Source organism: Salvelinus alpinus, chromosome 2 (genome assembly GCF_045679555.1).
Source record: "Salvelinus alpinus chromosome 2, SLU_Salpinus.1, whole genome shotgun sequence".
In the NCBI taxonomy this organism is placed as follows: Eukaryota; Metazoa; Chordata; class Actinopteri; order Salmoniformes; family Salmonidae; genus Salvelinus; species Salvelinus alpinus.
The window spans coordinates 1,063,362-1,129,606 of NC_092087.1; the positions used below are offsets into that span (position 1 = coordinate 1,063,362).

General features: G+C 45.6%; 2 protein-coding genes and 1 pseudogene across 4 annotated transcripts in view; all 3 read right to left on the reverse strand.

Moving 5' to 3' along the window:
- The window catches only part of LOC139552644 (uncharacterized), a 13,857-nt gene extending 10,185 nt beyond the window's left edge, over positions 1 to 3,672 (reverse strand). The window contains exons 1-3 of one of the 3 annotated variants that reach the window (XM_071364565.1): positions 3,408 to 3,493; positions 1,834 to 1,905; positions 371 to 436 (exon numbers count right to left, since the gene is read on the reverse strand). The gene's annotated coding sequence lies outside the window, so the exon portion shown is untranslated. Of the gene's footprint in view, positions 1 to 370; positions 437 to 1,833; positions 1,906 to 3,407 lie in introns of all 3 variants that reach the window. The other 2 variants (XM_071364556.1, XM_071364575.1) reach the window with 2 other exon arrangements.
- A 5,044-nt stretch (positions 3,673 to 8,716) lies between these two features.
- Positions 8,717 to 43,318, reverse strand: LOC139552655 (BTB/POZ domain-containing protein KCTD6-like; annotated as a pseudogene).
- Positions 43,319 to 45,314: 1,996 nt separating this feature from the next.
- Positions 45,315 to 54,600, reverse strand: LOC139550659 (pyruvate dehydrogenase E1 component subunit beta, mitochondrial-like). The gene is made up of 2 exons (XM_071361685.1): positions 54,366 to 54,600; positions 45,315 to 45,491 (listed from the first exon to the last, which is right to left on the reverse strand). Exons 1-2 carry the CDS (start codon positions 54,448 to 54,450, stop codon positions 45,346 to 45,348), a joined length of 231 nt encoding a protein of 76 aa, XP_071217786.1. The 5' UTR covers positions 54,451 to 54,600; the 3' UTR covers positions 45,315 to 45,345.
- Positions 54,601 to 66,245: the final 11,645 nt, after the last annotated feature.

Below are 66,245 nucleotides of genomic sequence, written 5' to 3' on the forward strand. Positions count from 1 at the left end.
GGGGGGGGGGGGGGCAACTCAAGGTGTCTCTAATGTTTGGTACAGTGCCTTGCAAAAGTATTCATCCCCCTTGGCATTTTTCCTATTTTTGTTGCATTATAACCTGTAATTTAAATAGATTTTTATTTGGATTTCATGTAATGGATATACATAAAATAGTCCAAATTGGTGAAATGAAAAAACTTGTTTCAAACAATTCCAAAAAATTACAAATGGAAAAATGGTGCATGCATATGTATTCACTCCCTTTTGCTATGAAGCCCCTAAATAAGATCTGGTGCAACCAATTACCTTCAGAAATCACATAATTAGTTAAAGTCCACCTGTGTGCAATCTAAGTGTCACATGATATCAGTAAATATACACACACCTGTTCTGAAAGGCCCCAGGGTCTGCAACACCACCAAGCAAGCAGCACCATGAAGACCAAGGAGCTCTCCAAACAGGTCAGGGACAAAGTTGTGGAGAATTACAGATCAGGGTTGGGTTATAAAAAAAGATCTGAAACTTTGAACATCCCACAGAGCACCATTAAACCCATTATTAAAAAAAATGGAAAGAATATGGCACCACAACAAACCTGCCAAAAGAGGGCCGCCCACCAAAACTCAAGGACCAGGCAAGGAGGGCATTAATCAAAGAGGCAACAAAGAGACCAAAGATAACCCTGAAGGAGCTGCAAAGCTCCACAGCAGAGATTGGAGTATCTGTCCATAGGACCACTTTAAGCTGTACACGCCACAGAGCTGGGCTTTACGGAAGAGTGGCCAGAAAAAAGCCATTGATTAAAGAAAAAAATAAGCAAACGTGTTTTGGTGTTCGCCAAAAGGTATGTGGGAATCTCCCCAAACATATGGAAGAAGGTACTCTGGTCAGATGAGAATAAAATTTAGCTTTTTGGCCATCAAGGAAAACACTATGTCTGGCACAAACCCAACTCCTCTCATTATGCCGAGAACACCATCCCAACAGTGAAGCATGGTGGTGGCAGCATCATGTTGTGGGGATGTTTTTCATAGGCAGGGACTGGGAAACTGGTCAGAATTGAAGGAATGATGGATGGAGCTAAATACAGGGAAATTCTTGAGGGAAACCTGTCAGTCTTCCAGAGATTTGAGACTGGGACAGAGGTTCACCTTCCAGCAAGACAATGACCCTAAGCTTACTGCTAAAGCAACACTTGAGTGGTTTAAGGGGAAACATTTAACTGTCTTGGAATGGCCTAGTCAAAGCCCAGACCTCAATCCAATTGAGAATCTGTGGTATGACTTAAAGATTGCTGTACATCAGCGGAACCCATCCGACTTGAAGGAGCTGCGGCAGTTTTGCCTTGAAGAATGGGCAAAAATCCCAGTGGCTAGAAGTGCCAAGCTTATAGAGACATACCCCAAAAGACTTGCAACTGTAATTGCTGCAAAAGGTGGCTCGACAAAGTATTGACTTTGGGGTGGGGTGACTAGTTATGCACACTCAAGTTCTGTTTTTGTGTCTTATTTCTTGTTTGCTTCACACACAAAAAAAATACTGTGCATCTTCAAAGTGATAGGCATGTTGTGTAAATCAAATGATAAACCCCCCAAAAATCTATTTTAATTCCAAGTTGTAAGGCAACAAAATAGGAAACATGCCAAGGGGGATGAATACTTTCTCAAGGCACTGTATACTCGGTGTAGTAAAATATGATATACCGCAAAGTGGGGCTGTGACGGTCTTGGAATTTTTGTTGACTTCATTGGTTATCCAAATGACCACGGCCCCCATTATAATCATTCCAATAGCAAAACAGACTAAACATTTGTATATATATATATTTTAAAGACTAATTCTCCTCACCTCTGCTCCTGATTGCATGTGCTGCAGGGAGGGGGAGCTTTGCCTAGGCAACCGAAGAGCCAGTACAACAAGCTGAAATAAGGAGCAACAAAGTTATTACGATTTTATATAAAAAAAAATACAAAAATGCCAAGCCTTCAATCAGCTGTTTGTTCCACAACAAAAAATACTAAAACTGTACTTCTTCCTCCTCCCATCTCTCCTGATGTTGACCAGGCTTACTTTTATATGCTGCTTTTGGGTCAAGTTTGTGGAATTGAAGATAATTAAAAAATATACATTTATTTTTTGGGTTATTTTAATGATGGTCTTCATCAATAATCATTGGGTATACAAATATAAATTTACCTGACAGCCCGAATGTCAAGTGCAGTGAAAATGTGTTATGGTAAATTCCCTTCTCAGTTAATAATTGGCCTTCAGTCTAGTTTTACTATAAAAAGGCGTAAAATGAGAGAGAACTACATTTTCATGACTATATGAAAACAGACATTCTCAAATGACAATCCAAAATTAGGCTAGTTATCTATATTTATTAACAGTTAGCAGCCACTCCTAAACTATTTTTTACTAGCTACCGTATCACTTTGGTCAATAACATGGTCTTCAAAAAGCATCTTGACTACGCAATATTCAATCAAGGGAGGGAAAATCTTCACTGTGCTGAATAGGCTGCCAACCAACTGTTTCACATGCTGTTCCGTAGAGATCTAGGCGATGCCTTGTTACAAAGGTAGTAGGCTGTAATGTGAGCACACGAGTGCTAAACAGAGACTACGAAACACAAACTACACATTTAGCCTCTATGGTGATGCAGTTGTAGCTCATCTCCACAACAGTTGAACAGTGAGATCTAAATATTGATCATTTTTCAGTGATATAACAAGTTACTTTCGATGGAAAGTAGTCCTAAAGTGTTATTTATACCATACGCAAGAACACAATCTACGCAAATTGGTGATCTTTCGTAATTCTGTGCGAATTACAAATTGAGAGGTCGCTCACATTTCTGTATTTTTGCTAAACAACTACACTGGATTATTGCCATTTTGCGTAGCGAAATGTAACTTTTTGTATGTACTTTGTTTAGTTTTGCGTTACACATTGCAACCCCAACACTGGTGGTAGCGCCCCTTGTGGTATGGAGGAACAAATCCCCCCCCCCACCCCATGAGTGGATATGAAAACCTTTAGTAACTGCCATCCCAAAACTATTCTAGTTGTATATTAAATGTAAATATGACCAAATAAACTTAGTAAGAACAGAAAGGGGTTTACAATAACCTACAAACAAAGAAAATCAAATGTATTTTAAAATTAAATCTCAGTAATACGACGTAAATTAGACTTCAGACAAAACTAGCTAGCGACAGCCGGGTCACTAGTAGAATAACGTTACCACACACTTCCCTCTCAGTTATCAAGCAACACAGTTTGCTATGCGATTTTGTGTTTCCTTACGTTTTCTCTGCGTTCAACGCTAAATTGGAGCCCAGAATTGGAGGGAAATGTCATTAGATGAAACATGACAGCGACCAAGAGACGCAAACATTCTAATCTAAATAAAACCTTACCTTTCAACGGTTTTAAGCAAGCATCATTCGGTCCAGTGGCAACTGAAGTCTAGATTAAAATGGCTGCAATGGTGCGAATTGACTCAGTGAAAAGAGGCGGGGATGGTAAAAAAAAGGAAACAGGGTGGAATGAACACCCATATAAGGAAGAAGGGGCGTTTTGTGAACGTTCACCCGCTCCGTAAAAGTCCGCTTTTTTAGTTCGGTCAAAGATTGTCTATTATATTGACAAGACATTCGAGTGACCACTCTAACAATGGCAACACACAAAGATGTAAGGCAGGCGGGAGGAGGCGAGATCAGGTGGGACTATTCTAGCCAATGAGACGGCAGATACGCGAGTGCACAACAGGCCATAGAGATAGATAGAGGACTAATCTTTGTATCTGTGCCACTATAGCGTCTGTGACAACATGGGCAGCGCAGGGGTTGGAACCGAAATTATTACCCAATCGTTTCGTTTTGAACAGAACCACTATTTGTTTGTTCTGTTCCAGTGTTTCTGACCAGCAAAATAAAGTCATGAACCGGATCTAACCCCCCAAAAAGTAACGGTTTATATTGTTCCTTTCTTAACCTGTGAAATCAACCAATTTTTACCTTATTAATTCATTATATGACTTCACCAATCAGTGCGGATGGAGCAGGCAAGCTAGTTGTTTACATGCATGATGGACAGAGAAGTGTAGCTAATGGTGCAAGATGTGACAGAAATTTTACAGGTGGGTAGAGAGCGAGAGAGGGTTGAGGAGCAGGCTTGAAGCGCTAAGCATTTTATTACAAGCATTATCTGAATTAGGTCCACAGAATTATACCTAGGAGGAGAGGCTTCTATGATGGAACGTTCAATATCCTTTGAGCTAGTGTTGCACATGGGGATGTGTGAAACTTACACCTCAGCCTGAAATGTCCCCACTTGCGCCAGTGTATAGCTAGCTTTTCGAAATACACCAACTGGTTAGACGTTTCAGAAGGGCAGTCATGTGTGCTAGCAAAGCAGAGGTCCCAGGATTGTGCCAGGTCTGGGCCAAATTGGGAGAAAGTGGTACTTGCTAAGCAAGCAGTGGTTGCATCACCGCCTGGTATGGCAATAGCTCGGCATCTGACTGTAAGGCGATACACAGGGTAGTGCGTCAGATGCTGAGCAAGTACATCACTGGGTCCAAGCTTCCTGACATCCAGGACCTCTATACTAGGCGGTGTCAGAGGAAGACCCAAAAAATGGTCAGACTCCAGTCACCCGAGTCATAGAACGTTCTCTCTGCTACCGCACGGTACCGGAGCACCAAGTCTAGGAACAAAAGGCTCCTTATTAACAGCTTCTACCCCGAAGCCATAAGACCTCTGAACAATTAATCAAATGGCCACCTGGACTATTTACATTTACCCCCCCCACCAACCACTGCTACTCACTGTATATTCTCTATGCAGTCACTTTACAAATGACCTCGACTAACCTGTACCGCCGCACATTGGCTCGGTACCGATACCCCCTGCATATAGCCTCATTATTATTATGCCATTTTCCTGTGTTACTTTATTTGATATATATTTTTTGCTTTACGTTATTTGGTAAATATTTTCTTCAATATATTTCTTGAACTGCATTTTTGGTTAAGGGCTTGTAAGTCAGCATTTCACGGTAAGGTTGCACGTGACTAATAACGTTTGATTTGAAGTCCTTCACAGTGGCGCAGTGACCTGGATCTACAGCTGGGGGGCACTGTTGAGTACATCGGAGTAGTGACCGGCGCACTTCCTTACTCCTCAGCCTGAAATGTCCCCACTTGCGCCAGCGAATAGCTAGCTGATCGTGAGGCACCGACGGGTAAGTTTGGGCCGAAGCGGGAGGAAGTTGCTAAGCAACAGTGTGACGTCTCTTACACTAGCTAGCTAACAAGCTTGAATGTAGGGCCGCACCGGAATTAAAAACACTTCTTACCTTAGTGTAATGAATAAATCCATTGTGAAACGTGATAACTAGGCTTATAGTAACCTTCAATAGTTTTGATAAAGTTAATTCGATGTTCTCTAGCTAATTAAAAACCTCTTTCCTTATCTTCTCTCGCTTCTAACGTCAGTACATTGGATACGGTTCATTGGATATGCTAAGTGGATGGGCAGAAAGATGTTCAGTAATATACCGAACAAAAATATGCACGCAACAATTTGACTGATTTACAGTTCATATCAGGAAATCAGTCAACTGAAATAAAAAATGTAGGCCCTTGTCTATGGATTTCACATGACTGGGCAGGGGTGCAGCCATGGGTTGGCCTGGGAGGGCATAGGTCTACCCACTTGGGAACAAGGCCCAGTCAATCAGAATTAGTTTTTCCCCACGAAAGGGCTTTATTACAGGCAGAAATTGTTTCAGCTGTCTGGGTGGCTGGTCTCAGACGATCCTGCATGTGAAGAAGCCAGATGTGGAGGTCCTGGGCTGGTCCGCGGTTGTAAGGCCGGTTGGACGTACTGCCAAATTCTCTAAAACGATGGAGGCAGCTTATGGCAAAGAAATTAACATTCAATTCTCTGGCAACAGCTCTGGTGGACATTCCTGCTGTCAGCATACCAATTGCACAAACAGTTGATCATGTAAAACACTTACAATATAAAATAATGGTACAGGATTTAGAAACGTATCTTGTCTGCTAAATGAACAAGCCTACAGACTATAGCATGGAGCACAGCCAGATAACATAGTAGGCCAACTCATATTCTGCTCTTCTGAAATACATTTTCTTCATATAGTGTTTCTTTAGACCTAAAATAAATGAGTTTATTGTGATGGTGTTCAATCAGGTGATTTATTATACTTTTAAATGTAGATGATCCAAAGGTGAATCAGCTTGAATGGAGGCCTGGAGAAAATCAACATGTTTATGTCAATTACCGTGAAACCGGCAGTCTTTTGCTTGACAATAATCAGCTGACAGAATATCATGACTGCCACAGCCCTGGCCAGACGCACCGGTTTGTGTCAGAAACTGCAATGCTGCCTGGTTTTTCATGCTCAAATTTCAAGAATGGTCCTCCACCCAAAGGACATCCAGTCAACTTGACACAACTGTGGGAAGCATTGGAGTCAACACGGGCCAGCATCCCTGTGGAACGCTCGACACCTTGTAGAGTCCATGCCCCAACAAATTGAGGTTGTTCAGAGGGCAAAAGGGGGTGTAAACTCAACACAGTATTTCTTAAGTGATCAACTTCAATTTATAAAGGCAGGTACCAAACCGTGGACTCAATCCAAGGTGCGTTATAGCGCAACGCACTTTTAAAAAGCAATTTGCATTTGAGCAGCCATGCGGAGCGTTGAAAGCGTTCAGTGAACTTCGGTGAATATGCCTTTAAAAAGGGTGTGTAGTGACCTACGCTATAATGCGTCTTGGATTTAAAACCGACCAAAACTTTGAAAACGTTGTTTAGTTAAATAAGAGGAGGGTGGAAGATTTCACAATGTGCCGCTGTACCCCATCATTTCACAACGTGCTGTTTGTACCCCATCATTTCACAACGTGCTGTTTGTACCCCATCATTTCACAGCGTGTTGTTTGTACCCCATCATTTCACAGCGTGCTGTTTGTACCCCATCATTTCACAACGTGCTGTTTGTACCCCATCATTTCACAGCGTGCTGTTTGTACCCCATCATTTCACAGCGTGCTGTTTGTACCCCATCATTTCACAACGTGCTGTTTGTACCCCATCATTTCACAGCGTGCTGTTTGTACCCCATCATTTCACAGCGTGCTGTTTGTACCCCATCATTTCACAACGTGCTGTTTGTACCCCATCATTTCACAGCGTGCTGTTTGGACCACATCATTTCACAGCGTGCTGTTTGTACCCCATCATTTCACAACGTGCCGCTGTACCCCATCATTTCATAATTTCACCTGCACCTTCGAGGACCGTCTTCAAATCAATAACACAGAAACTGATGTTGAATCCCAAATCAACCCAAAGTAATACGGCCAAACTTCCACCGATCAAAACCTCAAACAGCAACATGAATAATAACATTCAGGTTACAGCCAGGGTGATTATGACCAGGGTCAGAACCAGGGTGATTATGACCAGGGTCAGAACCAGGGTGATTATGACCAGGGTTACAGCCAGGGTGATTATGACCAGGGTTGATTATGACCAGGGTTACATCCAGGGTGATTATGACCAGGGTTAGAACCAGGGTGATTATGACTAGGGTTAGAACAAGGGTGATTATGACCAGGGTTACAGCCAGGGTGATTATGACCAGGGTTGATTATGACCAGGGTTAGAACCAGGGTGATTATGACCAGGGTTACAGCCAGGGGTGATTATGACCAGGGTTAGAACCAGGGTGATTATGACCAGGGTTACAGCCAGGGTGATTATGACCAGGGTTGATTATGACCAGGGTTACAGCCAGGGTGATTAGAACCAGGGTGATTATGACTAGGGTTAGAACAAGGGTGATTATGACCATGGTTACAGCCAGGGTGATTATGACCAGGGTTGATTATGACCAGGGTTACAGCCAGGGTGATTATGACCAGGGTTGATTATGACCAGGGTTACAGCCAGGGTGATTATGACCAGGGCTACGGCCAGGGTGATTATGACCAGGGTGATTATGACCAGGGTTACAGTCAGGGTGATTATGACCAAGGTTACAGCCAGGTTGATTATGACCAGGGTGATTATGACCATGGGTGATTATGACCAGGGTTACAGCCAGGGTTGATTATGAACAGGGTGATTATGACCAGGGGTGATTATGACCAGGGTTACAGCCAGGTTGATTATGACCAGGGTGATTATGACCAGGGGTGATTATGACCAGGGTTGATTATGACCAGATTGATTATGACCAGGGGTGATTATGCCCAGGGTGATTATGACCAGGGGTGATTATGACCAGGGTTACAGCCAGGGTGATTATGACCAGGATTATAGCCAGGGTTGATTATGACCAGGGTTACAGCCAGGGTGATTATGACCAGGGTTACAACCAGGGGTGATTATGACCAGGGTTACAACCAGGGGTGATTATGACCAGGGTTACAACCAGGGGTGATTATGACCAGGGTTACAGCCAAGGTTGATTATGACCAGGGTTACAGCCAAGGTTGATTATGACCAGGCTTACAGCCAGGGTGATTATGACCAGGGTGATTATGACCAGGGTTACAGCCAGGGTGATTATGACCAGGGTTACAGCCAGGGGTGATTATGACCAGGGTTACAACCAGGGGTGATTATGACCAGGGTTACAACCAGGGGTGATTATGACCAGGGTTACAACCAGGGGTGATTATGACCAGGGTTTATGACCAGGGTTACAACCAGGGGTGATTATGACCAGGGTTACAACCAGGGGTGATTATGACCAGGGTTACAACCAGGGGTGATTATGACCAGGGTTACAACCAGGGGTGATTATGACCAGGGTTACAGCCAGGGGTGATTATGACCAGGGTTACAACCAGGGGTGATTATGACCAGGTTTACAACCAGGGGTGATTATGACCAGGTTTACAGCCAGGGGTGATTATGACCAGGGTTACAGCCAGGGGTGATTATGACCAGGGTTACAGCCAGGGGTGATTATGACCAGGTTTACAGCCAGGGTTACAACCAGGGTTGATTATGACCAGGGTGATAGTAAGTACTAGGAGTTGATTTCCACTCAGCAATAAATGAACCCCAAATCATCCTGGTCAGTCGTCGACCTTGCGAGCCAGCCGGGCAGAAAGTCCAGTGGTGTTCCACTGTGTTCTCGTTGGCCCTCTCACTCATCTGGTGGACCCTGGTGTTCCTGAAGCCCTGTTTGGTGATATAGTCCAACAGGTGCACTCTCAGAGACACCTCCTGGTGATAGTCACACGGACCAAAAGGTGAAGGACACCTGGAAGTCACTGGAATCAATCATGTGTTTGATCCACTTGGTGAAGCTGTTAAGACACCCTCTCCAGTAGCGAGTGGACTTTGGTGGTGATGGTGAGCTGGGTGATGATGACGGCAACAAGGTTGGAGTACATGGACAGCTTCCTGGTTGACGAGAGCTTCCTGGTTGACGAGAGCTTCCTGGTTGACGAGAGCTCCAGCACCTCCTCAAAATGTGTCCAGGGGGTAGAGGGGTTTAGTGTCGGTGAGAGACTGCATCAACGGCTCGATCTGGTAGAAGTATGCCTCTGAAGAAGAAGAAGGATATTACTTTAAATGTCAAGACAAAGACACTGAAATGTTTATTTATTTTATCTTAACACCCACGAGAAACACACTAAGAGGATAATCCCCTGCTGGCTCAGATTCGAACCGGCAACCCACCGCTCTAACCCCTAGGCTACCTGCTGGTTACTAGCCCACCGCTCTAACCCCTAGGCTACCTGCTGGTTACTAGTCCAACGCTCTAACCACTAGGCTACCTGCTGGTTACTAGCCCACCGCTCTAACCACTAGGCTACCTGCTGGTTACTGGTCCAACACTCTAACCCCTAGGCTACCTGCTGGTTACTAGCCCACCGCTCTAACCACTAGGCTACCTGCTGGTTACTAGCCCACCACTCTAACCCCTAGGCTACCTGCTGGTTACTGGTCCACCGCTCTAACCACTAGGCTACCTGCTGGTTACTAGCCCACCGCTCTAACCACTAGGCTACCTGCTGGTTACTGGTCCAACACTCTAACCACTAGGCTACCTGCTGGTTACTAGCCCACTGCTCCAACCCCTAGGCTACCTGCTGGTTACTAGCCCACCGCTCTAACCACTAGGCTACCTGCTGGTTACTAGCCCACCGCTCCAACCCCTAGGCTACCTGCTGGTTACTGGTCCACCACTCTAACCACTAGGCTACCTGCTGGTTACTAGCCCACCGCTCTAACCACTAGGCTACCTGCTGGTTACTGGTCCAACACTCTAACCACTAGGCTACCTGCTGGTTACTAGCCCACCGCTCTAACCACTAGGCTACCTGCTGGTTACTGGTCCAACACTCTAACCACTAGGCTACCTGCTGGTTACTAGCCCACCGCTCTAACCACTAGGCTACCTGCTGGTTACTAGCCCACCACTCTAACCACTAGGCTACCTGCTGGTTACTGGTCCAACGCTCTAACCACTAGGCTACCTGCTGGTTACTGGTCCAACACTCTAACCACTAGGCTACCTGCTGGTTACTAGCCCACCGCTCTAACCCCTAGGCTACCTGCTGGTTACTGGTCCAACACTAACCACTAGCTACCTGCTGGTTACTAGCCCACCGCTCTAACCACTAGGCTACCTGCTGGTTACTAGCCCACCGCTCTAACCACTAGGCTACCTGCTGGTTACTAGTCCAACGCTCTAACCACTAGGCTACCTGCTGGTTACTAGCCCACCGCTCTAACCCCTAGGCTACTTGCTGGTTACTAGCCCAACACTCCAACCCCTAGGCTACCTGCTGGTTACTGGTCCAACACTCTAACCCCTAGGCTATCTGCTGGTTACTAGCCCACCGCTCTAACCCCTAGGCTACCTGCTGGTTACTAGCCCAACACTCCAACCCCTAGGCTACCTGCTGGTTACTGGTCCAACACTCTAACCCCTAGGCTACCTGCTGGTTACTAGTCCAGGAGGACTAGTTGAGGACGTAGCGGAAGAGGGGCCCATCTCTATCAAAGTAGTTAGTGTCCCTGTCAAATCAAAGACTGTCATATTCCCATATCATGCAGACATACAGGTGTGTACAGTGCATTCAGAAAGTATTCAGACCCCTTGACTTTTTCCACATTTTGTTACGTTACAGCCTTATTATAAAATGGATTAAATCCTTTTCCCCCCTCATCAATCATGCTGTGGGGAGGTTTTTTCAGCGGCAGGTTCTGGGAGACTAGTCAGGATCGTGGGAAAGATACACGGAACAAAGTACAGAGAGATCCTTGATGAAAAGCACTCTGGAGCAGGTTAAGACTGAGGAGAAAGTTCACCTTTCAACAGGTCAACGACCCTAAGCACACAGCCAAGACAACGCAGGAGTGGCTTCGGGACAAGTCTCTGAATGTCCATGAGTGGCCCAGCCAGAGTCCGAACTTAAACCCGATCTAACATCTCTGGAGAGACCTGAAAATTGCTGTGCAGCGACGCTCCCCATCCAATCTGACAGAGCTTGAGAGGATCTGCAGAGAAGAATGAGAGAAACTCCCCAAATACAGGTGTGCCAAGCTTGTAGCGTCATACCCAAGAAGACTTGAGGCTGTAATCGCTGCCAAAGGTGCTTCAACAAAGTACTGAGTAAAGGGTCTGAAAACTTATCCAAATGTGATATCAGTTATTTATTTTTTATACATTTGCACAATTTTCTAAAAAACTAAAACAGTTTTTGCTTTGTCATTATGGGGTATTGTGTGTAGATTAATGCAGGGGGAAAAACGATTTCATCCATTTTAGAATAAGGCTGTAACGTAACAAAAATGCACTGTATACCTACAAAACTGTGACAAAGTACCTGAGCGTTGCGTGAGGTGGGGAAGTCTCCGTGGAACATGGACCCCTAGCATGGAGTCAGGGTAGCGCTGCAGGGTGGCCTGGGACGTGGTGTACAGACAGCCACCCACGTTGAGGGTCACCGGGTCAGTCATCTAGAGACAGACACAAAACACATTACAGTGCCTACAGAAAGCATCCATGGACTTAATCCACATTTTGGTGTCACAGCCGGAATACTGAACACTATTATTAAATTACACTTTGGATGGTGTATCAATACACCCAGTCAATATGAATATACAGGCGTTCTAACTCAATTGCCGGAGAGGAAGGAAACCGCTCAGGGATTTTACCATGAGGCCAATGGTGACTTTAAATCAGGTACAGAGTTGAATGGCTGTGATAGGAGAAAACTGAGGATGGATCAACAACATTGTAGTTACTCCACAATACTAACCTAAATGACAGAGTGAAAAGAAGAAAGCTTGTACAGAATAAAAATATTCCAAAACATGCATTCTGTTTGAAACAAGGCACTAAAGTAATACTGCAAAAAATGTGGCAAAGCAATTACCTTTTTTGTCCCGAATACAAAGTGTTATGTTTGGGGTAAATCCAATACAACACATTACTGAGCCGCACTCTCCATATTTTAAAGCATAGTGGTGGCTGCATCTTGTTATGGGTATGCTTGTAATCGTTAAGGAGTGGGGAGTTTTTCAGGATAAAAAATAAACTGAATGGAGCTAAGCACAGGAACAATCCTAGAGGAAGACCTGGTTCAGTCTGCTTTCTACCTGACACTGGGAGATTAATTCACCATTCAGCAAGACAATAATTTAAACCACAAGGCCAAATCTACACTGGAGTTACTTACCAAGAAGAAAGTGAATGTTTCTGAGTGGCCGAGTTACAGTTTGGACTTAAATCTAGTTGAAAATCTATGGCAAGACCTGAAAATTGTTGTCTAGCATTAATCAACAACATATTTGACAGAGCTTGAAGAATTTTTAAAAACAGTAAATGAGCAAATGTACAATCTATGTGTGGAAAGCTCTTACAGACTTACCAGCAAAACAGCAGTAACTGCAGCTTTTTCTACAAAGTATTGACTCAGGGGTGTGAATTGAAATGAGACATTTCTGTAATTCATTTTCAATACATGTTTTCATTTCATCATTATGAGTTATTGTTTGTTGATGGGTGAGAAAAAGAATAAATTTTTTATTCAGGCTGTAACAACAAAATGTGGAATAAGTCAAGGGGTGTGAATACTTTCTGAAGGCTCTGTAAAGACAGCCATCTACAGGAGACAGAAAAAGAAACAAACTGGCAGTGTAAATCCTTTGTCAAATGTCTAGTCTGGCCCAAGGCCCGTTTGTGCTGTCGCGTCTGGCCCAAGGCCTGTTTGTGCTGTCGCGTCTGGCCCAAGGCCTGTTTGTGCTGTCTCGTCTGTCCCAAGGCCCGTTTGTGCTGTCTCGTCTGTCCCAAGGCCCGTTTGTGCTGTCTCGTCTGTCCCAAGGCCTGTTTGTGCTGTCTCGTCTGTCCCAAGGCCTGTTTGTGCTGTCTCGTCTGTCCCAAGGCCTGTTTGTGCTGTCTCGTCTGTCCCAAGGCCTGTTTGTACTGTCTTGCCAACTGGATCATATATGTTAATGGAAGCCAACTGTTAGACCTATTCATCGTCACATAACAGCACAAACAGATCTGGGACCAGGCTGCCACTGACCTATTCTAACTGTTGTAGCCTATTTCATCACATTTCACCTCCTTCACAACACATGGATTGTCACTTACTCTTATTGACGCTCACCATATATCCCCAGTCTCCATCTGCACCACTGTATTGTCGTGAATATTCCTGTTCACAACCATACGACCCGCACCGCCACCCTCCTCCCTGGGTGAACAGAGGCAGGGTGGAACGAATGGCTGTTCCGTCTGTTATTCCTGTCTTTTCTTGTCACACCTGGGATCTGTTCTAGGCAGCAGAACAGAACAAGCAGCTACAGTGGAGGACCCTGCAGAAGTCAGAGAGAGAAAAAGAGTCATAAAAAAAAATGCAGGGATGAAGAACTGTCAACAAGACATTCATAGATTCGTCTGATTTGGCCCTTATCAATTTGGCGAATAGGGCTGGGCGATATGGCCAAAATATCATACAATGATATTTTCCACATTTTTGATGGTATTTTATGTTTTTGATTAATAAAAGTTCTAAATTTGCTTCATGAGTAGTGCATGACCCTAGGGTGGCAACACATATATTCTACATTATTTCAAAATGGGACTTTCTCCATTCTGATTGTTTTATACTGTTCAATTCAACAATCATTTCCTGCACTCATTTGAGATCATTACCACACTGCCACAATACAGGCAATAATACTAGGCCTTATTTTAAACCAAATGTTGCAATAGAGATTTACATCAGAACACTTGGTGAACTTTTGGAATCATGGAAATAGAATGTTGGCACAACACCTCCCCTTTAACCAGACCCAGAGAGCTGGAGGTGGAGAGAGACATTATCAGCACTCTGGACTGTAGTGAGACAACATCTACAGGAGAAAGAGAAGAACAGAGCACTAGAGAATCAGACTGCTGGAGGAGAGGATCAGACTGCTGGAGGAGAGGGTGTGGGGGATGGAGGGAGAGAATCAGACTGCTGGAGGAGAGGGTGAGGGGGATGGAGGGAGAGGATCAGACTGCTGGAGGAGAGGGTGAGGGGGATGGAGGGAGAGGATCAGACTGCTGGAGGAGAGGGTGAGGGGGATGGAGGGAGAGGATCAGACTGCTGGAGGAGAGGGTGAGGGGGATGGAGGAGAGGATCAGACTGCGGGAGGAGAGGGTGAGGGGGATGGAGGAGAGGATCAGACTGCTGGAGGAGAGGGTGAGGGGGATGGAGGAGAGGATCAGACTGCTGGAGGAGAGGGTGAAGGGGATGGAGGGAGAGGATCAGACTGCTGGAGGAGAGGGTGAAGGGGATGGAGGGAGAGGATCAGACTGCTGGAGGAGAGGGTGAGGGAGATGGAGGAGAGGATCAGACTGCTGGAGGAGAGGGTGAGGGGGATGGAGGAGAGGATCAGACTGCTGGAGGAGAGGGTGAAGGGGATGGAGGGAGAGGATCAGACTGCTGGAGGAGAGGGTGAGGGGGATGGAGGGAGAGGATCAGACTGCTGGAGGAGAGGGGGAGGGGGATGGAGGGAGAGGATCAGACTGCTGGAGGAGAGGGTGAGGGGGATGGAGGGAGGGAGAGGATCAGACTGCTGGAGGAGAGGGTGAGGGGGATGGAGGGAGAGGATCAGACTGCTGGAGGAGAGAGTGAGGGGGATGGAGGGAGGGAGAGGATCAGACTGCTGGAGGAGAGGGTGAGGGGGATGGAGGGAGGGAGAGGATCAGACTGCTGGAGGAGAGGGTGAGGGGGATGGAGGGAGGGAGAGGATCAGACTGCTGGAGGAGAGGGTGAGGGGGATGAGGGAGAGGATCAGACTGCTGGAGGAGAGGGTGAGGGGGATGGAGGAGAGGATCAGACTGCTGGAGGAGAGGGTGAGGGGGATGGAGGAGAGGATCAGACTGCTGGAGGAGAGGGTGAGGGGGATGGAGGAGAGGATCAGACTGCTGGAGGAGAGGGTGAGGGGGATGGAGGAGAGGATCAGACTGCTGGAGGAGAGGGTGAGGGGGATGGAGGGAGAGGATCAGACTGCTGGAGGAGAGGGTGAGGGGGATGGAGGGAGAGGATCAGACTGCTGGAGGAGAGGGTGAGGGGGATGGAGGAGAGGATCAGACTGCTGGAGGAGAGGGTGAGGGGGATGGAGGAGAGGATCAGACTGCTGGAGGAGAGGGTGAGGGGGATGGAGGAGAGGATCAGACTGCTGGAGGAGAGGGTGAGGGGGATGGAGGAGAGGATCAGACTGCTGGAGGAGAGGGTGAGGGGGATGGAGGAGAGGATCAGACTGCTGGAGGAGAGGGTGAAGGGGATGGAGGGAGAGGATCAGACTGCTGGAGGAGAGGGTGAGGGGGATGGAGGGAGAGGATCAGACTGCTGGAGGAGAGGGTGAGGGGGATGGAGGGAGAGGATCAGACTGCTGGAGGAGAGGGTGAGGAGGATGGTGAGGGGGATGGAGGAGAGGATCAGACTGCTGGAGGAGAGGGTGAGGGGGATGGAGGAGAGGATCAGACTGCTGGAGGAGAGGGTGTGGGGGATGGAGGGAGAGGATCAGACTGCTGGAGGAGAGGGTGAGGGGGATGGAGGGAGGGAGAGGATCAGACTGCTGGAGGAGAGGGTGAGGGGGATGGAGGGAGAGGATCAGACTGCTGGAGGAGAGGGTGAGGGGGATGGAGGAGAGGATCAGACTGCTGGAGGAGAGGGTGAGGGGGATGGAGGAGAGGATCAGACTGCTGGAGGAGAGGGTGAGGGGGATGGAGGAGAGGATCAGACTGCTGGAGGAGAGGGTGAGGGGGATGGAGGAGAGGATCAGACTGCTGGAGGAGAGGGTGATGGGGATGGAGGAGAGGATCAGACTGCTGGAGGAGAGGGTGAGGGGGATGGAGGAGAGGATCAGACTGCTGGAGGAGAGGGTGAGGGGGATGGAGGAGAGGATCAGACTGCTGGAGGAGAGGGTGAGGGGGATGGAGGAGAGGATCAGACTGCTGGAGGAGAGAGTGAGGGGGATGGAGGAGAGGATCAGACTGCTGGAGGAGAGGGTGAGGGGGATGGAGGAGAGGATCAGACTGCTGGAGGAGAGGGTGAGGGGGATGGAGGAGAGGATCAGACTGCTGGAGGAGAGGGTGAGGGGGATGGAGGAGAGGATCAGACTGCTGGAGGAGAGGGTGAGGGGGATGGAGGAGAGGATCAGACTGCTGGAGGAGAGGGTGATGGGGATGGAGGGAGGGAGAGGATCAGACTGCTGGAGGAGAGGGTGAGGGGGATGGAGGGAGGGAGAGGATCAGACTGCTGGAGGAGAGGGTGAGGGGGATGGAGGGAGAGGATCAGACTGCTGGAGGAGAGGGTGAGGGGGATGGAGGAGAGGATCAGACTGCTGGAGGAGAGGGTGAGGGGGATGGAGGAGAGGATCAGACTGCTGGAGGAGAGGGTGAGGGGGATGGAGGAGAGGATCAGACTGCTGGAGGAGAGGGTGAGGGGGATGGAGGAGAGGATCAGACTGCTGGAGGAGAGGGTGAGGGGGATGGAGGAGAGGATCAGACTGCTGGAGGAGAGGGTGAGGGGGATGGAGGAGAGGGTGATGGGGATGGAGGAGAGGATCAGACTGCTGGAGGAGAGGGTGAGGGGGATGGAGGAGAGGATCAGACTGCTGGAGGAGAGGGTGAGGGGGATGGAGGAGAGAATCAGACTGCTGGAGGAGAGGGTGATGGGGATGGAGGAGAGGATCAGACTGCTGGAGGAGAGGGTGAGGGGGATGGAGGAGAGGATCAGACTGCTAGAGGAGAGGGTGAGGGGGATGGAGGAGAGGATCAGACTGCTGGAGGAGAGGGTGAGGGGGATGGAGGAGAGGATCAGACTGCTGGAGGAGAGGGTCAGACTGCTGGAGGAGAGGGTGAGGGGGATGGAGGAGAGGATCAGACTGCTGGAGGAGAGGGTGAGGGGGATGGCGTGTGACAGAGAACAACCCATTAGAGAGGTGGCCACCCCCAGAGAAGCCAGCAGAACAGCCCACCTCAGCTCCAGACAAAAGTCTAGACACCATAGCAGAAGTCCACCCCTGACCATAGCGTCAAAATCACAGAGGGACAGACCCTTCTGAGCACCCCCCCGTCGGCCACCCTGATAGCCCTCCTGAAAACCACCCCACACCCACTGAGGCCATACACAAGACACAGATTGTCCTTCTTATGGACTCAAACTGGAAATATATACAAGAGGTTCTAAACTCTGGTGTCCAAACACCCAGCATGCCTTAGACCTTCTGTCTGAGGACCAACTAAGGTCACCCAGCCACATAATAATACACACAGGCAAATGACCATAGGCCCCAGCAGGAAAGTGAGGGATTGAAAAAGCTTCTTCTACGTTCCCCAACGCACAAGTGGTTTTCTCCACCCTGCTACCACGAAAAGACTTCCACCCTGCTACCATACAGCGGGTAAAAGCAAGTATTTTCCGTGATTGTGCCTCAAAACCAAATGTTTTCCTGGCCCACCACTCCACCCTGGACTTGAACAGCCTTTATGACCAGGTCCACCTCTACAAGGAAGCAGTGCCCACCTTCGCCTGGACCCTAAAGGACATCGCTCTCAAACTCACCCCCAACACTTCACACAGGAGCAACAAATTAATAGACACCCCGCCCAGACCAACGAGACACTCCCAGACTTCCCAGACAGATATCCTGGAATATCCAAGGCCTTCACTATCTCATCCTGGAATATCCCAGGCCTTCACCATCTCATCCTGGAATATCCCAGGCCTTCACTATCTCATCCTGGAATATCCCAGGCCTTCACCATCTCATCCTGGAATATCCAAGGCCTTCACTATCTCATCCTGGAATATCCCAGGCCTTCACCATCTCATCCTGGAATATCCCAGGCCTTCACCATCTCATCCTGGAATATCCCAGGCCTTCACCATCTCATCCTGGAATATCCCAGGCCTTCACCATCTCATCCTGGAATATCCCAGGCCTTCACTATCTCATCCTGGAATATCCCAAGGCCTTCACTATCTCATCCTGGAATATCCAAGGCCTTCACTATCTCATCCTGGAATATCCAAGGCCTTCACCATCTCATCCTGGAATATCCAAGGCCTTCACTATCTCATCCTGGAATATCCCAGGCCTTCACCATCTCATCCTGGAATATCCAAGGCCTTCACCATCTCATCCTGGAATATCCAAAGCCTTCACCATCTCATCCTGGAATATCCCAGGCCTTCACTATCTCATCCTGGAATATCCCAGGCCTTCACCACCTCATCCTGGAATATCCCAGGCCTTCACCATCTCATCCTGGAATATCCCAGGCCTTCACCATCTCATCCTGGAATATCCCAGGCCTTCACCATCTCATCCTGGAATATCCAAGGCCTTCACCATCTCATCCTGGAATATCCCAGGCCTTCACCATCTCATCCTGGAATATCCAAGGCCTTCACTATCTCATCCTGGAATATCCCAGGCCTTCACCATCTCATCCTGGAATATCCCAGGCCTTCACCATCTCATCCTGGAATATCCAAGGCCTTCACCATCTCATCCTGGAATATCCCAAGGCCTTCACTATCTCATCCTGGAATATCCCAGGCCTTCACCATCTCATCCTGGAATATCCCAGGCCTTCACCATCTCATCCTGGAATATCCAAGGCCTTCACCATCTCATCCTGGAATATCCAAGGCCTCCACCATCTCATCCTGGAATATCCCAAGGCCTTCACTATCTCATCCTGGAATATCCAAGGCCTTCACCATCTCATCCTGGAATATCCCAAGGCCTTCACCATCTCATCCTGGAATATCCAAGGCCTTCACCATCTCATCCTGGAATATCCCAATCCTTCACCATCTCATCCTGGAATATCCCAATCCTTCACCATCTCATCCTGGAATATCCCAGGCCTTCACCATCTCATCCTGGAATATCCCAAGGCCTTCACCATCTCATCCTGGAATATCTAAGGCCTTCACCATCTCATCCTGGAATATCCCAAGGCCTTCACCATCTCATCCTGGAATATCTAAGGCCTTCACCATCTCATCCTGGAATATCCCAATCCTTCACCATCTCATCCTGGAATATCCAAGGCCTTCACCATCTCATCCTGGAATATCCAAGGCCTTCACCATCTCATCCTGGAATATCCAAGGCCTTCACTATCTCATCCTGGAATATCCCAAGGCCTTCACTATCTCATCCTGGAATATCCCAAGGCCTTCACCATCTCATCCTGGAATATCCCAAGGCCTTCACCATCTCATCCTGGAATATCGAAAGCCCTTCACCATCTCATCCTGGAATATCCCAGGACTTCACCATCTCATCCTGGAATATCCCAGGCCTTCACCATCTCATCCTGGAATATCCAAGGCCTTCACCATCTCATCCTGGAATATCCCAGGCCTTCACCATCTCATCCTGGAATATCCCAAGGCCTTCACCATCTCATCCTGGAATATCCCAAGGCCTTCACTATCTCATCCTGGAATATCCAAAGCCTTCACTATCTCATCCTGGAATATCCAAAGCCTTCACTATCTCATCCTGGAATATCCCAAGGCCTTCACCATCTCATCCTGGAATATCCCAAGGCCTTCACCATCTCATCCTGGAATATACCAAGCCCTTCACCATCTCATCCTGGAATATACAGTGAGGGAAAAAAGTATTTGATCCCCTGCTGATTTTGTACGTTTGCCCACTGACAAAGAAATTATCAGTCTATAATTTTAATGGTAGGTTTATTTGAACAGTGAGAGACAGAATAACAACAAAAATATCCAGAAAAATGCATGTCAAAAATGTTATAAATTGATTTGCATTTTAATGGGGGAAATAAGTATTTGACCCCTTCTCAATCAAAAAGATTTCTGGCTCCCAGGTGTCTTTCATACAGGTAACGAACGGAGATTAGGAGCACACTCTTAAAGGGAGTGCTCCTAATCTCAGTTTCTTACCTATATAAAAGACACTTGTCCACAGAAGCAATCAATCAATCAGATTCCAAACTCTCCACCATGGCCAAGACCAAAGAGCTCTCCAAGGATGTCAGGGACAAGATTGTAGACCTACACAAGGCTGGAATGGGCTACAAGACCATCGCCAAGCAGCTTGGTGAGAAGGTGACAACAGTTTCTGTGATTATTCGCAAATGGAAGAAACACAAAAGAACTGTCAATCTCCCTCAGCCTGGGGCTCCATGCAAGATCTCACCTCGTGGAGTTGCAATGATCATGAGAACGGTGAGGAATCAGCCCAGAACTACACAGGAGGATCTTGTCAATGATCTCAAGGCAGCTGGGACCATAGTCATCAAGAAAACAATTGGTAACACACTATGCCGTGAAGGACTGAAATCCTGCAGCGCCCGCAAGGTCCCCCTGCTCAAGAAAGCACATATACATGCCCGTCTGAAGTTTGCCAATGAACATCTGAATGATTCAGAGGACAACTGGGTGAACGTGTTGTGGTCAGATGAGACCAAAATTGAGTTCTTTGGCATCAACCCAACTTGCCGTGTTTGGAGGAGGAGGAATGCTGCCTATGACCCCAAGAAACCATCCCCACCGTCAAACATGGAGGTGGAAACATTATGCTTTGGGGGTGTTTTTCTGCTAAAGGGACAGGACAACTTCACCGCATCAAAGGGACGATGGACGGGGCCATGTACCGTCAAATCTTGGGTGAAAACCTCCTTCCCTCAGCCAGGGTATTGAAAATGGGTCGTGGATGGGTATTCCAGCATGACAATGACCCAAAACACACGGCCAAGGCAACAAAGGAGTGGCTCAAGAAGAAGCACATTAAGGTCCTGGAGTGGCCTAGCCAGTCTCCAGACCTTAATCCCATAGAAAATCTGTGGAGGGAGCTGAAGGTTCGAGTTGCCAAACGTCAGCCTCGAAACCTTAATGACTTGAAGAAGATCTGCAAAGAGGAGTGGGACAAAATCCCTCCTGAGATGTGTGCAAACCTGGTGGCCAACTACAAGAAACGTCTGACCTCTGTGATTGCCAACAAGGGTTTTGCCACCAAGTACTAAGTCATGTTTTGCAGAGGGGTCAAATACTTATTTCCCTCATTAAAATGCAAATCAATTAATAACATTTTTGACATGCGTTTTTCTGGATTTTTTTGTTGATATTCTGTCTCTCACTGTTCAAATAAACCTACCATTAAAGTTATAGACTGATCATTTCTTTGTCAGTGGGCAAACGTACAAAATCAGCAGGGGATCAAATACTTTTTTCCCTCACTGTACCAGGCCTTCACCATCTCATCCTGGAATATCCAAGGCCTTCACCATCTCATCCTGGAATATCCCAAGGCCTTCACCATCTCATCCTGGAATATCCCAAGCCCTTCACCATCTCATCCTGGAATATACCAAGGCCTTCACCATCTCATCCTGGAATATCCAAGGCCTTCACCATCTCATCCTGGAATATCCAAGGCCTTCACCATCTCATCCTAGAATATCCAAGGCCTTCACCATCTCATCCTGGAATATCCCAAGGCCTTCACCATCTCATCCTGGAATATCCCAGGCCTTCACCATCTCATCCTGGAATATCCAAGGCCTTCACCATCTCATCCTGGAATATCCAAGGCCTTCACCATCTCATCCTGGAATATCCCAAGGCCTTCACCATCTCATCCTGGAATATCCCAAGGCCTTCACCATCTCATCCTGGAATATCCAAGGCCTTCACCATCTCATCCTGGAATATCCCAAGGCCTTCACCATCTCATCCTGGAATATCCAGGCCTTCACTATCTCATCCTGGAATATCCCAGGCCTTCACTATCTCATCCTGGAATATCCCAGGCCTTCACCATCTCATCCTGGAATATCCAGGCCTTCACCATCTCATCCTGGAATATCCAAGGCCTTCACCATCTCATCCTGGAATATCCCAGGCCTTCACCAGCTCATCCTGGAATATCCAAGGCCTTCACCATCTCATCCTGGAATATCCAAGGCCTTCACCATCTCATCCTGGAATATCCAAGGCCTTCACCATCTCATCCTGGAATATCCCAGGCCTTCACCATCTCATCCTGGAATATCCCAGGCCTTCACCATCTCATCCTGGAATATCCCAGGCCTTCACCATCTCATCCTGGAATATCCCAGGCCTTCACCATCTCATCCTGGAATATCCAAGGCCTTCACTATCTCATCCTGGAATATCCCAAGGCCTTCACCATCTCATCCTGGAATATCCAGGCCTTCACTATCTCATCCTGGAATATCCAAAGCCTTCACTATCTCATCCTGGAATATCCCAGGCCTTCACCATCTCATCCTGGAATATCCAGGCCTTCACTATCTCATCCTGGAATATCCAAAGCCTTCACTATCTCATCCTGGAATATCCCAGGCCTTCACTATCTCATCCTGGAATATCCAAGGCCTTCACCATCTCATCCTGGAATATCCCAGGCCTTCACCATCTCATCCTGGAATATCCCAGGCCTTCACCATCTCATCCTGGAATATCCCAGGCCTTCACCATCTCATCCTGGAATATCCCAGGCCTTCACCATCTCATCCTGGAATATCCCAGGCCTTCACCATCTCATCCTGGAATATCCCAGGCCTTCACCATCTCATTCTGGAATATCCCAGGCCTTCACCATCTCATCCTGGAATATCCCAGGCCTTCACCATCTCATCCTGGAATATCCAAGGCCTTCACTATCTTATTCTGGAATATCCAAGGCCTGAGGTCATCTGTCTTTGGCCTGAAGAGCAGGAACCTGGACTTCACCAAAGAAATCAGAAATACAGACATTGTCATCCTACAAGAAACATGGTATAGAGGAGATGGACCCACTGGTTGCCCTCTAGGTTACAGAGAGCTGGTAGTCCCATCCACCAAACTACCAGGTGGGAAACAGGGAAGAGACTCAAATTATGCTAATTTGGTATAGAGCAGACTTAACTCACATCATTAAATTAATCAAAACAGGAACATTTTACATTTGGCTAGAAATTCAAAAGGAAATTATCTTAACAGAGAAAAATGTCCTCCTGTGTGCCACCTATATCCCCCCACTAGAATCCCCATACTTTAATGAAGCCAGCTTCTCCACTCTGGAGGGAGAAATCAATCATTTCCAGGCCCAGGGACATGTACTAATCTGTGGCGACCTAAATGCCAGAACTGGACAAGAACCTGACACCCTCAGCACACAGGGGGACAAACACCTGCCTGGAGGTGACAGTATTCCCTCCCCCATCTGCCCCCCTAGACACAACTATGACAACATAACCAACAAAAACAGGTCACAACTCCTGCAGCTGTTGCATGCTGGGTATGTACATAGTCAACGGTAGGCTTCAAGGGGACTCCTATAGTAGGTACACCTATAGCTAATCTCTTGGCAGTAGTACTGTAGACTACTTTATCACTGACCTCAACCCAGAGTCTCTCAGAGCGTTCACAATCAGCCCACTGACACCCTATCAGACCACAGCTAAATCACAGTCTACTTGAACAGAGAAATACTCAATCATGAGGCATTAAAACCAAAGGAACTGAATAATATTAAGAAATGCTATAGATGGAAGGAAAGTAGTGTGGAAACCAACCAAAAAACAATTAGGCAACATATTCAATCCCTTTTAGACAACTTCCTGGACAAAACGTTCCACTGTAACAGTGAAGGTGTAAACTTGGCAATAGAAAACCTAAACAGTATATTTGACCTCTCAGCTTCCTTATCAAATCAAAAAAATAAATAACAGAAAACCGAAGAAAATTAACAATGACAAATGTTTTGATGAAGAATGCAAAAACCTAAGAAAGAAATGGAGAAACCTATCCAACCAAAAACATAGAGACCCAGAAAACCTGAGTCTACACCTTCACTATGGTGAATCACTAAAACAATACAGAAATACACTACGGAAAAAGAAGGAAGAGCACGTCAGAAATCAGCTCAATGTAACTGAAGAATCCATAGACTCTAACCACTTCTGGGAAAATTGGAAAACACTAAAAACAAACAACACGAAGAGTTATCTATCCAAAACGGAGATGTATGGGTAAACCACTTCTCCAATCTTTTTGGCTCTATGACAAAGAACAAGCAGCAAAAACATAAACATTATCAAATTAAATCTTAGAATCAACTATTAAAGACTACCAGAACCCACTGGATTCTCCAATTACATTGAATGAACTACAGGACAAAATACAAACCCTCCAACCCAAAAAGGCATGTGGTGTTGATGGTATCCTCAATGAAATTATAAAACATACATACCACAAATTCCAATTGGCTATACTTAAACTCTTTAACATCTTCCTTAGCTCTGGCATCTTCCCCAATATTTGGAACCAATGACTGATCACCCCAATCCACAAAAATGAAGACAAATTTGACATCAATAACTACCGTGGGATATGCGTCAACAGCAATCTTGGGGAAATCCTCTGCGTTATCATTAACAGCAGACTCGTACATTTCCTCAGTGAAAACAATGCACTGAGCAAATGTCAAATTGGCTGTTAACCAAATTATCATACAACAGACCACGTATTCACCCTGCACACCCTAAAAGACAAAAATAAATCAAAGGCAAAGTCTTCTCATGCTTTGTTGATTTCAAAAAAGCCTTAGACTCAATTTTGCATGAGGGTCTGCTATACAAATAGATGGAAAGTGGTGTAGGGGGAAAAACATACGACATTATAAAATCCATGTAAAAACAACAAGTGTGTGGTTAAAATTGGCAAAAAACAAAAATGTCTTCCTGTGGGGTGAAACAGGGATCCAGCTTAAGCCCCACCCTCTTCAACATATATATCAACGTATTGTTGAGGGCACTAGAACAGTCTGCAGCACCTGGCCTCACCCTACTAGAATCTGAAGTCAAATGTCTACTGTTTGCTGATGATCTGGTGCTTCTGTCACCAACCAAGGAGGGCCTACAGTAGCACCTAGATCTTCTGCACAGATTCTGTCAGACCTGGACCCTGACAGTAAATCTCAGTAAGACCAAAATAATGGTGTTCCAAAAAAGGTACAGTCGCCAGGACCACAAATACAAATTCCATCTAGACAACTTTTGCCCTAGAGCACACAAAAAAACTATACATACCTCGGCCTAAACATCAGCGCCACAGGTAACTTCCACAAAGCTGTGAACGATCTGAGAGACACGGCAAGAAGGACCATCTATGCCATCAAAAGAAACAAAATTAGACATACCAATTAGGATCTGGCTAAAAATACTTGAATCAGTTACAGAACCCATTGCCCTTTCTGGTTGTGAGGTCTGGGGTACGCTCACCAACCAAGAATTCACAACAACAAAAATGGGACAAACATCAAATTGAGACTCTGCATGCAGAATTCTGCAAAAATATCCTCCGTGTACAACGTAAAACACCAAATAATGCATGCAGAGCAGAATTAGGCCGATACCCGCTAATTATCAAAACACAGAAAAGAGCCGCTAAATTCTACAACCACCTAAAAGGAAGCGATTCCCAAACAAAGCCTTCACCTACAGAGAGATGAACCTGGAGAAGAGTCCCCTAAGCAAGCTGGTCCTGGGGCTCTGTTCAGAAACACACCTCACAGAGCCCCAGGACAACAACACAATTAGACCCAACCAAATCAAGAGAAAACAAAAATATCATTAATTGACACATTGGAAAGAATTAACAACAAATAACAAAGAAAAATAGAATGCTATTTGGCCCTAAACAGAGAGTACACAGTGGCAGAATACCTGACCACTGTGATTGACCCAAACTTAAGGAAAGCTTTAACAATGTACAGACTCAGTGAGCATAGCCTTGCTATTGAGAAAGGCTGCCATAGGCAGACCTGGCTCTCAAGAGAAGACAGTCAATGTGCACACTGCCCACAAAATGAGGTGAAAACTGCACTTCCTAACCTCCTATGTATGACCATATTAGAGACACATATTTCCCTTAGATTACACAGATCCAAATAATTTAAAAAAAAACAACAATTTTGATAAACTCCCATATCTACTGGGTGAAATACCAGTGTGCATCACAGCAGCAAGATTTGTTACCTGTTGCCACAAGAAAAGGGCAACCAGTGAAGAACAAACACCATTGTATATACAACCCATATTTATGTTATTTATTTTCCCTTTTGTACATTGTTACAACACTGTATCTAGACAATATGACATTTGTAATGTCTTTATTCTTTTGCAACTTCTGTGAGTAATGTTTACTGTTCATTTCACTTTTGTATATTATCTACTTCACTTGCTTTGGCAACGTTAACATATGTTTACCATGTCAATAAAACCCCTTGAATTTTGAGAGAGAGAGAGAGGTATGACTCAAGCAGCGGAGTAAACTATACAAATGGAAGTTACACACGCCATAATCACATTTAACAAACCAAACATTCAAATACCGTTATAGAAGATAAAGTAAAAACTCAAACCGGTCCGTGCATCAATACCGGTATATAGTAAAATACAGTATACCACCCAGCCATAATAGTATCACATTCATGCACCAATTTAATTCATTTCATTTGGCCTAGATCAAAAGTGGTGGCTAGAAATGATCCACACAGAGCCTTCAGGAAGTATTCACACCCCTTGACTGATACAGAGCCTTCAGAAAGTATTCACACCCCTTGACTGATTCAGAGCCTTCATAAAGTATTCACACCCCTTGACTGATTCAGAGCCTTCATAAAGTATTCACACCCCTTGACTGATACAGAGTCTTCATAAAGTATTCACACCCCTTGACTGATACAGAGCCTTCAGAAAGTATTCACACCCCTTGACTGATACAGAGCCTTCAGAAAGTATTCACACCCCTTGACTGATACAGAGTCTTCAGAAAGTATTCACACCCCTTGACTGATACAGAGCCTTCAGAAAGTATTCACACCCCTTGACTGATACAGAGCCTTCAGAAAGTATTCACACCCCTTGACTGATACAGAGTCTTCATAAAGTATTCACACCCCTTGACTGATATAGTCTTCATAAAGTATTCACACCCCTTGACTGATTCAGAGTCTTCAGAAAGTATTCACACCCCTTGACTGATTCAGAGCCTTCATAAAGTATTCACACCCCTTGACTGATACAGAGCCTTCATAAAGTATTCACACCCCTTGACTGATACAGAGTCTTCAGAAGGTATTCACACCCCTTGACTGATACAGAGCCTTCATAAAGTATTCACACCCCTTGACTGATTCAGAGTCTTCAGAAAGTATTCACACCCCTTGACTTAATCCACATTTTGTTGTTACAGCCTGAATTCAAAATGGATTAAATGGATAATGTTTCTTACCCGTCTACACACAATAGACACACAATAATGATAAAGTTAAAACATGTTTTTTTAGAAATGTTTGCAAATGTATTGAGAATGAAATACAGAATTCTAATTTACATAAGTATTCACACCCCTGAGTCAATACTTTGTAGAAGCACCTTTGGCAGCGATTACAGCTGTGAGTGTTTCTAGGTGAGTCTCTAAGAGCTTTACACACCTGGCTTGTGCAATATTTGCCCATTATTCTTTTCAACAATCTTCAAGCTCTGTCAAATTGGTTGTTGATCATTGCTAGACAACCATTTTCAGGTCTTGCCATAGATTTAAGTCCAAACTGTAACTCGGCCACTCAGGAACATTCACTGTCTTCTTGGTAAGCAATTACAATATAGATTTGGCCTTCTGTTTAAGGTTATTGTCCTGCTAAAATGTGAAGTAATTTCCAATTTAACCTTTATTCAACTAGGCAAGTCAGTTAAGAATAAATTCTTATTTTCAATGACGGCCTACCATGGAATAGTGGGTTAAGTGCCTTGTTCAGGGGCAAAACGACAGATTTTTAACCTTGTCAGCTCGGGGATTCAATCTTGCAACCTTTCGGTTACAAGTCCAACGCTCTAACCACTAGGCTACCCTGCCGCCCCATGCCGAATAGCCTGAAGCCACAGGGCTCTTCTCGCAGGCTCCACTTCCCTACATGGGAGCATTGCAATCCATAGGTCGGGACTTTTGACCTGGTTACATGTACATTGAACAACACAACAGCTTTTCGGCATGTTTTGTTTTTTCTGTATAACAAAAAAATCTACGAGGAAGTTGTCTCTTTTACAATGAGAAAGAATGTTTGTTTTCCTAATCAAGGAGAACTCCTTATTATTACGTGAATATCGACTGAGTATCCAAAATAGTTCAGAACAGGTTGTGCATAGATCATGATGACATTGTGACGTTTTTGGTCTTCGGCAAGCGTTTTTTCAGCTGTTTGGCACAAGAGGCTATGGCGTCTCAAGATGGACAAACAGTACTACTGCCGTTTTGTAATGTTTTTTTATGTAAATTTTACATCCCTGTTAGTGAGCATTTCTCCTTTGTCAAGATAATCCATCCACCTGATGGGTGTGGCATATCAAGAAGCTGATTTAACAGCATGAACATTACACAGGTGCACCTTGTGCTGGGGACAATTTTGTCACGCAACACTATGCCACAGATGTCTCAAGTTGAGGGAGTGTGCAATTAGCATGCTGACTGGAGGAATGTCCATCAGAGCTGTTGCCAGAGAATTTCTCTACCATAAGCCGCTTTTAGGGATTTGGCAGTATGTCCAACCATCCTCACAACCGCAGACCATGTGTAACCACACCAGCTCAGGACCTCTACATCCGGCTTCTTCACCTGCGTGATTGTCTGAGGGGCGTGGGGGAGATGAGTATTTCTGTCTGTAATAAAGTCCTTTTGTGGGGAAAAACTCATTTGGATTGGCTGGGCCTGGCTCCCCAGTAGGTGGGACTATGCCCTCCCAGGCCCACCCATGGCTGCACCCCTGCCCAGTTATATGAAATCCTTAGATTAGGGTCTAATGAATTTATTTAAATTGACTGATTACCTTATATGAACTCTTAACTCAGTAAAAAAAAATATGAAATTGTTCTGTTTATTATTGTTACAGTCATTAAATGTAAATGTAAATGTAATATACCATTCTCAGAGTGGACACGTTGTTACAGTCATATACCATTCTCAGAGTGGACACGTTGTTACAGTCATATACCATTCTCAGAGTGGACACGTTGTTACAGTCATATACCATTCTCAGAGTGGACACGTTGTTACAGTCATATACCATTCTCAGAGTGGACACGTTGTTACAGTCATATACCATTCTCAGAGTGGACACGTTGTTACAGTCATATACCATTCTCAGAGTGGACACGTTGTTACAGTCATATACCATTCTCAGAGTGGACACGTTGTTACAGTCATATACCATTCTCAGAGTGGACACGTTGTTACAGTCATATACCATTCTCAGAGTGGACACGTTGTTACAGTCATATACCATTCTCAGAGTGGACACGTTGTTACAGTCATATACCATTCTCAGAGTGGACACGTTGTTACAGTCATATACCATTCTCAGAGTGGACACGTTGTTACAGTCATATACCATTCTCAGAGTGGACACGTTGTTACAGTCATATACCATTCTCAGAGTGGACACGTTGTTACAGTCATATACCATTCTCAGAGTGGACACGTTGTTACAGTCATATACCATTCTCAGAGTGGACACGTTGTTACAGTCATATACCATTCTCAGAGTGGACACGTTGTTACAGTCATATACCATTCTCAGAGTGGACACGTTGTTACAGTCATATACCATTCTCAGAGTGGACACGTTGTTACAGTCATATACCATTCTCAGAGTGGACACGTTGTTACAGTCATATACCATTCTCAGAGTGGACACGTTGTTACAGTCATATACCATTCTCAGAGTGGACACGTTGTTACAGTCATATACCATTCTCAGAGTGGACACGTTGTTACAGTCATATACCATTCTCAGAGTGGACACGTTGTTACAGTCATATACCATTCTCAGAGTGGACACGTTGTTACAGTCATATACCATTCTCAGAGTGGACACGTTGTTACAGTCATATACCATTCTCAGAGTGGACACGTTGTTACAGTCATATACCATTCTCAGAGTGGACACGTTGTTACAGTCATATACCATTCTCAGAGTGGACACGTTGTTACAGTCATATACCATTCTCAGAGTGGACACGTTGTTACAGTCATATACCATTCTCAGAGTGGACACGTTGTTACAGTCATATACCATTCTCAGAGTGGACACGTTGTTACAGTCATATACCATTCTCAGAGTGGACACGTTGTTACAGTCATATACCATTCTCAGAGTGGACACGTTGTTACAGTCATATACCATTCTCAGAGTGGACACGTTGTTACAGTCATATACCATTCTCAGAGTGGACACGTTGTTACAGTCATATACCATTCTCAGAGTGGACACGTTGTTACAGTCATATACCATTCTCAGAGTGGACACGTTGTTACAGTCATATACCATTCTCAGAGTGGACACGTTGTTACAGTCATATACCATTCTCAGAGTGGACACGTTGTTACAGTCATATACCATTCTCAGAGTGGACACGTTGTTACAGTCATATACCATTCTCAGAGTGGACACGTTGTTACAGTCATATACCATTCTCAGAGTGGACACGTTGTTACAGTCATATACCATTCTCAGAGTGGACACGTTGTTACAGTCATATACCATTCTCAGAGTGGACACGTTGTTACAGTCATATACCATTCTCAGAGTGGACACGTTGTTACAGTCATATACCATTCTCAGAGTGGACACGTTGTTACAGTCATATACCATTCTCAGAGTGGACACGTTGTTACAGTCATATACCATTCTCAGAGTGGACACGTTGTTACAGTCATATACCATTCTCAGAGTGGACACGTTGTTACAGTCATATACCATTCTCAGAGTGGACACGTTGTTACAGTCATATACCATTCTCAGAGTGGACACGTTGTTACAGTCATATACCATTCTCAGAGTGGACACGTTGTTACAGTCATATACCATTCTCAGAGTGGACACGTTGTTACAGTCATATACCATTCTCAGAGTGGACACGTTGTTACAGTCATATACCATTCTCAGAGTGGACACGTTGTTACAGTCATATACCATTCTCAGAGTGGACACGTTGTTACAGTCATATACCATTCTCAGAGTGGACACGTTGTTACAGTCATATACCATTCTCAGAGTGGACACGTTGTTACAGTCATATACCATTCTCAGAGTGGACACGTTGTTACAGTCATATACCATTCTCAGAGTGGACACGTTGTTACAGTCATATACCATTCTCAGAGTGGACACGTTGTTACAGTCATATACCATTCTCAGAGTGGACACGTTGTTACAGTCATATACCATTCTCAGAGTGGACACGTTGTTACAGTCATATACCATTCTCAGAGTGGACACGTTGTTACAGTCATATACCATTCTCAGAGTGGACACGTTGTTACAGTCATATACCATTCTCAGAGTGGACACGTTGTTACAGTCATATACCATTCTCAGAGTGGACACGTTGTTACAGTCATATACCATTCTCAGAGTGGACACGTTGTTACAGTCATATACCATTCTCAGAGTGGACACGTTGTTACAGTCATATACCATTCTCAGAGTGGACACGTTGTTACAGTCATATACCATTCTCAGAGTGGACACGTTGTTACAGTCATATACCATTCTCAGAGTGGACACGTTGTTACAGTCATATACCATTCTCAGAGTGGACACGTTGTTACAGTCATATACCATTCTCAGAGTGGACACGTTGTTACAGTCATATACCATTCTCAGAGTGGACACGTTGTTACAGTCATATACCATTCTCAGAGTGGACACGTTGTTACAGTCATATACCATTCTCAGAGTGGACACGTTGTTACAGTCATATACCATTCTCAGAGTGGACACGTTGTTACAGTCATATACCATTCTCAGAGTGGACACGTTGTTACAGTCATATACCATTCTCAGAGTGGACACGTTGTTACAGTCATATACCATTCTCAGAGTGGACACGTTGTTACAGTCATATACCATTCTCAGAGTGGACACGTTGTTACAGTCATATACCATTCTCAGAGTGGACACGTTGTTACAGTCATATACCATTCTCAGAGTGGACACGTTGTTACAGTCATATACCATTCTCAGAGTGGACACGTTGTTACAGTCATATACCATTCTCAGAGTGGACACGTTGTTACAGTCATATACCATTCTCAGAGTGGACACGTTGTTACAGTCATATACCATTCTCAGAGTGGACACGTTGTTACAGTCATATACCATTCTCAGAGTGGACACGTTGTTACAGTCATATACCATTCTCAGAGTGGACACGTTGTTACAGTCATATACCATTCTCAGAGTGGACACGTTGTTACAGTCATATACCATTCTCAGAGTGGACACGTTGTTACAGTCATATACCATTCTCAGAGTGGACACGTTGTTACAGTCATATACCATTCTCAGAGTGGACACGTTGTTACAGTCATATACCATTCTCAGAGTGGACACGTTGTTACAGTCATATACCATTCTCAGAGTGGACACGTTGTTACAGTCATATACCATTCTCAGAGTGGACACGTTGTTACAGTCATATACCATTCTCAGAGTGGACACGTTGTTACAGTCATATACCATTCTCAGAGTGGACACGTTGTTACAGTCATATACCATTCTCAGAGTGGACACGTTGTTACAGTCATATACCATTCTCAGAGTGGACACGTTGTTACAGTCATATACCATTCTCAGAGTGGACACGTTGTTACAGTCATATACCATTCTCAGAGTGGACACGTTGTTACAGTCATATACCATTCTCAGAGTGGACACGTTGTTACAGTCATATACCATTCTCAGAGTGGACACGTTGTTACAGTCATATACCATTCTCAGAGTGGACACGTTGTTACAGTCATATACCATTCTCAGAGTGGACACGTTGTTACAGTCATATACCATTCTCAGAGTGGACACGTTGTTACAGTCATATACCATTCTCAGAGTGGACACGTTGTTACAGTCATATACCATTCTCAGAGTGGACACGTTGTTACAGTCATATACCATTCTCAGAGTGGACACGTTGTTACAGTCATATACCATTCTCAGAGTGGACACGTTGTTACAGTCATATACCATTCTCAGAGTGGACACGTTGTTACAGTCATATACCATTCTCAGAGTGGACACGTTGTTACAGTCATATACCATTCTCAGAGTGGACACGTTGTTACAGTCATATACCATTCTCAGAGTGGACACGTTGTTACAGTCATATACCATTCTCAGAGTGGACACGTTGTTACAGTCATATACCATTCTCAGAGTGGACACGTTGTTACAGTCATATACCATTCTCAGAGTGGACACGTTGTTACAGTCATATACCATTCTCAGAGTGGACACGTTGTTACAGTCATATACCATTCTCAGAGTGGACACGTTGTTACAGTCATATACCATTCTCAGAGTGGACACGTTGTTACAGTCATATACCATTCTCAGAGTGGACACGTTGTTACAGTCATATACCATTCTCAGAGTGGACACGTTGTTACAGTCATATACCATTCTCAGAGTGGACACGTTGTTACAGTCATATACCATTCTCAGAGTGGACACGTTGTTACAGTCATATACCATTCTCAGAGTGGACACGTTGTTACAGTCATATACCATTCTCAGAGTGGACACGTTGTTACAGTCATATACCATTCTCAGAGTGGACACGTTGTTACAGTCATATACCATTCTCAGAGTGGACACGTTGTTACAGTCATATACCATTCTCAGAGTGGACACGTTGTTACAGTCATATACCATTCTCAGAGTGGACACGTTGTTACAGTCATATACCATTCTCAGAGTGGACACGTTGTTACAGTCATATACCATTCTCAGAGTGGACACGTTGTTACAGTCATATACCATTCTCAGAGTGGACACGTTGTTACAGTCATATACCATTCTCAGAGTGGACACGTTGTTACAGTCATATACCATTCTCAGAGTGGACACGTTGTTACAGTCATATACCATTCTCAGAGTGGACACGTTGTTACAGTCATATACCATTCTCAGAGTGGACACGTTGTTACAGTCATATACCATTCTCAGAGTGGACACGTTGTTACAGTCATATACCATTCTCAGAGTGGACACGTTGTTACAGTCATATACCATTCTCAGAGTGGACACGTTGTTACAGTCATATACCATTCTCAGAGTGGACACGTTGTTACAGTCATATACCATTCTCAGAGTGGACACGTTGTTACAGTCATATACCATTCTCAGAGTGGACACGTTGTTACAGTCATATACCATTCTCAGAGTGGACACGTTGTTACAGTCATATACCATTCTCAGAGTGGACACGTTGTTACAGTCATATACCATTCTCAGAGTGGACACGTTGTTACAGTCATATACCATTCTCAGAGTGGACACGTTGTTACAGTCATATACCATTCTCAGAGTGGACACGTTGTTACAGTCATATACCATTCTCAGAGTGGACACGTTGTTACAGTCATATACCATTCTCAGAGTGGACACGTTGTTACAGTCATATACCATTCTCAGAGTGGACACGTTGTTACAGTCATATACCATTCTCAGAGTGGACACGTTGTTACAGTCATATACCATTCTCAGAGTGGACACGTTGTTACAGTCATATACCATTCTCAGAGTGGACACGTTGTTACAGTCATATACCATTCTCAGAGTGGACACGTTGTTACAGTCATATACCATTCTCAGAGTGGACACGTTGTTACAGTCATATACCATTCTCAGAGTGGACACGTTGTTACAGTCATATACCATTCTCAGAGTGGACACGTTGTTACAGTCATATACCATTCTCAGAGTGGACACGTTGTTACAGTCATATACCATTCTCAGAGTGGACACGTTGTTACAGTCATATACCATTCTCAGAGTGGACACGTTGTTACAGTCATATACCATTCTCAGAGTGGACACGTTGTTACAGTCATATACCATTCTCAGAGTGGACACGTTGTTACAGTCATATACCATTCTCAGAGTGGACACGTTGTTACAGTCATATACCATTCTCAGAGTGGACACGTTGTTACAGTCATATACCATTCTCAGAGTGGACACGTTGTTACAGTCATATACCATTCTCAGAGTGGACACGTTGTTACAGTCATATACCATTCTCAGAGTGGACACGTTGTTACAGTCATATACCATTCTCAGAGTGGACACGTTGTTACAGTCATATACCATTCTCAGAGTGGACACGTTGTTACAGTCATATACCATTCTCAGAGTGGACACGTTGTTACAGTCATATACCATTCTCAGAGTGGACACGTTGTTACAGTCATATACCATTCTCAGAGTGGACACGTTGTTACAGTCATATACCATTCTCAGAGTGGACACGTTGTTACAGTCATATACCATTCTCAGAGTGGACACGTTGTTACAGTCATATACCATTCTCAGAGTGGACACGTTGTTACAGTCATATACCATTCTCAGAGTGGACACGTTGTTACAGTCATATACCATTCTCAGAGTGGACACGTTGTTACAGTCATATACCATTCTCAGAGTGGACACGTTGTTACAGTCATATACCATTCTCAGAGTGGACACGTTGTTACAGTCATATACCATTCTCAGAGTGGACACGTTGTTACAGTCATATACCATTCTCAGAGTGGACACGTTGTTACAGTCATATACCATTCTCAGAGTGGACACGTTGTTACAGTCATATACCATTCTCAGAGTGGACACGTTGTTACAGTCATATACCATTCTCAGAGTGGACACGTTGTTACAGTCATATACCATTCTCAGAGTGGACACGTTGTTACAGTCATATACCATTCTCAGAGTGGACACGTTGTTACAGTCATATACCATTCTCAGAGTGGACACGTTGTTACAGTCATATACCATTCTCAGAGTGGACACGTTGTTACAGTCATATACCATTCTCAGAGTGGACACGTTGTTACAGTCATATACCATTCTCAGAGTGGACACGTTGTTACAGTCATATACCATTCTCAGAGTGGACACGTTGTTACAGTCATATACCATTCTCAGAGTGGACACGTTGTTACAGTCATATACCATTCTCAGAGTGGACACGTTGTTACAGTCATATACCATTCTCAGAGTGGACACGTTGTTACAGTCATATACCATTCTCAGAGTGGACACGTTGTTACAGTCATATACCATTCTCAGAGTGGACACGTTGTTACAGTCATATACCATTCTCAGAGTGGACACGTTGTTACAGTCATATACCATTCTCAGAGTGGACACGTTGTTACAGTCATATACCATTCTCAGAGTGGACACGTTGTTACAGTCATATACCATTCTCAGAGTGGACACGTTGTTACAGTCATATACCATTCTCAGAGTGGACACGTTGTTACAGTCATATACCATTCTCAGAGTGGACACGTTGTTACAGTCATATACCATTCTCAGAGTGGACACGTTGTTACAGTCATATACCATTCTCAGAGTGGACACGTTGTTACAGTCATATACCATTCTCAGAGTGGACACGTTGTTACAGTCATATACCATTCTCAGAGTGGACACGTTGTTACAGTCATATACCATTCTCAGAGTGGACACGTTGTTACAGTCATATACCATTCTCAGAGTGGACACGTTGTTACAGTCATATACCATTCTCAGAGTGGACACGTTGTTACAGTCATATACCATTCTCAGAGTGGACACGTTGTTACAGTCATATACCATTCTCAGAGTGGACACGTTGTTACAGTCATATACCATTCTCAGAGTGGACACGTTGTTACAGTCATATACCATTCTCAGAGTGGACACGTTGTTACAGTCATATACCATTCTCAGAGTGGACACGTTGTTACAGTCATATACCATTCTCAGAGTGGACACGTTGTTACAGTCATATACCATTCTCAGAGTGGACACGTTGTTACAGTCATATACCATTCTCAGAGTGGACACGTTGTTTGCAGAGCTCAAAACCTATCCTACACTTGTGAGAAACACGTTTTGGATATATTTCATTCCATTTACGAGATGTAAATCTATTTATTGTCATTTGTTTGGAGCGCTCATGTCAATATTTGAGTAAAGACACGCACCTGATTACGCATATAGAAGTAGACCTAGGCTAGCTGGCCTGCGCGCAAATGTAGGCCTATAAAATGGGGATGTCCGATAGTATTTCTGATTGTCTTAACTTACCACCACTAATGAGCTGTGGAGCTTCTCAAAGTACTTTTTTTTTTATTTTTTTCACTGCAAAACAAGTCTTTTTTTTTATCCATTGAGTGACAATAGCTCCTCAATGTATTTGAAAAATATTTCCAGCTCTCGGTTGCCACTCGGCATGAAAGGGAAAAATGTAATGCACCGAAAAATACCTGATGACTTCTGATCGCTTGCTCAAACAGCCTACAGCTGTGTCTGTTCCGAGCACACTGTGACCCAGAATATTTTATACAAGCTTAGGCTGGACCCAGTTAATAGTTGATACAATGTGTCATGATGTTGGCCTGGGGGTAGGTTTATGTCATAAATACAGTCATAAATACCCCTTTCCCCCTTTTTCCTCTCTCTACCCTACTTATGTGAAATTTGAAAACCCCTTGGTTAACATAGAGATTCTGGGAACATCAGAAAGGTGGGGGGAAATGAACTATATTCTGGTAATCCGACCAATTGAACATATGCGGTGGTACTTAATGAATATGATGTCAGTTCGGTTGTCATCTGAGACATTCTCATCAATGATAGAATGACATAAACTCTACAGTGGAAAGTCTACACATCAGAGTTATCGGATTCACATGGAATTGTTGTTCAATTTAAATGTTTGAATATGAAATTATTCGTGATGGGATGAAATGTGATTTTAGCTTCTAAAATGTGAGAATTGGGTTTTCATGAGTGAATTAGGCCCGACTCAGTGGCCCGCTCACGTGAAGAGACATAGGTTGTAAATTATGAAACACACCCCTTTTCTCCCTCCACTATATAAGCCCTTGACAAAAATGAAACCTCCTGTCCCAAGGATGTGAGGACGACGGTCCATACGTTGAAAAGGACTAACATGTCAACTACAGAACTAAGCCAACATCAGCGTGAGCTTTGGTTGCGAATGGTATGAACTTTGAACTCTTATTCACTACAGAAGTGATACCTCCTAGACGTTGAGTTAGCAACAGCAGCTGCAAACGTAAATTAGGAAAGAACAGAGCGAGTATCCCGTTTACTACACAACGACGTTATCCAATTTACCACCAGAGACACTCTTCAAAGGACAAAGGACTCTGTTGGGTAACACGGCCATCCATCTACCACCAACCTACCGAAGCGCAGCTCAGAGTAAATATTTATTGCATTTTCCTTTTCCAAATGTGCGGTAATTTAGAATGCATAAGAATCTGTATTTACGATAGCACAGCTTCGCCCTTTGTTCCTCAGTCTTCCCACTCTTTCACTCAAACCCAGACCCCTTTTCTTTTGTGTAAACAGCTGTCACATCTGTTCCGCCCGCTAGAGACGTTTTCCTTTATGACGTAATTTGTAATCAAGGTATGATTCATTCTGTGTATATGTAATTCTGTGTGATTAGTTAGGTATTTAGTAAATAAATAATTAAATCCAATTTTGTATTGCAGATTCAACTTGTTAGCCAGGGTTCGTGAAGATAACCAAGAATTTACAACTTTCAGATGAGACTGAAATAAGGTGACGATTGATATTGACTGCTATTGATGTAAAATATTACTAGGTCTTTAAGAGTTTATTCGGAAGATAACAGCTCTATAAACACTCTTTCGTGGTGCCCCGACTCTAGTTAACTAGATTTACATGATTAGCTCAATCAGGTAATATTAATTACGGAGAAAGGATTTTATAGAATAGCATGTCATATCACTTAATCCGGCATAGCCAAAGACACGACAACACATTTAGCAGATGTGATTGCAGTTGAAATGGTAAGATAACTTGGCAGTCCGAATGGAAAAGGCGGCCCCTGATGCAGCCTATTACCAGCAACTACAGGAGTTTAATGGCTGAATCTGCCACGACCAGCAGCTGGGGAAGGGTCTTCTTCTGGTTAGGCTATCTCTGTTTCCCTCGAGTCATGTATGTCTTAAATATTTAATCAAACAGTGAGCGTAAAGCATCAGACAAGCTCAGTACATATAGTTGATTTAATTAAAACACATAGGGTGTGGGGCCTCCCGGGTGGCGCAGTAGTCTAGGGCACTGCACCGCTAGCTGTGCCACCAGAGATTCTGGGTTCGGGCCCAGGCTCTGTCGCAGCCGGCCGCGACCGGGAGGTCCGTGGGGCGACGCCCAATCGGGCTAGCGTTGTCCGGGTTAGACCGGTAGGGATATCCTTGTCTCATCGCACACCAGCGACTCCTGTGGCGGGCCGGGCACAGTGCGCGCTAACCAAGGGGGCCAGGTGCACGGTGTTTCCTCCGACACATTGGTGCGGCTGGCTTCCGGGTTGGAGGTGCGCTGTGTTAAGAAGCAGTGCGGGTTGGTTGGGTTGTGCTTCGGAGGACGCATGGCTTTCGACCTTCGTCTCTCCCGAGCCCGTACGGCTTTTGTCTCTCCCGAGCCAGTACGGCTTTCGACCTTCGTCTCTCCCGAGCCCGTACGGGAGCGATGAGTATACTGATAACAAGTTCAAACAGGTGCCATTAATACAGGTAACGAGTGGAGGACAGAGGAGCCTCTTAAAGAAGAAGTAAGTTACAGGTCTGTGAGAGCCAGAAATCTTGCTTGTTTGTAGGTGACCAAATACTTATTTTCCACCATAATTTGCAAATAAATTAATTAAAAATCCTACAATGTGATTTTCTGGACTTTTTCCCCTCATTTTGTCTGTCATAGTTGAAGTGTACCTATGATGAAAATTACAGGCCTCTCTCATCTTTTTAAGTGGGAGAACTTGCACAATTGGTGGCTGACTAAATACTTTTTTTGCCCCACTGTGTATATATATATATATGGAAGTAGTTTAGTGCCAAAAATGATTGTTAAATATGGGGGGATAATATTCTGATCTTATATCTCTCAAGATATAGGCCTGACACTTTAAAAAACAAACTTCCTTTAGATAGATTTTTTGACTATTTTTTCCATGTATGAATCTGTTTTTCAATGCGTTTCTATGGGCTAATAGCAGTAAGGCCAAATTCAATGTTTCATCAAGTATTTGTTTTCTAACTAAAAGGGGTCCTAAAATTCAAATAGCTAAATGTTCCTTGGTATGACCATCTTAAAACAATTCCACATGTTAGCTTAGAATGTTTTCATGCACATTTTTTTTTACTTGAGAAATACTGCACCAAACATCTTAGGACTAAAATTGCACGACTAAGATATACGACAAAAACGTCCAAATATATATGATTTCTTGAGGAAGTGTATACTGGCTACGGTGTCTCAAAATTGATAAATGACATTTAGGGGAAAAAAGCCAACTCGGCTCCTTCATTCATTGAATCAGATGGCTCATTCATCACAAAGCCCACTGATATTGCCAACTACTTTAATTACTTTTTCATTGGCAAGATAAGCAAACTTACCGATGATATGCCAGCAACAAACGCTGACACTACACATCCAAGTATATCTGGCCAAATTATGAAAGACTAGAATTGTACTTTTGAATTCCGTAAAGTCAGTGTGGAAGAGGTGAAAAAAGTACTGTCTATTAACAATGACAAGCCACCTGGGTCTGACAATATGGATGGATAATAGCAGACGATATCGACACTCCTATTTGTCACATCTTCAATTTAAGCCGACTAGAAAGCGTGTGCCCTCAGGCCTGGAGTGCAGTTAGTCATTCCGCCACCCAAGACTAGTAAAGCCCCCTTTACTGGCTCAAACAGACAACCGTTAGCAAACATTTTTCCGCTGCTCGGGCACAACTATTTGTTATGGAGCCGAAGTCTACGCCCCTTCGTCAGGTGATTGGTCAAGAGGAGAGATTCTTCAATAAAATCTTTGTTGTCATTCAACGAGAGAACTTGTTCTCATGCAATATTTTTCATTGATAGAAATACTGTCACCAAACATCTTAGTTAGATGTCAAATTGCGCGACTAACATCTTTTCGGCAGAAACGTCCAAATGAATGACATATTTCTTGAGTTACCTTAATTCAGACTATTTTTAATGAAGTGAATACTGGCTACGGCATCTCAAAATAGACAAACGGTACCATTGACGCTTTTTCCCTCGTATTTCAAGCAAATGGCTTTGTTTCAAACTCACCTCACCTTATGCCCTTGGGGGAATCCCCGCGGCCATATTTGTCGTTGGTCCAACATTTAGCCAAGCAATGTAAGCCCCTCAAGCCCTTGTTTTTGATCGAGTTTGCGAGCTTAAAATTATTTTAACTTCGGGGCCTGAAATGCCCCATAATTCATTTCGCGATGATTATACATCCGCTAAGAAAAGTCCGCCAAAATTTAAAACCTCAATATGGAGAAGTTAACATACAAGTCTAAGTACAAACAAATGTAAATAAATTGGAAATTGTGCTACTAATGCACATTATGGCATTAACACGTCTTGTAAAAGTAATTATGTTTTTGTTTAGCTAAGTTTTTGGAAATTGTAGAAATAAAACATGTTCCTTCTTCAGAAGTTCCAGCTAGGCAGGCTAACGTTAGTTTGCTAATTAATTTGCTAGTTATCATACAGTAGGCGTATATTAATAATGATATATTTAATATAAGTAGACATGCAATCATAATTGACTGTAGCGCATATAAAGTACCCACAATCTACCAGTGGGTGAAAGCTAAAATAATCGCGGGATGAACGAGTGACGAATTTCAAGTGTATACGCGTCAGACGTCATCAGAAGTGTCCACTGAATTTGAGGGCTGAGGGGATAGGGTGCGTTTAAGTGTTTGGGATGCAGCATCAGTCTTTTAAGGGAGTGTGCGAGAACATTCGTTCGGGTCAGCTAGGCGCTAGCCGAACTGAAGCATGCAGACTCATTTAGTCCATTATAGGGATAATAGCTAGCCAGCCGTGCTAATTATCACAGGTAATTAGTTAGCTAAACTCCCAACAACAAAAATAACAAAAACGAGTAATTTACAGACAATAGTAGGTGATGTTTTAAGCTCTTAATAGTACCGTTAACTAGCTAGTTACATCCATGATTTGAAGCTGGGATACAAACAGCAGGGGATGTTAGCCAGTTAACATTAGTTAGCTAACAAACAAATACTCGTTAGTTGCACACTAGCTAACTGTGCGATCGCCCTTTCTAAAGAACATTTGATCATGAACTAGGTTTGAGATTAATTTACCCAACCTGTTCGCGATGTTGCATTTGTTCCTCTGTAGCTAGATAAGATGGGATCCATGCTGAAGCAGTGAGTTGGTTAGTCGGACATTTAAACCATGGCACCACCATCAAAGAAGATGCTTCGACAAATATGGTTCAGTTTGGCTCCGCTACCTGTGCCACAAAAATCGTGACTAGACAACCAACAAACCAACCAACCATCAACAACATTGTAGCTAACTAAGAACTTCCAGCTGGATGGTCTTCTGTGGCGAGTTAGCCTGAGCACCAGTCTGTATGCTATCAGAGAGGAAGAGGCGAAGCGAGAGCTTTTACTCCGACAAAAATATGGCCACGAATATAATGGCCACGAAGTGAGGGGGAAAAAATGTAATTGCTAATTTGTTACGTGAGGCTTATTTGATCGAATTAAAGTTTCATAATGATTAAGTTGTTACGAATGCACTGATAATAGTGGACACATGTGGCCTTCCGGCAACTTTGGAGAAAAACAATTAACGTTATATTGGAGTTGTGTCTGTTGTCATAGAGATATAAGGGATAATCATGGATATCACCAGTTTTAGCATGGACATTGAGCGCTTCCTTATTTTTAAGTAGTCAACTGGGTGGCTTTTCATGCGTTGGGAGCGATCAGCCAGTGAAGAAAATTAACTACTTTAAAATGTCACAGACGTTAAAATAGCAAAGACACAAAGATCAGTTCTGTATCTCTATGGTCTGTTGTTCACAGCGTATCTGCCGTTTCATTGGATAGAATGGTCCCACCTGATCTCGGCTCCTCCCGCCTGCCATCCATGTTTGAGGACATGTATTTCCATTGTTACAGCAGTCACTCGAATAGCTTGTCAATATAATAGGCAATCATTGATAATATACGCAATTGTGAAGCAGGCAAGAATAACAAAGTACTTCCGGGTCACGGATTTTTGGAACGGTTCAGAATAAATCCTGTTCTTATACCATGTAAATTGATAATTATGGAAAATATGTTATGCTTCTTATCATACAAATAAAAGTATTTCTATAAGATATTGGTTTATTTAAAAATTGTTCAAGCCTAAATGGTTATTTTTGTGTCCTGAGTGTTACTGACTGCTATGGACAACTGTTTTTCAAGACAAGCCATGTATCCTGAGATTCTGAAATCAATTGAGTAATTGTTTTTCTCCAACCGTGGGTCCTGCTCATTCCCACCTACCTTGGCTACTCTGGTCCTTGAGTCTACACATGGACCCCTTCCCCCTTTTACTGTGACACAACATAGACACTTTTGTAAGGTGCAATTTTTTTTATTTTACCTTTATTTAACTAGGCAAGTCAGTAAAGAACAAATTCTTATTTACAATGACGGCAATATGCATGTCCAAAATGAAAAAAACGACTGAACATCCTGCAGTACGAATGGGCTAAATAACAATGGGATTTCAATGTTTACTAAAGTGTATTTTATAATTATCAATATTAACAGTAGAATGATACAGGTTTATTTTATTGGTATTACTGTATATCTATCTAGTAATCATTCATTTTAATGGTATTACTGTTTATCTAGTAATCATTCCTTTTAATGCAGTTAATAGTCAATGCTATAATACTTGTGCTAGTCAATTTTTTTCTTTTTTGTTATGGTTAAACAAAATTCTAAGTCAACTAACAGTTTCTAAATAAAATGTTACAAATTTTGACCATATGTATAATTTACCATCTTCATTGGGGGACTTTTACCTAAGGGAAATTGTCAAGGTCTTATTCTTCCTAGGTCCTTACTCATTACGGCATTTAGTAGCTTTTGTCAAGGGCGTTCCGTGCGTTTGCATGACACCGCCCCTTCCGCACTGTCAAACATGTAACACCTCGTCTACAAAGATATTAGAACTACAGCTAGATCCTGGGCTGGATTAGCTTGTAAGTGAAAATCCATTTGTCCCCCTAGTTGTTCAATGTAATCAACATGTACATTTGTCATTTAGCTGCTACTCTTATCCAGAGCTTATGCTTGGGGATAAAAACAGAAATATTTCAAGACTGATAAAACGGGAGTTTTATTTCTGTAACAGAACAATTTACAGCAATAAAATACAGTCTGAAGATGTTGCAACAAGAAATACACTTCCTTACAAACCACAATCTATTCTTCTTCTTCTTCGAGACAGTTTCTTTTCATCAATGGATCAATGACAGATCCCTACTAGACAAGACTTGATGAGTTGGTTTACTTGACATCACTGTCTTATCTGTCCACCATCCAAATCAGGAAACAGAAGAGCAAGTAATTGTAGGTATTAATGTATCTGAATAAGGACAATGTTCCTGTAGCCACGTGATGTTCCTGTAGTGATGTGTGTGTATATTTACTGGTAAATTGACATGGGAGGGTGGGGGGGGGGAGTAAGTACTTCCTGCAGTACTTACTATTGTATAAGTCAATACTTAGAAGGAAGGAAGGAACGGAGGGGTGGGAAGGAGACATTTGGTATGTTTACATATTCAAGACCTTCTTGACTGAGAAGATGATGTCTTTGATCTGAGGTACACTGTGGTCCTCCAGGATCTTAGCGTAGGGCATGGGGATGTCTACACCGGTCACTCGAACTGCAGGGGCATCCAGGTAGTTGAAGGCTGGGCCTGGAAACAGGACAGATCATTATTAACATAGACCCTGAGAATGGCTCGTGTGTTTTTTAATAGTCATAACTCTCAGAACACACACCCATGTGGGTATTCCTACAATTGGCATAATACAACTTCAGCTTGCTTATAGGGCTGTTTTCCCAGATACAGATGAAGCCTACTAGTCCACAGATGAAGCCTACTAGTCCACAGATGAACCCTACTAGTCCACAGATGAACCCTACTAGTCCACAGATGAAGCCTACTAGTCCACAGATGAAGCCTACTAGTCCACAGATGAAGCCTACTAGTCCACAGATGAACCCTACTAGTCCACAGATGAAGCCTACTAGTCCACAGATGAAACCTACTAGTCCACAGATGAAGCCTACTAGTCCACAGATGAAGCCTAGTGTGCAGGAGTAGTCTGGGAAAAATGCCCATAAAGCTCTTATCACTAGGTTTGAAGGCAATGACATAAGTCAACCCATCCACATACAATGCATTCAGAAAGTATTCAGACCCATTGACTTTTTCCACATTTTGTTACATTACAACCTTATTCAAAAAATGTATTACATATTTTTTCCCCCCCTCAAATCGACACACAATACCCAATAATGAAAACGCAAAAACAGTTTTGTAGAATTGTTTGCAAAAAATAAATATCACATTTACATAAGTATTCAGACCCTTTACTCAGTACTTTGTTGAAAGCACATTTGGCAGTGATTACAGCCTCAAGTCTTCTTGTATGATGTAACAAGCTTGGCACACCTGTATTTGGGGAGTTTCTCCCATTCTTCTCTGCAGATCCTCTCAAGTTCTGTGAGGTTGGATGGGGAGCGTCGCTGCACAGCTATTTTTCAGGTCTCTCCAGAGATGTTAGATCAGGTTCAAATCTAGGCTCTGGCTGGGCCACTCAAGGACATTCAGAGACTTGTCCCGAAGCCACTCCTGCATGGTCTTGGCTGTGTGCTTCTGATCGATGTCCTGTTGGAAGGTGAATTGTCACCCCGGTCTGAGGTCCTGAGCAGGTTTTCATCAAGGATCTCTGTACTTTGCTCCGTTCATCTTTCCCTCGATCCTGACCAGTCTACCAGTCCCTGCCGCTGAAAAATGATGATGCTGCCACCACCATGCTTCACCGTAGGGATGGTGCCAGGTTTCCTCCAGATGTGACGCTTGGCATTCAGGCCAAAGAGGTCAATCATGGTTTCATCAGACCTGGGAATCGTGTTTCTCATGGTCTGAGAGTCTTTAGGTGCCTTTTGGCAAACTCCAAGTGGGCTGTTATGTGCCTTTTACTGAGGAGTGGCTTCCGTCTGGCCACTCTACCATAAAGGCCTGATTGGTGGAGTGCTGCGGAGATGGTTTCCTTCTGGAAGTTTCTAGACCCCTAACCTTTCTCCACATTTTGCTACTTTACAGCCTTATTCTAAAATGGATTAAATCATTTTCTTCCCTCATCAATCTACAGAATGGGATTTCAGTTTATTTTTAAACACATTGCAAAAATGTATAAAAAAAAGAAAACGTTTTTGCATTGTAATTTTGGGGTAATGTCTGTAGATTGATGAGGGAAAAAAACAATACATTTTAGAATAAGGCTGTAATGTTTATAAAAAAGTCAAGGTCTGAATACTTTCTGAACACACAAAATAACTGATATAGCCCGTTCTCTCCTCTTTCAAACTACCCGGGAGTTCTATTGGCTGCTGTATTTAACCAGCAAACAAGAGCTGGAGTTCTATTGGCTGCTGTATTTAACCAGCAAACAAGAGCTGGAGTTCTATTGGCTGCTGTATTTAACCAGCAAACAAGAGCTGGAGTTCTATTGGCTGCTGTATTTAACCAGCAAACAGGAGCGTGCATCCCTCTTCGAATAGTCCATTGGTATAAGAAACGCTAACAAAAATAATGTCCAGCAAGCTATTCTAGTCTAGCTTTTCCTGCATGGGACTCTAAGAGCTAATGAGCATTTAAGGAGACAGGCCAGCGGAGCACAAGGGAAGATGAAGGGGATACCTAGTCAGTTGGAAAGGGGGATACCTAGTCAGTTGTAAAGGGGGATACCTGGTCAGTTGGAAAGGGGGATACCAAGTCAGTTGGAAAGGGGGATACCTGGTCAGTTGGAAAGGGGGATACCTAGTCAGTTGTACAACTGAATGCATTCAACTGAAATGTCTTCTGGCCCGACCCTGAGCATTAATGATTCATCATTCAGAGGCCGTAGAGAAGCCAGATTAAAACATCACATATAATTTAACAGTTCCATTTCACGCCATGCTGTTCATATAAATAATTTACCAGGTTCTCTCAGTTATTTATCCTGGGAAAGGGGAGTGGTTTTAGGCGGTAAATCCCAGTAACCAGGTTCCCGCCATTGAACCCCGTACTGGCCCTCCGCAACACCAGACCCGTACTGGCCCTCCGCAACACCAGACCCGTACTGGCCCTCCGCAACACCAGACCCGTACTGGCCCTCCGCAACACCAGACCCGTACTGGCCCTCCGCAACACCAGACCCGTACTGGCCCTCCGCAACACCAGACCCGTACTGGCCCTCCGCAACACCAGATCCGAACTGGCCCTCCGCAACACCAGACCCGAACTGGCCCTCCGCAACACCAGACCCGAACTGGCCCTCCGCAACACCAGACCCGAACTGGCCCTCAGCAAACACCAGACCCGAACTGGCCCTCCGCAACACCAGACCCGAACTGGCCCTCCGCAACACCAGACCCGTACTGGCCCTCCAACACCACTCTCAGCAGCAACCTGATCTTCCCATGCAGCATTCCATGTAGTTCACCCATGTTTACCCTGGCACAACCTAGCTTAGACTTCAGAGAAAAGCCAGCATGGGGATGTAGGTAGATATGGCTGCAGTTCTAGTCACACACTAAGCGATGTAGGGCAACATTTACCATCAACCTCATTGTAATCTGGCAGCATGACAACGAATGACTGTGTAAAACGTTTCCTGTACCTATCCGATGCATGTGAGAACTATAATTTAAAACTTCTCTACAACAATGTGCATTAAAATAAATAATTACCTATGTATTGCTCAGTTTACTAAAATGTTAAATCATTTCCTCCTTATAACACTTTGTTGAAGTAAATTAAAATCATGCTTCTAAATTACCATTTGGTTTATGGTACATTTTGGCAAATTCAAAGATTGACTATTATATTGACAAGACATTCGAGTGACCGTTCAAACAACGGAAATACATGTCCTCAAAGATGGAAAGCAGACAGGAGGCAAAATCAGGTGGGACCAGTCTAGCCAATGAGAGGGCAGATACACTTGTGAGCCATAGAGATAAATAGAGGACTCATCTTTGTATGCACCCTTATAGCATCAGTGACAGCATAGGCAGCACCATTGAGACTACCTTCATTTTAAGTAGTACATTTTCTTCTTCATTGGTTGATTGAGCACAAATCAAAAGGAATCCCCACCCAGTTCACTACTTAAATATAAGACATGGCTCCTAGCTCCGAAGCAACTTTGCAGTACTTTGTTTTTTGGTGTGTTATTTCTTACATTAATAGTCCAGAACTTTATTTTTATTACATACAGCCAGAAATAACTTATTGATATCAGAGAGGCGGTAACTCACCAGCATTACGACCACGAACACGACTTTCATAAATGTTATCCTTTGTTCATACCCCCTAGGGCAATGTAACTTATCCCAGAGGCTGCTCCAAGACGCCACCGGTGGAGGACAGGTATTCGGACTGGACTTCTAGTCCGACTCAGGACGAGGATCTCCTTCCAGAGAGACATCAGGGACTGTAACATACTTTGTTTCACGGAATCATGACTCTCTGGATATACTGTCCCCATCCATACAGGCAGCTGGGTTCTCAGTTCATCGCGCAGACTAGTGATGCACCGATATGACATTTTTGGCCGATTCCGATATTTTCCTTGCCCCAAAAAAACAATACCGATATAATTTTTTTTAGCAGCCTGTTTAGCTGTACTAGAATGTACAGTTAAATAGTTAACACACACATGGCCGCAGCGGTCTAAGGCACTGCATCTCAGTGCATGAGGCGTCACTACAGTCCCTGGTTTGAATCCAGACTGTATCACATCTGGCCGTGATTGGGAGTCCAATAGGAAAGCGCACAATTGGCCCAGCGTGGTCTGGGTTTGGCCGGGGTACGCCGTCATTGTAAATAAGAATTTGTTCTTAACTGACTATTGTTAGGGATAGGGTCTAGTTTCCTGCATTTCCACCTGACTGATGTGCCCAAAGTAAACTACCTGTTACTCAGGCCCAGAAGCCAGGATATGCATATAATTGGCAGCATTGAATAGAAAACACTTTAACATTTCTAAAACTGTTAAAATAATGTCGGAGACTATAACATAATTGATTTGGCAGGCAAAAATCCGAAGATTTTCTTTTGAGATCCCAGGCTCTTACAATGGTAAGCTATGCGTCTTATGTAATTCCGTCTCCCAGATTGCAATTCATATGGCTTCCACTAGATGTCAGTCTTTATTCAGTTTTTTGAAAAACAAGCAAGAATTTTGGTGAAGAGAGCACTGGAACAATATCAGTCTTTCGGCGCGCGCTTACTAATTTTGCTTTCCTATTGAACATACTACTTTCCGTATGAAATATTAGTTTATTTACATTTTAGGATACCTGAGGATTAAATAGAAACGTAGTTTGACTTGTTTGGACAAAGTTTAGCGGTAGCTTTTTGGACTCCTTTGTCTGCAAGTTGAACGAGTGGATTACTGAAATCGATGGCGCCGACTAAACTGACTTTTTGGGATATAAAGAAGGATTTTATCTAACAAAACGACCATTCATGTTGTAGCTGGGTCCCTTGGGATTGCAAACAGAGGACGATTTTCAAAAGTAAGTGATTTATTTAATGTCTATTTGTGATTTTGTGAAGCCTGTGCTGGTTGAAAAATATGTTGATGTGGGGCGCCGTCCTCAAACAATCACATGGTATGCTTTCGCTGTAAATCCCATTGTAAATCGGACAACGCAGTTAGATCAAAAATAATTTAAGCTTTTAAATGATATAAGATACTTGTATGTTTAATATTATGATTATTTATTCGAATTGCACGCCCTCCAATTTCACCGGATGTTGTCGACAGGTGTCCCGCTAGCGGGATGCCTATCCCTAAAATAAAAGGTTACACACACACACAAGTTATTTTGTTGGCATTTACGTATGTCCCCATTACCAGTAAAACATAATCAAAATGTCTTTCACTTACTTGCTGTGCTGTTTCGTTGTTCAGTCATTTCCTTCTCAACCAGGATTTCTATTGAACGTCGTTTGGGTCGTTGCATGGCAACAAAATATACAATATTTGACGTGTCAATTAAGCTTGTTGACCAATCAGGACCTGAATATGACTGTACGTCACATAATAATTTAACGCTTTCATAATTTTTTTACGTAGTTATTACACATTGATTACACTATCACTCGTATTTCATATGTCACAACGATTCATCGATGCGTATGCTATGATGCTGGTAAAGTTGTCTCTCCCACCTACAGTGCTGGTCATTGTTTGCTCATGGATGCAAACAATGTTCTTCCCCAAAAACAAAGCAAAACAACAATCTGTTTCAGTAGCTAACTATATAGCTAGGTGTCATCTAAAATAATTCTAATTTATAAAACAGTTCTTATTTGATTAATGGTGGACGGACCCATCTATGTGAAGGTAGCCACAATAAGGGTTAGCCACAACAGTGGACATTGCGGTTAGCCTTCAAAATAAAAGTATGGCATAATTCTACTATTTGTATTCATTTGCAGACTTTTTTGTACAGCTTTGACAGTGCTACTGTATCTTTTTTGACACGCAAAGACCCAAACAGCTTTCCATAGCATGCATGTCATGAAGCTAATAGCAGGGACGCTACTACTGTGCAACTCCGGTAGGGAAACATCTGAAAAAATAGCGCACTTGGTTGTGTGGTACTGGTGCTCGACCAGTCGGCGAAAGCCAACATCACCCATGACAGAGAACGATTGATTGTCAAGGGCAATGAATTCCATTATCTTGGCTTTAATGGATTTCGCCTTTTTTTTTTTTGTCTCGCTGAAATGTTCTGACTCTTTCAAATGACTGCTGGACTTGTTGACTGCCCGATCCACACAGCAGGCATTGTGGGTTAGGTTAGGAATGCTGTGTTGCACGTGTAGAGCAACATTTTTACGTGGCGTCATTACGTCATGTACCTACGTGATATAGGCACTTCAGCTTTGACGTCGGTTTTGCACATCGGTGTTAAACTAGACAGACATCGGGCCGATACCGATGTTGGCATTTTTAGCTAATACCGGCCGATTCCGATATGTTCACTGATATATCGTGCATCCCTAGAGTAGACTGGAATAAAGAACTCTACGGGAAGAAGGCTGGTGGTGGTGTATGTTTCATGATGAAAGACTCATGTGGTGTGATCGTGATAACATACAGAAACTCCAGTCCTTTTGTTTACCCGACCTAGAATACCTCACAAGAGAATCATCTTCGGTTATAGTCACAGCCGTGAATATTCCCCCTCAAGCCAATACCACGACGGCCCTCCAATAACTAAACTGGACATTATGCAAACTGGAAACCGCATTTCATTTTAGCTGGGGACTTTAATAAACACAAATTGAAGGGAAACGCTACCGAAGTTCGACCACCACATTGATGGCTGCTACTTCCCCTTTCGAGATGCCTACAAAGCTCTCCCACGCTCTCCCTTCAGCAAATCAGATCACGACTCCATTTTGCTCCTACCTTCCTATAGGCAGAAACTCGGAACAGGAAGCACCCTTGCTAAGGTCTATTTAATGCTGGTCTGACCAATCAGAATCCATGCTTCAAGATTGTCTTGATCACGTGGACTGGGATATGTTCTGGGTCGCCTCTGAGAATAACATTGACTGAGTTCCTCAGGAAGGGTATAAGGGGATGTTTTTCCCACAGTGACTATTAAAACCTACCCAACTCAGAAACCGTGGATAGATGGCAGCATTCCATCTGGACAAGAGGAATACCTACGTAAGAATGCTGTTCATTGACTATAGCGCAGCCTTCAAAACCATAGTACCCTCCAAGCTCATCATTACGCTCGGGGGCCCTGGGTCTGAACCCTACCCCCCGTGCAACTGGATCCTGGACTTCTTGACGGGCCGCCCCCAGGTGGTGAAGGCAGGAAACAACATCTCCACTTCACTGATCCTCAACACAAAGGCCCTACAAGGATGTGTGCTCAGCCCTCTGCTGTACTCCCTGTTCACCCATGACTGGGTGGCCACGCACGCCTCCAACTCAATCTTTAAGTTTGCAGACGACAAAACAGTAGTGGGCCTGATCACCAACAACGACGAGACAGTCTACAGGAAGGAGGTGAGGGACCTGGCAGAGTGGTGCCAGGAAAAATAAACTCTCTCTCAACATCAACAAATGAAGGAGCTGATCGTGGACTTCAGGAAAGGGCAGAGGGAGCACCGCCCTATCCACATCGACGGGAACGCAGTGGAGAAGGTGGAAAGCTTCAAGTTCCTCGGCGTACACATCACGGACAAACTGAAATGGTCCACCCACAGACACCGTGGTGGAGAAGGCACAACAGCACCTCTTCAACCTCAGGAGGCTGAAGAAATTAATCTTGGCCCCTAAGAGCCTCACAAACTTTTACAGATGCACAATTGAGAGCATCCTGTTGGGCTGTATCACCGCCTGGTACGGCAACTGCACCGCCCTCAACCACAGGGCTCTCCAGAGGGTGGTGCGGTCTGCACAACGCATCACCGGGGGCAAACTACCTGCCCTCCAGGACACCTACAGCACCCGATGTCACAGGAAGGCCAAAAAAGATCAAGGACAACAACCACCCGAGCTACCGCCTGTTCACCCCGCTATCATCCAGAAGGCGAGGTCAGTACAGGTGCATCAAAGCTGGGACCGAGAGACTGAAAAGCAGCTTCTATCTCAAGGCTATCAGACTTACAATAGCCATCACTAGCCGGCTACCACCCAGTTACTCAACCCTGCACCTCAGAGGTTCCGGCCTTTCTAGGGAGTTTTTCCTAGCCACTGTGCTCCTACACCTTCATTGCTTGCTGCTTGGGGTTTTAGGCTGGGTTTCTGTACAGCACTTTGTGACATCAGCTGATGTAAGAAGGACTTTATAAATACATTTGATTCATAGATAGAGAGGCTGCTGCCCTATAAACATAGAATCACTGGCCACTTTAATAATGTTTACATACTGCTTTACTCATCTCATATGTATATCCTGTATTCTATTCTACTGTATTCTAGTCAATGACACTCCGACATTGCTAGCCCTAATATGTATATATTTCTTAATTCCCTTTTACTTTTAGATGTGTGTATTGTTGTGAATTGTTAGATATTACTGCACTGTTGGAGCTAGGAACACAAGCATTTCGCTACACCCGCAATAACATCTAAATATGTGTAAATTTGATAAAAATTAGTTATTTTTTGTTTTTTTTTAATGGTGAAAGCCCTCTATTTCAATGTCAATGCTAAAACTTGATGAGTCACCCCACCCCCCGGGGAAAAAAATCTAAATTTGCCAAAATGCCACGTGCTTCTACATATCAGTGCGTAACAACCTCACCATTACAACACCTTTTATTAAATCAAATAAGCCTCACGTTACAAATGAGCAATAACATTTTTTTTTAACCAAATTCCACAAAAATTCCTCCCTTCGTGGGCTTATCCTCGTGGACAGATTTTGGGCAGAGTAAAATCTCTCGATTGGCCTCTTCCACTATGGTACACTTCACATTGCTTTTGCACTACGAAGACGTAGCCGTAATGTATAATACAAGAGAACTTCGACGTACCCTCCATGATTCTGGCACAGATCTCAGCACCCACTCCGTACTGGGGCCAGCCGCCCTCCACTGTGACCAGACGGACGGTTTTCATCACACTGGCCTCAATGGTGTCCACATCCAAAGGCCTTATGGTGCACAGGTTAACCACCTAGCAGGAGGACAGGAACAGGTTTTAACCACCTAGCAGGGGACAGGAACAGGTTTTAACCACCTAGCAGGGGACAGGAACAGGTTTTAACCACCTAGCAGGGGACAGGAACAGGTTTTAACCACCTAGCAGGGGACAGGAACAGGTTAACCACCTAGCAGGAGACAGACCAGGTTAACCACCTAGCAGGGGACAGGAACAGGTTAACCACCTAGCAGGGGACAGAACAGGTTAACCACCTAGCAGGGGACAGAACAGGTTAACCACCTAGCAGGAGACAGGAACAGGTTAACCACCTAGCAGGGGACAGAACAGGTTAACCACCTAGCAGGAGACAGAACAGGTTAACCACCTAGCAGGAGACAGAACAGGTTAACCACCTAGCAGGAGACAGGAACAGGTTAACCACCTAGCAGGAGACAGAACAGGTTAACCACCTAGCAGGAGACAGGAACAGGTTAACCACCTAGCAGGGGACAGGAACAGGTTAACCACCTAGCAGGGGACAGAACAGGTTAACCACCTAGCAGGGGACAGAACAGGTTAACCACCTAGCAGGGGACAGGAACAGGTTAACCACCTAGCAGGAGACAGAACAGGTTAACCACCTAGCAGGAGACAGAACAGGTTAACCACCTAGCAGGAGACAGGAACAGGTTAACCACCTAGCAGGAGACAGGAACAGGTTAACCACCTAGCAGGAGACAGAACAGGTTAACCACCTAGCAGGAGACAGAACAGGTTAACCACCTAGCAGGAGACAGGAACAGGTTAACCACCTAGCAGGAGACAGGAACAGGTTAACCACCTAGCAGGGGGACAGGAACAGGTTAACCACCTAGCAGGAGACAGGAACAGGTTAACCACCTAGCAGGAGACAGGAACAGGTTAACCACCTAGCAGGAGACAGGAACAGGTTAACCACCTAGCAGGAGACAGGAACAGGTTAACCACCTAGCAGGAGACAGGAACAGGTTAACCACCTAGCAGGAGACAGGAACAGGTTAACCACCTAGCAGGAGACAGGAACAGGTTAACCACCTAGCAGGAGACAGGAACAGGTTAACCACCTAGCAGGGGGACAGGAACAGGTTAACCACCTAGCAGGGGGACAGGAACAGGTTAACCACCTAGCAGGGGGACAGGAACAGGTTAACCACCTAGCAGGAGACAGGAACAGGTTAACCACCTAGCAGGAGACAGGAACAGGTTAACCACCTAGCAGGAGACAGGAACAGGTTAACCACCTAGCAGGGGACAGAACAGGTTAACCACCTAGCAGGAGACAGGAACAGGTTAACCACCTAGCAGGGGGACAGGAACAGGTTAACCACCTAGCAGGAGACAGGAACAGGTTAACCACCTAGCAGGAGACAGAACAGGTTAACCACCTAGCAGGGGACAGAACAGGTTAACCACCTAGCAGGGGGACAGGAACAGGTTAACCACCTAGCAGGGGACAGAACAGGTTAACCACCTAGCAGGGGGACAGGAACAGGTTAACCACCTAGCAGGAGACAGAACAGGTTAACCACCTAGCAGGGGGACAGGAACAGGTTAACCACCTAGCAGGAGACAGAACAGGTTAACCACCTAGCAGGGGGACAGGAACAGGTTAACCACCTAGCAGGGGACAGAACAGGTTAACCACCTAGCAGGGGGACAGGAACAGGTTAACCACCTAGCAGGAGACAGAACAGGTTAACCACCTAGCAGGAGACAGAACAGGTTAACCACCTAGCAGGAGACAGAACAGGTTAACCACCTAGCAGGGGACAGAACAGGTTAACCACCTAGCAGGAGACAGAACAGGTTAACCACCTAGCAGGAGACAGAACAGGTTAACCACCTAGCAGGAGACAGAACAGGTTAACCACCTAGCAGGAGACAGGAACAGGTTAACCACCTAGCAGGGGGACAGAACAGGTTAACCACCTAGCAGGAGACAGAACAGGTTAACCACCTAGCAGGAGACAGGAACAGGTTAACCACCTAGCAGGAGACAGAACAGGTTAACCACCTAGCAGGAGACAGAACAGGTTAACCACCTAGCAGGGGACAGAACAGGTTAACCACCTAGCAGGAGACAGAGCAGGTTAACCACCTAGCAGGAGACAGAACAGGTTAACCACCTAGCAGGAGACAGGAACAGGTTAACCACCTAGCAGGAGACAGAACAGGTTAACCACCTAGCAGGAGACAGAACAGGTTAACCACCTAGCAGGAGACAGGAACAGGTTAACCACCTAGCAGGAGACAGGAACAGGTTAACCACCTAGCAGGGGGACAGAACAGGTTAACCACCTAGCAGGAGACAGGAAAAGGTTAACCACCTAGCAGGAGACAGGAACAGGTTAACCACCTAGCAGGAGACAGAACAGGTTAACCACCTAGCAGGAGACAGAACAGGTTAACCACCTAGCAGGAGACAGAACAGGTTAACCACCTAGCAGGAGACAGAACAGGTTAACCACCTAGCAGGAGACAGAACAGGTTAACCACCTAGCAGGGGGACAGAACAGGTTAACCACCTAGCAGGGGGACAGGAACAGGTTAACCACCTAGCAGGGGACAGGAACAGGTTAACCACCTAGCAGGGGGACAGGAACAGGTTAACCACCTAGCAGGGGACAGGAACAGGTTAACCACCTAGCAGGAGACAGAACAGGTTAACCACCTAGCAGGGGGACAGGAACAGGTTTTAACCACCTAGCAGGGGACAGGAACAGGTTTTAACCACCTAGCAGGGGACAGGAACAGGTTTTAACCACCTAGCAGGGGACAGGAACAGGTTTCAACCACCTAGCAGGGGACAGGAACAGGTTTTAACCACCTAGCAGGGGACAGGAACAGGTTTTAACCACCTAGCAGGGGACAGGAACAGGTTTTAACCACCTAGCAGGGGACAGGAACAGGTTAACCACCTAGCAGGAGACAGAACAGGTTAACCACCTAGCAGGGGGACAGGAACAGGTTAACCACCTAGCAGGGGGACAGAACAGGTTAACCACCTAGCAGGAGACAGGAACAGGTTAACCACCTAGCAGGGGACAGAACAGGTTAACCACCTAGCAGGAGACAGAACAGGTTAACCACCTAGCAGGGGACAGGAACAGGTTAACCACCTAGCAGGAGACAGAACAGGTTAACCACCTAGCAGGAGACAGGAACAGGTTAACCACCTAGCAGGGGACAGGAACAGGTTAACCACCTAGCAGGAGACAGGAACAGGTTAACCACCTAGCAGGGGGACAGGAACAGGTTAACCACCTAGCAGGAGACAGAACAGGTTAACCACCTAGCAGGAGACAGAACAGGTTAACCACCTAGCAGGGGACAGGAACAGGTTAACCACCTAGCAGGAGACAGAACAGGTTAACCACCTAGCAGGAGACAGGAACAGGTTAACCACCTAGCAGGAGACAGAACAGGTTAACCACCTAGCAGGAGACAGAACAGGTTAACCACCTAGCAGGAGACAGAACAGGTTAACCACCTAGCAGGAGACAGGAACAGGTTAACCACCTAGCAGGGGACAGAACAGGTTAACCACCTAGCAGGGGACAGGAACAGGTTAACCACCTAGCAGGAGACAGGAACAGGTTAACCACCTAGCAGGGGACAGAACAGGTTAACCACCTAGCAGGAGACAGGAACAGGTTAACCACCTAGCAGGAGACAGAACAGGTTAACCACCTAGCAGGAGACAGAACAGGTTAACCACCTAGCAGGAGACAGAACAGGTTAACCACCTAGCAGGAGACAGAACAGGTTAACCACCTAGCAGGGGACAGGAACAGGTTAACCACCTAGCAGGAGACAGAACAGGTTAACCACCTAGCAGGAGACAGAACAGGTTAACCACCTAGCAGGAGACAGGAACAGGTTAACCACCTAGCAGGAGACAGGAACAGGTTAACCACCTAGCAGGAGACAGAACAGGTTAACCACCTAGCAGGAGACAGGAACAGGTTAACCACCTAGCAGGAGACAGAACAGGTTAACCACCTAGCAGGAGACAGGAACAGGTTAACCACCTAGCAGGAGACAGAACAGGTTAACCACCTAGCAGGGGACAGAACAGGTTAACCACCTAGTAGGGGACAGAACAGGTTAACCACCTAGCAGGAGACAGGAACAGGTTAACCACCTAGCAGGGGACAGGAACAGGTTAACCACCTAGCAGGAGACAGGAACAGGTTAACCACCTAGCAGGGGGACAGGAACAGGTTAACCACCTAGCAGGGGACAGGAACAGGAACAGGTTAACCACCTAGCAGGAGACAGGAACAGGTTAACCACCTAGCAGGAGACAGAACAGGTTAACCACCTAGCAGGGGACAGAACAGGTTAACCACCTAGCAGGAGACAGGAACAGGTTAACCACCTAGCAGGAGACAGGAACAGGTTAACCACCTAGCAGGAGACAGGAACAGGTTAACCACCTAGCAGGGGACAGGAACAGGTTAACCACCTAGCAGGAGACAGGAACAGGTTAACCACCTAGCAGGAGACAGAACAGGTTAACCACCTAGCAGGGGACAGAACAGGTTAACCACCTAGCAGGAGACAGGAACAGGTTAACCACCTAGCAGGAGACAGGAACAGGTTAACCACCTAGCAGGAGACAGGAACAGGTTAACCACCTAGCAGGAGACAGGAACAGGTTAACCACCTAGCAGGAGACAGGAACAGGTTAACCACCTAGCAGGAGACAGGAACAGGTTAACCACCTAGCAGGAGACAGGAACAGGTTAACCACCTAGCAGGGGGACAGGAACAGGTTAACCACCTAGCAGGGGACAGGAACAGGTTAACCACCTAGCAGGGGGACAGGAACAGGTTAACCACCTAGCAGGGGGACAGAACAGGTTAACCACCTAGCAGGAGACAGGAACAGGTTAACCACCTAGCAGGGGGACAGGAACAGGTTAACCACCTAGCAGGGGGACAGAACAGGTTAACCACCTAGCAGGAGACAGGAACAGGTTAACCACCTAGCAGGGGGACAGAACAGGTTAACCACCTAGCAGGAGACAGGAACAGGTTAACCACCTAGCAGGAGACAGAACAGGTTAACCACCTAGCAGGGGACAGAACAGGTTAACCACCTAGCAGGAGACAGAACAGGTTAACCACCTAGCAGGGGGACAGAACAGGTTAACCACCTAGCAGGAGACAGAACAGGTTAACCACCTAGCAGGGGACAGAACAGGTTAACCACCTAGCAGGAGACAGGAACAGGTTAACCACCTAGCAGGAGACAGGAACAGGTTAACCACCTAGCAGGAGACAGAACAGGTTAACCACCTAGCAGGGGACAGAACAGGTTAACCACCTAGCAGGAGACAGAACAGGTTAACCACCTAGCAGGAGACAGAACAGGTTAACCACCTAGCAGGGGGACAGAACAGGTTAACCACCTAGCAGGAGACAGAACAGGTTAACCACCTAGCAGGGGGACAGAACAGGTTAACCACCTAGCAGGAGACAGAACAGGTTAACCACCTAGCAGGGGACAGAACAGGTTAACCACCTAGCAGGGGGACAGAACAGGTTAACCACCTAGCAGGAGACAGAACAGGTTAACCACCTAGCAGGGGGACAGAACAGGTTAACCACCTAGCAGGAGACAGAACAGGTTAACCACCTAGCAGGGGACAGAACAGGTTAACCACCTAGCAGGAGACAGAACAGGTTAACCACCTAGCAGGAGACAGAACAGGTTAACCACCTAGCAGGAGACAGAACAGGTTAACCACCTAGCAGGAGACAGAACAGGTTAACCACCTAGCAGGGGACAGGAACAGGTTAACCACCTAGCAGGAGACAGAACAGGTTAACCACCTAGCAGGAGACAGAACAGGTTAACCACCTAGCAGGAGACAGAACAGGTTAACCACCTAGCAGGAGACAGAACAGGTTAACCACCTAGCAGGAGACAGAACAGGTTAACCACCTAGCAGGGGACAGGAACAGGTTAACCACCTAGCAGGAGACAGAACAGGTTAACCACCTAGCAGGAGACAGAACAGGTTAACCACCTAGCAGGGGGACAGAACAGGTTAACCACCTAGCAGGAGACAGGAACAGGTTAACCACCTAGCAGGAGACAGAACAGGTTAACCACCTAGCAGGAGACAGAACAGGTTAACCACCTAGCAGGAGACAGGAACAGGTTAACCACCTAGCAGGGGACAGAACAGGTTAACCACCTAGCAGGAGACAGGAACAGGTTAACCACCTAGCAGGGGGACAGGAACAGGTTAACCACCTAGCAGGAGACAGGAACAGGTTAACCACCTAGCAGGGGGACAGAACAGGTTAACCACCTAGCAGGAGACAGGAACAGGTTAACCACCTAGCAGGGGGACAGGAACAGGTTAACCACCTAGCAGGGGACAGGAACAGGTTAACCACCTAGCAGGAGACAGAACAGGTTAACCACCTAGCAGGAGACAGAACAGGTTAACCACCTAGCAGGAGACAGGAACAGGTTAACCACCTAGCAGGGGACAGGAACAGGTTAACCACCTAGCAGGAGACAGAACAGGTTAACCACCTAGCAGGAGACAGGAACAGGTTAACCACCTAGCAGGAGACAGAACAGGTTAACCACCTAGCAGGGGGACAGGAACAGGTTAACCACCTAGCAGGGGGACAGAACAGGTTAACCACCTAGCAGGAGACAGAACAGGTTAACCACCTAGCAGGGGGACAGGAACAGGTTAACCACCTAGCAGGGGACAGAACAGGTTAACCACCTAGCAGGGGACAGAACAGGTTAACCACCTAGCAGGGGGACAGAACAGGTTAACCACCTAGCAGGGGACAGAACAGGTTAACCACCTAGCAGGGGACAGAACAGGTTAACCACCTAGCAGGGGACAGAACAGGTTAACCACCTAGCAGGAGACAGAACAGGTTAACCACCTAGCAGGAGACAGGAACAGGTTAACCACCTAGCAGGGGACAGAACAGGTTAACCACCTAGCAGGGAGACAGAACAGGTTAACCACCTAGCAGGAGACAGAACAGGTTAACCACCTAGCAGGAGACAGGAACAGGTTAACCACCTAGCAGGAGACAGGAACAGGTTAACCACCTAGCAGGGAGACAGAACAGGTTAACCACCTAGCAGGAGACAGAACAGGTTAACCACCTAGCAGGAGACAGGAACAGGTTAACCACCTAGCAGGAGACAGGAACAGGTTAACCACCTAGCAGGAGACAGAACAGGTTAACCACCTAGCAGGAGACAGGAACAGGTTAACCACCTAGCAGGAGACAGGAACAGGTTAACCACCTAGCAGGAGACAGGAACAGGTTAACCACCTAGCAGGGAGACAGAACAGGTTAACCACCTAGCAGGAGACAGAACAGGTTAACCACCTAGCAGGAGACAGAACAGGTTAACCACCTAGCAGGGGACAGAACAGGTTAACCACCTAGCAGGAGACAGAACAGGTTAACCACCTAGCAGGGGACAGAACAGGTTAACCACCTAGCAGGAGACAGGAACAGGTTAACCACCTAGCAGGGGGACAGAACAGGTTAACCACCTAGCAGGGGACAGAACAGGTTAACCACCTAGCAGGAGACAGGAACAGGTTAACCACCTAGCAGGGGGACAGAACAGGTTAACCACCTAGCAGGAGACAGGAACAGGTTAACCACCTAGCAGGGGACAGAACAGGTTAACCACCTAGCAGGAGACAGGAACAGGTTAACCACCTAGCAGGGGGACAGGAACAGGTTAACCACCTAGCAGGAGACAGGAACAGGTTAACCACCTAGCAGGAGACAGAACAGGTTAACCACCTAGCAGGGGACAGAACAGGTTAACCACCTAGCAGGGGACAGAACAGGTTAACCACCTAGCAGGAGACAGGAACAGGTTAACCACCTAGCAGGGGGACAGAACAGGTTAACCACCTAGCAGGAGACAGGAACAGGTTAACCACCTAGCAGGAGACAGAACAGGTTAACCACCTAGCAGGAGACAGAACAGGTTAACCACCTAGCAGGGGGACAGGAACAGGTTAACCACCTAGCAGGGGGACAGGAACAGGTTAACCACCTAGCAGGGGGACAGAACAGGTTAACCACCTAGCAGGAGACAGAACAGGTTAACCACCTAGCAGGGGACAGAACAGGTTAACCACCTAGCAGGGGACAGAACAGGTTAACCACCTAGCAGGAGACAGGAACAGGTTAACCACCTAGCAGGGGGACAGGAACAGGTTAACCACCTAGCAGGGGACAGAACAGGTTAACCACCTAGCAGGAGACAGGAACAGGTTAACCACCTAGCAGGAGACAGGAACAGGTTAACCACCTAGCAGGGGGACAGAACAGGTTAACCACCTAGCAGGAGACAGGAACAGGTTAACCACCTAGCAGGGGACAGGAACAGGTTAACCACCTAGCAGGGGACAGGAACAGGTTAACCACCTAGCAGGGGACAGAACAGGTTAACCACCTAGCAGGGGGACAGAACAGGTTAACCACCTAGCAGGGGGACAGAACAGGTTAACCACCTAGCAGGAGACAGGAACAGGTTAACCACCTAGCAGGAGACAGGAACAGGTTAACCACCTAGCAGGAGACAGAACAGGTTAACCACCTAGCAGGAGACAGAACAGGTTAACCACCTAGCAGGGGGACAGGAACAGGTTAACCACCTAGCAGGGGGACAGGAACAGGTTAACCACCTAGCAGGGGACAGGAACAGGTTAACCACCTAGCAGGGGGACAGGAACAGGTTAACCACCTAGCAGGAGACAGGAACAGGTTAACCACCTAGCAGGAGACAGAACAGGTTAACCACCTAGCAGGAGACAGGAACAGGTTAACCACCTAGCAGGGGGACAGGAACAGGTTAACCACCTAGCAGGGGACAGGAACAGGTTAACCACCTAGCAGGAGACAGAACAGGTTAACCACCTAGCAGGAGACAGGAACAGGTTAACCACCTAGCAGGGGGACAGGAACAGGTTAACCACCTAGCAGGGGACAGGAACAGGTTAACCACCTAGCAGGGGGACAGGAACAGGTTAACCACCTAGCAGGAGACAGGAACAGGTTAACCACCTAGCAGGAGACAGAACAGGTTAACCACCTAGCAGGGGGACAGGAACAGGTTTTAACCACCTAGCAGGGGACAGGAACAGGTTTTAACCACCTAGCAGGGGACAGGAACAGGTTTTAACCACCTAGCAGGGGACAGGAACAGGTTTCAACCACCTAGCAGGGGACAGGAACAGGTTTTAACCACCTAGCAGGGGACAGGAACAGGTTTTAACCACCTAGCAGGGGACAGGAACAGGTTTTAACCACCTAGCAGGGGACAGGAACAGGTTAACCACCTAGCAGGAGACAGAACAGGTTAACCACCTAGCAGGAGACAGAACAGGTTAACCACCTAGCAGGAGACAGGAACAGGTTAACCACCTAGCAGGGGGACAGGAACAGGTTAACCACCTAGCAGGAGACAGAACAGGTTAACCACCTAGCAGGAGACAGAACAGGTTAACCACCTAGCAGGAGACAGAACAGGTTAACCACCTAGCAGGAGACAGGAACAGGTTAACCACCTAGCAGGAGACAGAACAGGTTAACCACCTAGCAGGAGACAGAACAGGTTAACCACCTAGCAGGAGACAGGAACAGGTTAACCACCTAGTAGGGGACAGAACAGGTTAACCACCTAGCAGGAGACAGGAACAGGTTAACCACCTAGCAGGGGACAGGAACAGGTTAACCACCTAGCAGGAGACAGGAACAGGTTAACCACCTAGCAGGAGACAGAACAGGTTAACCACCTAGCAGGGGACAGAACAGGTTAACCACCTAGCAGGAGACAGGAACAGGTTAACCACCTAGCAGGAGACAGGAACAGGTTAACCACCTAGCAGGAGACAGGAACAGGTTAACCACCTAGCAGGGGACAGGAACAGGTTAACCACCTAGCAGGAGACAGGAACAGGTTAACCACCTAGCAGGAGACAGAACAGGTTAACCACCTAGCAGGGGACAGAACAGGTTAACCACCTAGCAGGAGACAGGAACAGGTTAACCACCTAGCAGGAGACAGGAACAGGTTAACCACCTAGCAGGGGACAGAACAGGTTAACCACCTAGCAGGAGACAGGAACAGGTTAACCACCTAGCAGGAGACAGGAACAGGTTAACCACCTAGCAGGAGACAGGAACAGGTTAACCACCTAGCAGGAGACAGGAACAGGTTAACCACCTAGCAGGAGACAGGAACAGGTTAACCACCTAGCAGGAGACAGGAACAGGTTAACCACCTAGCAGGGGGACAGGAACAGGTTAACCACCTAGCAGGGGACAGGAACAGGTTAACCACCTAGCAGGGGGACAGGAACAGGTTAACCACCTAGCAGGGGGACAGAACAGGTTAACCACCTAGCAGGAGACAGGAACAGGTTAACCACCTAGCAGGGGGACAGGAACAGGTTAACCACCTAGCAGGGGGACAGAACAGGTTAACCACCTAGCAGGAGACAGAACAGGTTAACCACCTAGCAGGGGACAGGAACAGGTTAACCACCTAGCAGGGGACAGGAACAGGTTAACCACCTAGCAGGGGACAGGAACAGGTTAACCACCTAGCAGGGGGACAGAACAGGTTAACCACCTAGCAGGAGACAGAACAGGTTAACCACCTAGCAGGAGACAGAACAGGTTAACCACCTAGCAGGAGACAGGAACAGGTTAACCACCTAGCAGGGGACAGAACAGGTTAACCACCTAGCAGGGGACAGAACAGGTTAACCACCTAGCAGGAGACAGGAACAGGTTAACCACCTAGCAGGAGACAGAACAGGTTAACCACCTAGCAGGAGACAGGAACAGGTTAACCACCTAGCAGGAGACAGAACAGGTTAACCACCTAGCAGGAGACAGAACAGGTTAACCACCTAGCAGGGGACAGGAACAGGTTAACCACCTAGCAGGAGACAGAACAGGTTAACCACCTAGCAGGGGACAGAACAGGTTAACCACCTAGCAGGGGACAGAACAGGTTAACCACCTAGCAGGAGACAGAACAGGTTAACCACCTAGCAGGAGACAGGAACAGGTTAACCACCTAGCAGGGGACAGAACAGGTTAACCACCTAGCAGGAGACAGAACAGGTTAACCACCTAGCAGGGGACAGAACAGGTTAACCACCTAGCAGGAGACAGGAACAGGTTAACCACCTAGCAGGGGGACAGAACAGGTTAACCACCTAGCAGGGGACAGGAACAGGTTAACCACCTAGCAGGGAGACAGAACAGGTTAACCACCTAGCAGGAGACAGGAACAGGTTAACCACCTAGCAGGGGACAGAACAGGTTAACCACCTAGCAGGGGACAGGAACAGGTTAACCACCTAGCAGGGGGACAGAACAGGTTAACCACCTAGCAGGAGACAGGAACAGGTTAACCACCTAGCAGGGAGACAGAACAGGTTAACCACCTAGCAGGAGACAGGAACAGGTTAACCACCTAGCAGGGGACAGAACAGGTTAACCACCTAGCAGGGGACAGGAACAGGTTAACCACCTAGCAGGAGACAGAACAGGTTAACCACCTAGCAGGGGGACAGAACAGGTTAACCACCTAGCAGGGAGACAGAACAGGTTAACCACCTAGCAGGGGGACAGGAACAGGTTAACCACCTAGCAGGGGGACAGGAACAGGTTAACCACCTAGCAGGAGACAGGAA

What these genes read in the sequence shown, in the direction of transcription:
- LOC139550659 (XM_071361685.1), bottom strand. Translation starts at nt 54,450, where the DNA reads ATGAAAACCGTCCGTCTGGTCACAGTGGAGGGCGGCTGGCCCCAGTAC. An exon ending in CTGTGCCAGAATCATGGAGG is followed by an intron (nt 45,492 to 54,365) that starts GTACGTCGAAGT and finishes TCCTGTTTCCAG; the next exon opens with GCCCAGCCTTCAACTACCTG.